This window comes from Muscardinus avellanarius (assembly GCF_963383645.1).
Source record: "Muscardinus avellanarius genome assembly, chromosome: 10".
In the NCBI taxonomy this organism is placed as follows: Eukaryota; Metazoa; Chordata; class Mammalia; order Rodentia; family Gliridae; genus Muscardinus; species Muscardinus avellanarius.
In genome coordinates, this window is record NC_137796.1 from 55,231,868 (window position 1) to 55,303,118 (window position 71,251).

The following is a 71,251-nucleotide window of genomic DNA, read 5'->3' on the forward strand; positions in this document are numbered from 1 at the left end:
AGTCTGAACAATTGCTGGAAGGAAATCTTTTCTAGCAGACAGCAGAGTGCCCAACTGCAGGATCCCTGATTCCTACCTCTAAAGAGATTATGGATCATTCACCCATTCCTTCACTATTCCTTGCCACCCTCCTTCATCAAAGGGCAACTGCGTGCCTGTGCCAAGCCGGGCTCTGAGCTGGTTGCAGGCTGGATCCTGCAGAGAGAGTAAACAAAGCCTGTTGTCTATTCTGTGGGGGTGACCCTGACCCCCAGGAACCCAAGTGTCCTCAGGGCCAGTGAGGAGGGTGAGGCTCGACCACATGGGGAACATGGACATTCCCTTTTTCATCAGTGGGGATAAACGAGATTGGTGTGTGGCCCAGGTGCAGCCATTGTGCAGGTGGTGGGGATACTCAAGAATGCTTTCTCCTTTGTCCCACTCAGCGCTTTTGCAGACAACATATCACAGAGGGTTCGGGAACCTTCTCTCTGTGTGACACCCACTTAGAGGGCACCTCCTGCATCAGCATATGTGGAAGGGCATCATTCTTGGGTCATCGGTCCCTGTCATCCCTCCAGCAGCTGCACTGCAACTTGTCCTCACGCCTGCAGTTGGGTGGGAGGCCTTTCCTCCGTTCCAGTGTCCAGCTGCTCTGCGGTGATGTCCTCGTGTCTTTGCCCAGGCGGGTGTTGTCACAGGGCTCGTGCCCTCCACACATATTCAGGCAGCTCCTGTGCCAGGCTGTGGACTGGGCTCGGGCATCAGCAGAGACAGGACAGGCACAACCTGCCTTTCCAGCTCCGGGCTCAGGAGCCTCTCAGAAGTGGGACAGTGGTCACAGCACGTGCACATTAAACAGGACGAGGACAGCGCTGTTGTACACTAAGCTGCGGCCCATCAAGACTACGAGAGAACCTCCATCTCTAACATCCTCACCTTCCTTGGAATAGTTCTGGAGTAGGAAGTGTGTCCTGTGCGCACCTGTCTGCACTCGCCGTCCTTGTTGACCTCCCACCATCACCCTCTGCTCCTGCTTCTGGGTCGACTAGATGCCAGAATCCCTGAGTAGCTCCTTTTGCTCTTCCTAGTGAGAGGGTGGGGTCTGGTCCCACAGCTTAGCTGACTTGAGCACAGGTGAGCCCTGCAGAGCCTGTGATGACCATCTAAGGTTGGCAGTGAGCAGTGAGTGGTTAGTAGGGCTGCCCTCTCTGTAGGATCACGGCAGATGGAGGGGAGTCGGTGGCTGAGGAATGCAAGGAAGCCATCTGCCTGCACTGGGCTGGGGAGACAAGTAGACTGGCATTGTGATTGAGGCTGATGGGGAGGAGAGTTGCGCTGTGTGTGTCCTGTCATACACATGAGTGGGGTAGGTTGAAGTGATCTTCTGAGAGTAGAATTTCCCAGCACCTCTTCCTGGAGAGGGTCTGGTCTGAGGCTGTGGTCTGAACAAGGCAATGGTGGTTGGAAGCTGACTGTAGTGCCTGCTGGCCTCAATGGAGGGAGGAGAGGGAGCAGGATGCTCCTGCACACTGATACCTGAGTGTGTGGGGCATCCTGAGTCTCATCTTGAGCCTCTGCTCTGAGAGCTGCCCTGAGCGAGGGTGTCTGGGCCAGGTGCTGTCATTGATCTGACATGATTTGAAAGCAGGTGTGTGGGGAGCCAGAGCACAAGACACCTGTTGCAGGGAGGGTCATGGAGCTGAGAAGGGTCATTGGTAAGAACTGAAGGACTCCTGGAGAGAATGCATCTCAGCTCCCCCTTGAAGACCTGAGGCTCTGTCCAGAGAGACAGTGGTGCCAGGACAGGCTACAGAGGACCTTGGTGACTGCTCAGACAAGGATGTGAGGAGGGACCCACCCCATCTGATAAAGGGGAGTCCCACTGAGCAGAACGTGAGCTTACAACCATAGACATGTTTTGTGGAAGTGTGGGACCTGCAGGGACACTGGATGGACTGGACTGAGTCCCCAAAGGGGCAGTGCTGTGTGTATTGGAGCAGAGTGGCCTCTGTGGACAGATGAGACAGTAATGAGGAAGATGAAGGTGAAGGTGTCTTTGCTTGGAGAAGCAGCTAAGAACACTAAAGGAGGAGGTCTTCTCACTGATCAGTGTGGCTCAGGGAACAGGACTCTGTGCTCAAGGGGTGTTCCAAGATGGGTGATTGGGGAGATTCCAAGGGCAGGTATCAGGGTCAATATTAATCATGAGAGATTCTCCTCTCCCCTCTTCCTACGTTGTAGGCAGAGAAAATGACCTGAGTCTCAGGGCAATATTTGGCAATGTGTGTGTGAGTGTGTGTGTGTGTGTGTGTGTGTGTGTGTGTGTGCGCGCGCGCGCGCGCGCGCGCATGTGTTGGGGATGGAGCCAGGGAATTCAAATATATTAGTATTCTCCAGCCCCTGCGTCTCAGGGGCAGAGACTCTCACCAGGAGCCTGCAGCAGGCTCTCAGCCCACCAGGGGCTCTACTCGGGTGCAGCATCCTGCCATCAAGGGAGTGGGACGGGACATGCCAACAGCCCCAATATCCTGATACATGCAGAGGCTCACAGTCTGCAAATTAAAGAAGGCTTAGATCATCTCTGTAGTAACTTTCTTGCTTCTGTCTTTTTTGTTGTTGTTGTTGTAGAATAGAATGTAATGCATAGAATAGAATGTATCTTGAGTAGAATAGAATACAAAAGGTGTCTTTTCCAGCAGCTCTTTCTCTCCTGCCTCCTCCCTGCTCCAGGGTCTCTGAGACGCTGTCCATGGTGCTGAACACCACAACTAGTGCAGCCTGGAGATTGTCATCTCCCAGTTTTCACTCTTAACAGCTGAGCATCATCACCAGGAGGGTGGGGAGGGGTTGGGGCGTGGTGTACCCCATCTCCCTCTCAGGAGCTGGAGGTGCTGTGGTTGTCAGTGAAGGGATTGAGCAAACAGTGTAGGTGACCCTGTCCAGGTGCACATGTGTAGTTTATTGGTTTTTCTTTTTTTTTTTTTTCCAGTACTGGGGATGAAACCCAGGGCATTCTACATCTGAGCTATACCCCAAGCCCTATTTTTTTATTCTTTATATGGAAACAGGGTCTCACTGAGTTGCAAAGGGCCTCACTAAGTAGCTGAGGTTCCACGAACCCGGACCCTCCTGTCTCAGCCTCCCAAATGCTGGGATTACAAATGTTCTCCACCTCGTCCAGCCCATGTGTAGTTTTCAGTGAAAGAAGATGACGAGATGGCCTTGAGGAGTGTGGTGGACAGAGTAAAGTCCCTTCAGAGATGCAGCCTCCTCGTCCACAGAGTGTGAATGTGTCACATGGAAAAAGACTCTTTACAGGTGACAATATAGATCATGAGTTTGGGAGATTCTTGTGGTTCACCCGGCGGGTCTGAGGTCATCACAAAGTCCTCTCCTCACGAGTGAGAGAGGACCTGGAGCAGGCGACAGGTGTGTGGAGGAGGCTGCAAATGGGAGTCACATAGGGAAGTCATAGAGAAGATGCTTTATGAGCCCAGAGAATTTTCCATGGGGAGCCGTTCACCTCTTCCCTGGATGCTGGAGAGTGGACAGGGGCTTGTTTCAGTGAGACCCAGTCAGAAGCCAAGTGGAAAGTGAGGGCAGTGTGGGGCTAGAGGCCCCAGACTGCCTGGGAGGACCTTGCTGGGGGCCTGAGTTTGGGTGTGTCGCCCCTCAGTAGCTCTGACAGCCCCTCTCTGTGTCTCCACAGGGGTGAAGATGTCCTGAAAACTGGCCTTGGGCAGAGAAAGTCAGTGGCCAGGGATAGTCACCCTGTGTCCTGGATTGAGGACCGCTGGCTGGGGCTCTTAGGAACCCTTCTCCCTGTGTATGGATTTGGGTTCAACCCTGACTTCCAAGTCCCAGCTGCTGCCACCCAGGGAAGAGATAACAAATATTAAATAATATTTCCTCTGGTGACACAGGAGAGAACTGATCTGGAATTGCAGGTGAATTTCTGCTAAGAGAAATTCATGGGAGAATCCAACTAGAGACAAGATCCTCTTTATTCAGCTCTAGACCAGGGGACCATAGTGGGCCTTCACTCTTCCTGGAAGCCCCTCCTCTTGGGATAGGCACCCTCCAGACCCGTTTGGGTCTCAGGACACCAGGAGGGACCCCTCTCTTCCCAGGTTCCAAGGTCACCTAGGGGCTCAGACTTCCGCTCCAGCCCATTGCTCAGTGTAAGAGAAGGAACCTTGTCTTGAGGAAACTATGAGGCCACTTCTGCTTTGGGGTTGATCTGGCAGTGAACGTTCAGGTCAGTATTCAGCAATTCCTGTGAAAAGAACCAAAAGGCCTCTGACCCTGTCCTTCTGAGAACAGGTCCAGCGTCTCCCAGGCCCTGGCCCACCCAAGGCTGCTCTGTGCAGGCCTGGCTGTGCTCAGGAGCTCCTGGCCCCAGGCCCCTGCCTCCTCTGCTCACCGGCCCCTGATCCCAGGAGGGCTGCAGATTGCTGGTTCTCAAAGTTAAGCCAGGACTGGAGTGGGCCAGGGCCTGGGTCCCCATGGACCTGTGGGCCCAGAATATTCCCCACCCACACTTACCTCATAGATGGGAACGGCTATCTTGTGGCCAGGGAGGGGGGCCTGGGTGGGAAGAGAGGGCAGAGGTCAGGGAAGGAGGCTCATCGAGGCTGTAGCCCCAGTGGGTAGGTGCTGGGCTGAGCCTGGAAGGTTCTGGGTGCTGACAGCCCAGAGCTTAGTTCCCATTGTCCTCTCTCTCCAATTTCCCCCAGGAGTGACATCTGCCCTTGCTGTGCCCACCCTCAACCTTCTTAACCCTAGACCCCAACTGATACTCCAAGCACCCACTTGAACTTGCTGGACTCCAGGGGTCCCCTGAGATGGGCAGGGGGACTCAGAGTAGGTGAGGGACAGGCAAGGGACATCCTGTCCTTGAGGAGACATGAGCTCCAGGTTAGCCAGGCTAACCCTGTCCCGACTGAGCACCGGAGGGTGGTGTGCATGTGTTTGGGCCTGATAGTAGCCTTTCCCTGAGCCTACAGCTTGGTCCCTGTGTGAAGGGGAGAGGAGGGAGTACTTACCAGGGCAGTGGAGCCAGGAGAGGGACCATGGCCTGAGGGCAGAGATGGGAGTTAGCAGGAGGGTGGAGGAGGGCCCAGCACCTCCTGCAGAAGATCCTGGGGTCCTCAGCTCTCAGAGCATCAGGGAAGAGTGAGCATCTTCTGGGAGACACCCTCGGCCATTGTAGGGACAACAAGGTGACCACACCCAGACCCCACAGGGCCTGACTGACCTGGCCCATGAGGTCCCCTGTGCTGAGTGTCCCATGAAAGGCCTCCATGGAGGCCCCAGGGAAAGGATCCCACACCAGGCTGGTGACTGTGGGAGTGAGCACTGAAGGCAAGGTCCTGAGACTTCCAGTCACCTCTGAGCTGAAGGTCACTCACCGGGTGTGGATGCCGGGGACTGGGGCTCTCTGAGGCCACACTGGACGCTGGCCCTAGGAAAGGTCAGGCTTATTCAGGAGGGTCTAGGGAAAGGTCATGGTTGGGGGTGGATAGAGTTTGAGGAGGGGGCCCTGTATCCAAGGAGAGGAGTGGCGACCTCCTTCCTCCCTCGGTTCAGTGGTGGCAGGAGGGGTCCATGGGAGGGGAGCCGAGGAAAGGCCTAAAGAAGCCAGCTGTGTCCTAGCCAGAGGAGAAGATCCCTCAGCTGATGCAGGCCCAGGACAACACCAACCCAGGGAGCCACGACAGGGATGGAGGTCCAGGACAGGGGCTGATGCACAGGGTGTGGCTGAGAGGAAGGATTGTGCCCCTGGAGGGACAGCAGGAGCAGCCACGCAGGCAGGACACCAGGGGAGCTGCGCCATCTTGACTCTCCCTGAGCTCCATGTCCCTGCTGGGGCCAGACCCTCCTCTCAGGCCAGTGCCTGTGGCCCTCTGCTCTCCACCCTCCTTGGTCAGAGACATTAAGGATACTCCAGGACGTGCCATCCTGGCCAGGCCTGGCACTCCCATCACTCCCCCAGGGCCTGGTGACACAGTAGCTGAGGGGGCCGATGTCCTCGCCTGGCCTGCCCACGCTCCTCTGCTCTCCCTGTGTGACCTGGACAGGGCCATTCTCAGGTCCTGCGCTGTAAGCCCTCCCTGGGTGGTGGGAGGAACTAAGCAGTAGCAGGTGCGGTCTACTGAGTGCTGACTACTTCCCAGGCCGCGCTGCAGGTCGGCTGTGGGAGGATCTAGGGCAGTGCTCTGGGGCGTCCTGCTGCGCCCCATGTATAGAGGAGGAGGCTGGTGAGGGAGAAACCAGTGAAGTGGAGGGAAATTTCCACGGGTTGTTAGGAGACCTGAGAGTCAGGCCCCAGATCCTAGAGTGGGGGGTTCTTCCTTCTTCCAGGGTCAGCCTGTGGATGGGATCAGGAGGGGAGAAGCCTTAGTACCTTCTAGTCCTGTTGTAGAGCAGGACATATCCCATGGTGGCAACTATAGCCATCCCAACAAGAACTCCAATCATGAAGCCAGCGATGGTCCACGCAGAGAGGCCTGGATCACTTTTATCTGCTCAAGGAGAGGAGAAAGGGGATGAAGGCCCATGTCTGTTCTGGAGGAACCAGGAGGGGCTTTGCAGGGTGCAGGGGGCCCAGTCAGTGTGGAGGACTTGGCACCAAGGTCCTAGTGTGGGTCCTGATGGTGCCAACACCACGTCCTCCTGACTCTGCCACTGCCAGCTATGACTTCAAGTTCTGTGTAGAACCCTGGACTTGCTCTGCGTCTGCATTCTCCCACATGTAGCCTGTGTCTGCTCCTGTTCATGTGCCTTTAAAGCCTCTTCCTCTGTCTCTCCTTTCCACCTAGGACAGGCGCAGAGGACAGGCCCTAGAGCCCGAGTGTCCAGCCCAAGTCCAACATCTGGTACAGATCAGAGCCAAGATGATAACATCACCTAATCTCTGGGCTCTTGACCACAGTCTCTGCAGGCTCTGAGCAGCTACCCACCCTCCATGCTGGGATCATTTACACTTCCCGACAGGGAAATACACGAGGGAAGGGGGGGCTGAGGTCACTCACGGGTCACAGCCAGCATGAGGACGTCACTCCTGCTGGAACTGATGGGGTTAGAGACCTCACACTGATACTCCCCGGCATCGTCCCTGCTGACGGGGTCTATGGTGAGGGTGCTGTTGTCCTGGGACAGCTTCATCCTGTCCGTGAACTGCAGACTCTGGTCCTTGAAGGTCCACACAATGGAGATTCCAGTGTCATTTGAGAGGCAGGTCAGGACCACAGAATCATGTTCAGTGACTGTGGTGTGGCTGGTGTGGATGGAAGGACGTGTCACCAGCTCTGTGGACAGAGAGAGGAGAGGACTGAATGGACCTGGGTCCTGGGCCATGACTTGCTGAGAGATCTCAGCAGCTCTCAGGGCTCATGCTGAGCTGTGCCATGTGACCCAGAGCACCCTCTGCAGAAGCCACGTGGCCCTGTCCAGGTGGCAAGTTAAATGGAGAGGTGTATAGCAGCTCTCTCCCACTCAGATCACGTATGGGGACCCCCAACTAGCCCCTGGACCTCCCTGTGGGCTCCATATCAAGAACCTCTCCTCAGCCTATGTGGACCTCACCCTCATTTGCAGGTGCAATTTCCCCCCATGAACTCTCACATCTTTTCTCCAGAACTTCTGTGATCCTAGTCCATCTTGTGCAGAACACCTAGGACTGGATAATTTAGGAAGGATGGTTTTATTGCTCATGGTTCTAGAACCTGGAAAGTCCAAATCCAGGCCACCTCTGGGGAGGGCCTTCCTGCTGCCCCATGACGTGGCAGAAACATCATGTGGAGACAGTGTAGAGAGAGAGGGAGGAAGGGGCTGAACTCAGTCTCCACAGGAACCCTGACGGCCCACGCCTGACCGCAGTGCTGCTCCCGTCAGGGGCAAAGCCCTCAGGACCTGCTCCCCTTCCACTGGGCCCCCCGGAGCCCATGCTGCGTTGGGATTCAGATTCCAGACAGGTTTTCTGGGTGTATTTACACCATAGCAATGACTTTGGGAAGATTAGGCCCCCTTTTCTGGTATATGCTTCCGTGCATGTTGGGAAGGAGGGTGTCAGTCCTGTTCATCCCTGGAGCCAGGGCATATTTACAGGAAGTCGTGAAAGTGTGCATTTTTTTCTTCAATAATTATTAGAGGATGAGGAGGCCCAACCCAGCCATCACGACCTTTAGACCTGGTGAGGTTGTAATCTATAGAATGCCTCAACTGAAGAGGACCTGGACCTCCTTGTCTATGGGGAGGATGTCACAGTGAAGGACACCTCCAGGGAGAGGGGTCACAGTGTTGACAGGAGGCTGGTCCTCCTACCTTCTCCACAACATACGCTCTGGCACCGCCCTCCCCTCCCACAGGGACTCCCCAGGTGGAGCTCCAGTCTCCCAGGTGCGCGTCACTCCTGTTCTCCGTGTGCATCACACCTGCTCATGTGCACAGCCCTTCACAGCTGGCGACTTCAGAGCCAGGACCCAGCTCAGAGGCCGCTGCCCCAAGGCTTCCTTTCCCATTTTCCTGCACCTGACCCTGGAGAGGCTCTGATGTCCGTTAGTGGCATGACTTAGCCAGATTCAGGACAGAACCTCAGACCCCTTTTCCACCCCCAGGCCACCCAAATGGAGTTGAAGCAGAGACCGTCACCAGGAGACCAAAAGCAGAGTTGAGCTGCTTGTCCCCATCCAACCTGCAGCTAGAGGGGCTTACAGCTCTCCTGTAGGGAAGGAGAGTGCGTGAGTCAAAGCCTAGCCTGGCTTCCCTGTAGCCACTGGAGGAGGTAAAAAGAAACAAAGGAATCAAAGTCAATCAGGAAGCCAAACATGAGAAGGAGAGAGGGAAAAGAAATGGGGCAGGAATCAAGAAAGAGCTAAATGAGTGATCTGTGCCTGTATGCCTCTACCATCTTGTACTCCATTAAGATGTATGACTACAATGCACAAATAAAAATTTTAAAAAAGAAGCAAAGGGTTGTCTGAAAGAGAATAGTCAATGAAAGACAGAATATTCTTGACTTTGGGACCCTGTGGGGGCTTTGTGGGGTTGGGATAACCCATCCCTCTATCCCATGCTGTTGACCACATCAGCCATGAGAATCAGCAGTGCAAGGGGAGGAGAGACTGTCAGGATGGAGTGGGCAGCTCAGGGGAGGACGGGGTCCACTTGTGTCTGTGGACACAGGCTGGGGAGTGACCTCTTCCACGCCATCCCCAGACAGCCAAAGACTCCACCCAGAGCTCAGCACCCAAGCTCTCGGGCCCACTTACCAGAGACTGTAATGTTCTTGACTGTGGTCCTACTGAGGTCAGTGACAGCGCTATGCACGCGGCAGGCATAGGATCCGCTGTGATTAGCAGTGAGGTTGGGGAGAAAGAGCTCTTGTGCGGCTTGCTGGGGCCTCCCATTGATCAGCCAAGAACATTGGGACCAGGTATGTGAGCAGCAGCCACACACCTGGACCAGGAGCGAGCCTGGCATTGGGCTCAGTGCCCACACCAGGCCCGGGGGGGCAGGGGAAGTTCAGCTCAGGTGTCTGAGGGTGACTGACATCAGCCAGTGACCCCAAAAGACAAACCCAAGTCCGAGGAAAGATACAGAAAAGAGTGCTAGGGACAGACAGGCTCTGGAGCAGAACCATGCTGCTGTCCTGTGTCCCACTGCAGAGGGTGGTGAGGACCATGTGGCCCTTTCCTGAAAGACAAGCGGATGATTTCAAACATAGAGCTGACTGATGGAAGGAGGGAAACAGGAACTTCTTGAAAAGTCAGACACGTGACAGGTGTGGTGGCCCATGTCTCAGTCCCTGGTACACTGAGACAGGAGGATTGCAGGTTCTAGGCCAGCCATGGCAATTTAGCGAAACTTTGTTCAAAAACAAAATAAAGTAAGCCAAGTGTCTTGGTGCATGACTGTAATCCAAGTACTTGGGAGACTGAGACCAAACAATTGTAAGTTCAAAGCCAGCCTTAGCAACTTAGTGAGATCCTGTTTTAAAAAAAACCAACATAAAATAGGGGTGGGGGGTATCTCAGAGGTATGCCCTGGGTTCAATTCCCAGCACAGAAAGAAAGGAAGAAAGAAAGACAGGAAGAAAGAAAGAAAGCAAACAAACTGGGGTGTTGTTCAGTGGTAGTCTACCCCTGGGTTCAATCTCTAGTGCCACCAAAAGTAAATACATACATACATACATACATACATACATACATATACAATTCTGGCTTTCATGGGTCATGTGTGTTTGAAATATCTGGGGAAAAGCTGGGCATGGTGGTGCACGCTTGAAATCCCAGTACCTGGGAGGCTGAGACGGGAGGATTGTGGGTTTGTGGCCAGCCTCGCCTACTTAACGAGGTCTCTGCAACTTAGTGAGATCCTGTTTCAAAAGAGAGAAGAAAAATTAGGGCTGGGGTTGTAGTTCGGAGGTGGAATGCCCCTGGGCTCAATCCCTAGTACCAAAAGAGAAAGAAAGGAAGAAAGAATAAAGAGAGAGAAGGAAGGAGGAAGAAGAGAAGAAAGAAAATAAAGATCTGGGCAAAATTTAAGACATTAATTTCTTATGGAAAATTGTTTTTGGGGGGGGCACTGGGGATTGAACCCAGGGGCATTCTACCTGCAAGCTATACCCCCATCCCTATTTTTTATTCTTTATTTTGAAACAGGGTCTCATTAAATTGCACTAAATTGCAGAGAGACTTACTAAGTAGCTGAGGCTGTCCAGGAACCTGCAATCCTCCTGTCTCAGCCTCCCAAATACTAGAATTACAAGCATGTAGCACTATACCCAACTAACCCAAGAGCATTTTACCCCTGAGCTACACCTCCAGCCCTATTTTATTTTTTATTGTTTATTTATTTATTTATTTATTTATTTATTTATTGGTGGTACTAGGGGTGGAACCAAGAGGCTTTCTACCTCCGGGCTATACTCCCAGACCTCTTTTTAATATTTTATTTGGAAACAGGGTCTCACTAAGTTGCTGAGAGCCTCACTAAATAGCTGAGGCTAGCTTCGAACCTGTGCTATCCTCCTGTCTCAGCCTCCCAAACGTGGGGATTACAAGCGTGAGCCACCACACCCGGCTGCCCTATTTTATTTTGAAAAAGGGTCTCACTAGATTGATGTGAGTCTCACTACTTGCGGAGGCTGTCCTCCAACCTGTGATCCTCCTTGCCTGAGCTTCCTATGTACTGGAATTACAAGCTTGTGCCACCACACCCAGCGGGAAAAATGTTCTTTTTTAGACCCATTTCTGGAAGGAATATTTCTCTAGAGAGCACGAGTCTTAGACCAAACTCTGAAGTACTGCTTTGTACATGGTCAACAGCAGATGCTAAGCCTGTTTGACATCAGTGGCTCCCTTAGTAGAGAGACCCGTGGGTCCTGTGGGGACAGAAGTGCTCAGGGGGGAAGTCTGGGCGTCTCTAGTATAGAAATTTAGGAACAATACTAAATTTGAAGACGTATTGTCTAGATTAGAAGAACTGTTGTTATGGTAGTAAAGTTAAAAGACGTCTGTGTCCCCAGTTGATACATGATTAGGCCAGGTGGGAAGAAGCCCAACCCAGGCATGTGAAATGCTTCTTTCTTCATTTTATTTTTTTCCTTTCTTTTTAACCCCAAGAATTGCAGCCAGACTTTTATGTAATTCTTCCAAACTGGGAAGACCCCGAGTGAAATGACAGCGCTGGAGTGTTGTGCTGTGTGGTGAGACCATCTTGTGACCATGGGCTCATCAAAGGAACACAGGCGTGTGTGGAACCGGTGGTGGGCCATCACGTAGCACTGGTCAGGCCAGCTTCCTCATGGGGAAAATGAGCCCCAAACTGGGACTAAGACAGAGCCATGAGTCAAATGGGCAGTGGGCTAATGGCCTGAGGCACCTGTCCACCTTTGCTCTCTACATGAAATCTCAGGAGAAGCCCAGATGCCCTTGCCCAGAGGTGGCCCTTGGGGGTGGTCAATGGCTGGTGACCAGTTCCAGGAGCTATGAGAAGTGATGGCCCATAAATCACTTCTCCCCATCAGCCCTAACCCAGAGGCAAAGTCCAACCCTATCACAAGTCCCCAGGGTCTTCTGGGGTCAACCTGGGGCAAAGATTTGGAGCCGGGCCTTTTTGGGACTGAGACGCTCTCTGAGGAGCCCAGGAAGCCCCTCAGGGCAGAGCCTGACCGGGTCCTGCAGGCTCTTTCTCAGGGCCACGCTCATGGGGAGGGACTTGGGGGCTGGCCTGAGACTGCTGTCCCTGGGCTGAGTTACCCTCAGACCGTCCTCCCCACTGCAGGTGGATTAAGCAGAAGGATTCTGATCTATTGACGTTGGTCTCCACTGTGTGTCCTGCACGGAATGCTCTAAGCCAACGTGGGGACAGAATGCAGAGGGGAGGCTGCACGGTGCAGGCCTGAGGGTCCTGTGTGAAGTGGATTAACCCACCCAGGAGCAGAGGCCTCAGAGAATCACTCACGGTATACGCGGAGCCTTCCAGATGCTTCTGTGCTCTCAAGATTCACATTTATGATTTCTAGGGTGTATAATCCCGTGTCATTCAGGGTGACATTCTGGAACAGCAGGGACCCATTGGGGTATATGGTCTCTCGGTGGCTGTACGCAGGCCCTGTCATAATGGCTTGAGCGGCTGCAATATATCTTCCAATTTGCTGGCTGTTGGCTATCCTGTCCCCTTTGAACCACCGAAGCCCTTGAAGACTATTGGGCAGATTGTGGACCAGTAGAAGGACATCCTTCCCTTCAGCAGCGTTGGAGGGCACCAGTTCAACAGTGAGCTGGGCAGTGGTGGGTAGGCTCCAGAGGGTTAAAAGTGAGGCTAGGAGGGAGGGGAGAGAGCCATCAGTATGGGACTTTGTGATAGATTGAAAGAGACGGGCCCAGGGTCCTCAGCAAGCATCTTTAGCCCTGGTGTGTGTGTGTATGTCTCCTCCTTGGTCAGGTTGGCAGTGTAGCCTACATTCCCTCAGCACCTCTGAGCCTGTCATTTTCTCTGTTTGGAGCCCTCTCTCCAGGGGTCTGCTCGGCTCAGCCCTCGCTGCCCTGAGTGTGAGGTCCCCACTTACACTCAGGAAATCCAGAGTGATGCCTTCTCTGACCCTGGGTCTTCACTTCCTCACCTTTTCTTGCTCTGTTCCCACTAGGACTCTTATCAACAATTTGGAGAGTTCACCTGACACTGTTGTTAACATCAACTTCAAAACATAGTGACCAGCTTTGCCCAAAGGGACACACACCTGAAATCCCAGTACTTGGGAGGCTAAGACAGAAGGATCGCAGGTTCAAGGTCAGTATGTGCAACTTAACAAGACCCTGTTTCAACATAAAAAGAGCTGTTTGGTTCAGTGGTAGAGTGCCTTGAGTTCAATCTCCAGTATTGCAAAGCATATATATAGTGTTCAGTAATGATTAATTTGAAAAGGAGGAAATTGAGCTCTTTCTCCTCCTTAATGAGTTCAGGTCACTGAGAGTTTCCTGTTGCCCTGCTCTCTGTCCCTCTCTGGTGTTCTGTCTCACAGACTCCAAACAGAAGCCCTGTGTCCCCTGTGAGGGTCGTGTCCTCCCGTGAGGGTCTCCCTCTCCAGCAGACCCCAGGAAGTGTCCCTCCCATCCTCACCTGCCAGCAGGAGCCCCAGCCAGGGAGTGTGTCCTCTGCGGGCAGGGGCCAAGGGGGCCTCCATGGTCCCTGCTGCTGCTCTGTGTCCCTGTGTGGGGAAGAGCTCAGCTCCACACGGCTCCCAAGCAGGGCAGCTCAGGCCAGTCAGCTCTGCTGTCCTCCTTGTCTCTGAGCTGAGCCTCCTCCAGGCAGGAGCACTTCCCAGGGTCACGTGGGCTCGGTGGGGTCTCTGTCCCCTCCCCTCTCGGTCCAGCCTCCTGTCCCTCTTCCCCTTTTTAAGTTCCACAGACCACACCTGTGATCTTCCTGTCTCATCCTTGCAAGTACTGGGGTTGCAGGCATGCACCACCACACCTGGCTCAGAAACTTTAACTTTTATGGCCAATTAATATTCCAATGTGTACCACCAAAAAAAGGGGGGGGGAATGTGTACCTTACAGGTAGAATGTTTCTTTTTTCTTTTTTTCTTTTTTTCTTTTTTTCTTTTTTTCTTTTTTTGGTGGTACTGGGGTTCCTGGAAGCCCTTCTACCTCCGGGCTACACTCCCAGACCTATTTTTTATACTTTTTTAAGTTTGGAAACAGGGTCTCTTAAGCCAGCACGGCTGGCTTCGAACCTGCGCGATCCTCTTGTCTCCGCCTCCCAAGCGCGGGGATGACACGCGTGCAAGAGTTTATTTTTTAATGTAGTGAAAATTTACAAAAATTTATTCATTTCCATGTATCTATACAGCGTCTTAGCATTGTCATTTGAAAGGATTATTTCTTCCCTGACTAAGTTATCTTAACATCTTGTCAAAGATCATCTGACCAAAATTGCAGTTTATTTCTGCACTCTCTGGTCCATTTCCCCAGTCTCCATGTGGATTTTCATGCAAGCCCCACACCATTGTGATTACTATAGCATTGTGGTGAGCTTTTGCTTTTATTTTTATTTGGACTCAAGGAATCCTCTCACCTGAGCCTCCCTCCCTCTCCCACTCCTGGCCTGCTCACCTGGCAGGAGGCGGCCACTAGAGGGCGCGCGGGCTCTTCCTTGAGCACCTGTGGCCCCGCTGTCCTCTGGGGCCAGTGCGCTCATTTACTGCCCACCCCCAGGCCTCGGACACTTCAGACTTGCCAGTGAAGCTCATGGACGGCACCAGGGACCGGGGACAGAGCTTATGTGGAGAATATGGTGACACGCACTGTGACCCAGGACCAGGTCAGGGCCCGGCCATTGAATATCATGGAACATTCCAGACTGAACCTGCTGGTCAGGAGTGTGCAGTCCTCCCCACTCCACCTCACACGGCTGGTTGTCTTGGGGACCTGGATTTCCTCACAGCCCCCTTGCAGGGCAGGGGAGGAGCTGGAACCTTCCTGCAGAGTGGGACCTGGAGGAATGCAGGTGGCCATGGCAGGTGGACTTGGGGAGCGGCCAGCTGTCCTGGAGGGGGCGCAGTGAGTTGATGGGCAGCAGGGGTGCACAGCCCGCCCAGTGCTGCAGCCGGAGTCCCTGCAGGGCGGCTCCTCTGAGGATCCAGCTTTATCCCTGCAAATGCACAGAACTGCCCACGTCCGAGCTTCCCGCTGAGGTCCTGGGTTCTGTCCCTGTACTCCCAGCTGTGGCCTCCCCTGGTGTCTGAGGCCCACAGTCCTCCATCAGCCCCTGTCCCACAGGGTGAGTGGCCGGCTGAGGCAGAGTCCCGCCTTCCTGGTCAGCTGTGGGACCCGCTCTCCATGTCCTGATTGTCCATCATCCCCAGGCAGTGGCAGCAGCTGAGCAAAGGGGGAGGCAGGGACCTCGTCAGCCACCCCTGTTTCTCAAGTCAGCGGGATGGAGGGAGGAGCACAGGGGAGGACGGACCTGGCTCATTCAGACGGTGGTGGCCTGTGCTGTGGGCCTGGGAACTTAATACAAAATGCTTGCTTGTTTAGTGGGCGCAGCCTTCTGAGTGTGAAACTGCAGGTCCCCTTAGATGTCACTGTAACCTCGACCCCATGCAGGTGAGGTCCCAATGTCAGAATCCACACCCTGGGGCAGGGTAGGCATCGGGGCACCATGAGCCTGGCCTGGGGACCCTCTGTGTGTGCAGCTGCTGCAGAGATGTGCCCTGTGTTGGGAAGAGTGCTCCTCCCTCCCTGAGGGTCAGGACCCAGCTCCCTGCTGACCCCGTCCCCCAGGCTTCACCATCACCATGAACCCCCATCTCACAGGGGTCTCTGAGCTGACTGCCCAGGGCATTATGCAGGACACTGGCTGTGTGCTACTGAGACTGGCCCAGTGCTGTCCATGGTCCTGCAGGCCCCTGAGAGTGTGTGTGTGTGTGTGTGTGTGTGTGTGTGTGTGTGTGTGTATTTGTGTGTGTGTGTGACAGAATTTATACTTTTTTTCTTAAATGTTTGTTGGAATCCACCAATTAGGCCTTATGGGCCTGAAGCTTTATTTGTAGGGATATTTTTATACTACAAGTCTCATTTGGGGGATAGATACAGAGCTGTGTAAGTTACCATTTCTTGAGTAAGTTTTGGTAGTTACTTAGTTGTTAGTATCTTAACTGGAATTTTCTCTAAATATATTATTATAAAAGTGTCATCAAGCCGGGCATGGTGGCGCACGCTTGTAATCCCCACGCTTGGGAGGCGGAGACAAGAGGATCACGCAGGTTCGAAGCCAGCCGCGCTGACTTAAGAGACCCTGTTTCCAAATAAAAAAAAGTATAAAAAACAGGTCTGAGAGTGTAGCCTGGAGATAGAAGGGCTTCCAGGAACCCCAGTGCCACCAAAAAAAAAAAAAATAAAAAATAAAAAAACAAAGAAAAAAAAAACAAAAAAAGTGTCATCAAATGACTCCCTCCTTTTAAGTCTCAGGGTTTTTTTATCTTTAAAATGGGTCCATGGAGCCATGATGTAGGCAGAAGAGAAGATGGAGAACGAACGTTTATTCCTAATCAGCATGAGATAACACAGCCTCTGGGCTCCGTCAGTTACTATAAGTACTCTGAAGGTGATTAAAATTTATGGAAGGATCTGGATAGTTCTATCCAAATATTACCCCATTTTATATTAGAAACATTGCATGATGGACCCAAGGAGAGCCCAGGAGGTGCAGCCATAAGCTGGATGCAGGAGACCTCCACCTCCGGCAGAGCCACCATAGGAAAAGTAGAAGTGAGGAGTGAGGGCGGACAAGGGAGGGAAAGGGAAGAAACAGAAGCGAAGCAATGGAGCCCGCTACTCGAAGATGTTCCACTGGGAGGGTTAGAGGCTGCAGAAGGGTTGGAGGCCCGAGGAAGGGATGGAAGAACACGTTTCTATTAACACGTATGAGCCACACACATTGATTGGAGTCACTGTGGTCTTTCCACATACATACATAGAGCTGCACTGATCATACCCATCCATCTTTTCTCCACCTCCTCCTCCTCTCCCCAATCCCCGCAGCCCTCCCAGTCCCCGCTAATCACTCTACTCTCAGGTAGACTTCCCCATAAATATGAACTTTCCATACTTGTCTTTCATTCCTCCATGTTCCACCCATTCTGTTGCAAATGACAGGATTCCATCTTTGTTCGTGGCTGAATAATACTGCATTGTGTACAGACGCTGTATTTTCTGTATCCATTCCTCCGCGGGTGGGCATGTAGACTGATTCGAGACCTCAGCTGTTGTCAACAGTGCCGCGATTATCACGGGCATGCAGGTATCTCTGACCTCAATGAGTATCTCGGGGTATGTGTAGACAGGGACAGAGCCGATGGAGGGAGGCTTGTTGAAGACTGGCGGGGTGCAGGCTGCCCTTCCCACTGCCACCCCGAGAAGCACCATCTCTCGTGTGATGGCCACGTGGGGAACGGCGATGTTAGGTTCCTTGAAGTTCGAGTCTGCAGTGCAGCGAGAGTCAGGGCTCGGCGCGGTCAGGATCAGCATTAGGTGATCACGCATGTTTCCATCTCTCTGACCTCATTATTTTACAAGCACAGCGTGCCAATAAAAGCACGCAAAGAGAGAAAGAAGCGTGCGATCAGAGCTAAGGGTCAGTCTGCTTTTGAGGTCCATTCAGAGTCGATGTCTGGAAAAGACAGGATGATCTCTAGATACCACAAACCTTGGCTGTTCTTTCTGTTTCTCTCTGCTTCCTTTATCTCTGTCCTCTAGTTAATTTTCTTTCGCTCCTATTTTTCATTTCTCTCTCCTCCCTGTCCTCTCTTCTCCATTTTCCTAATCCCTTTCTCCTTGATGCTTAACTTTGCAAGTCACACTGGTAGAGTTGAAAAAGCCTTAAAATTCATTCTTTGATATTTGAAATTGGCTTTAGGCCCAACATTTATATGAGAAATCAAATGAGGGCCTGGGTGTAGCTCAATGGCAGAGCCCATGTTTAGCTACTGGGTTCAATCCTAGCACCAGAGAGGAGGAGCAGGAGGAGGAGGAGGAGCAGGAAGAGGAGCAGGAGGAGGAGGAGCAGGAGGAGGAAGAGCAGGAAGAGGAGCAGGAGGAGGAGAGCACTGAGTTGGTTCATGTCTCTGCAAGTAAACAAATAAAATCTACATCTCAATACTTTCTTCTTCTAGAATAGCCCGCAGGTTATTTATTTTTGCAATCAATCAGTCACTTGCAATAGATTTTTTAAAATTATGTAACCCGATTACACAAAGAAAATGGAGCAAAACCTTACTTCCTGTAAAAGGAACTCAGACTTGACTAATCCCAGCACTGACTCTAAGAAGTAAAACCAAGTGCTAATAAATACAGGTACATTAAATACCAGAGTAGAGACCGTAACAATATTCCATAAAGAAAATATTTATAAATTATAAAAGGTCAAGTCATTTAAACCACAACAGAATGGCACTACAAAATAATCACAGCACTCTCCACCAAAATCCTCCTGTTGGAATTGTAAAATACTTTTCTAAACAACTCCTGTGTGAGAATGCTTAGAAATTAATAATAGAGCTGGGCACGGGGGTGCATGCCTGTAATCTCAATACTTGGGAGGCTAAGATAGAGAACTGCAGGTTCAAAGCCAGCCTCAGCAACTTAGTGAGACCCTGTTTCAAAATATATTAAAGCCGGACGTGGTGGCGCACGCTTGTAATCCCTGCGCTTGGGAGGCGGAGACAGGAGGATCGCGCAGGTTCGAAGCCAGCCCCGCGCTGGCTTAGGAGACCCTGTTCCCAAATTTAAAAAGTATAAAATGGGTCTGGGAGTGTAGCCCGGAGGTAGAAGGGTTTCCAGGAACCCCAGTACCACACACACACACACACACACACACATATATATATATATATATATATATATATATTTTTTTTTTTTTTTAATACCAGAGCGGGTGTGGTGGCTCACACTTGTAATTCCAGCATTCGGGAGGCTGAGACAGGAGGATTGCAGTTCGCAGACAGCCTCAGCTACTTATTGAGGCCCTTTGCAACTCAATGAGACCCTATTTCAAAGTAAATAAATAATAATAATAATAATAATAATAATAATAATAATAATAATAATAAAATAGGGCTGGAAGTGTAGCTCAGAGGTAGAATGTCCCTGGGTTCCATTCCCACCCCCAACACCTTGGGCTCAATTCCCAGTACCATAAACAAACATAAGGAAAAGGGGGGAAAATGGCAGCTTTTTGGTTCTTGTTGTTTTGTTTTGTTTTGTTTTTTTGCAGCTCCAACAAATCTGTATTACAAAATTAGTAGAAAATAGAGGAGAAGAAAAAAGCAGCTTGCCTGGGGCACGCTGGAGAGCCCCAAAATGGAACTCTAACCCCCTCTTCCTCCCGGGCCTATAAATAGAGTTTGTATTGGGATGTTTGTTTGTTTGTTTGTTTGTTTTTGGTGGTATTGGGGTTCCTGGAAACCCCTCTACCTCTGGGTTACATTCCCAGACACCTATTTTTTTATATATATTTTTTGGAAACAGAGTCTCTTAAGCCAGAGAGGCTGGCTTCAAACCTGCGTGATCCTCCTGTCTCCGCCTCCCAAGCACGGGGATTACAAGCGTGCGCCACCACGCCCGGCTGTATTGGGATGCTCTTATCAGCATTACCAAAGCAATGGGCTAGTGACTTATTTCTTAGCCAGATGGTGCCTCTTTGCCTCCAGACAGTGCACTCACTAAGGGTTTCTGCCTCTATTGTATTAGGCAGTACTGGTCGCTCATCAACTATGGGTGCTTTGATGGCAGCTACTTCAAAATTTAAGCATAGCCAGGTGTGGTGGCGCTCACTTGTAATTCCAGCACTTGGGAGACTGAGACAGGAGGATTGCGGGTTCACAACCTCCAACTTGTGAGGCCCTCTGCAATTTATTGAGACCCTGTTTCAAAATATATAATAAAATAGGACTTGGGGCTCAGAGGTAGAATGCCCCTGGGTTCAATCCCTAGTACTTCAATAAAATAAAATAAAATAAAATAAAATGTAAACATCTACTGCCTACTGTGCTGCTCACTTGTAATCCCAGTACTTGGGAGGCTGAGTCAGGAAGAATACAATAGGGCTGAGGACATAGCTCAGAGGTAGAATGCCCTTGGTACTGAAAAAAAAATTTTTAAGTATATACTTATCATAATGCTTAACAATTCTGTTTTATTCCTACATCAAATATTTTCATCAAATATTTTTTTGCAGTGTTAGGATTGAACCCAGGGGCATCTTACCTCTGAGCTACAGCCCCAGCCCTATTTTTATTTTTTTTATTTTGAAACAGAGTCTCACTAAGTTGTGAAGGGTCTCACTAAGTAGCTGAGGCTGGCCGTGAACCTGTGATCCTCCTGTCTTAGCCTCCCAAGTACTGAGATTATAAGCATGTGCCACCACACCCGACTTACATCAATCTTATTAAAAGAAAATTGAATGGAATTATCTTGAAAGATGTTTGACCGGCAAACAGACTATTGATGGAGAGTGACATCTGCCCATGACTCTCAGGAAAATGTCTCTCTCCACCGTGCTAAGTCCACTCTTTCTAACACTACGATGTCAGACCCAGCACTGCTGGCATTGGGTTTTACCTTCTTCTATTTCTTTTTCCTGTAAAGTGAAGATATTGACAACTGTGCCTTGTTCTACTTGGAAGGAGACTGGAGGCTAGAAAGAAGAAGTGGATCGCACAGATCAGAGGAAACTTGGACAGTCTGGAACCTCAGTCTCCACTGCACACAAGCCCAGACTTCACAGGTCTCCTCTTTACACTTCAGGGAATGTTCCCCCAAGTGGAGCTCCAGGCCACAGAGCTTTTGTGGTTTCATGCTGGACTGGCTTTCAAGGGGTTAATCTAGTCCACAGCACCACTGAGCTCAGGGACATTGGCACCTGACAATGACGGCCTTGTTTGTTTGCTTGCTTGCTTTTTTTGTTTGTTTAAATGGTACTGGGAATTTAACCAAGAGATATTCTACCTCTACCTCTGACCCCAGCCCTACTTTACTTTTTATTTTTAAAAAGGGTGTCACTAAGCTACTAATTGCCTAATTGGCCGAGGCTGGCCTCAAACCGGCAATCCTCCTGTCTCAGACTCCCAAGTACTGGGACTACAGGTGTGCACCATCATGCCCAGCTCTAATTATTATTATTAATTTTGTTTTCACTCTTGTGGTCAGTATCCTAAAGCCTATATAGATTAGTTAAACATAACTTTTTATTAAATGCCCTGGATTCCTCCTCTTTCTAACAAACACCAAATCCTGTAACCTGAAAGCAAATCAGTTTGCTAAATAAAGAATTTTCATTTGCTGGAGAACACTGGGTGCTTGGCAGATGAGGAGGCTGTACAGGAATCATTCAGGTGACTCAAGATTTCGCCACGACCTGTTGTGCAGCCAGGGAACTAGATTGCAGGTCCTGTTGAAGGCCTGGGTTCCTGCCTATGGCCCCATTTCCTGGCCTTGACCTGAGCTCTTCCTTCTCCTTTTTGGGCTGTTTCCCACTGCTGCAGAGGGTTAGCAGAACCAGTCCTGAAGATGAGCCACTGGGTGGGAGGGCTTTGCCCACTGGCTAGCACTGAGCAGGGGGAGGAGCTGCACCACTGTGTTGTGTGACTTGTCTGATAAAGAGGAGTCTCCTGGAAGTCATGGGGACACCACGCGTGAAAGGAAGCAGAAGGGGTTTGTGGCAGGAAAGACGATGGTCACGTGGCCTCAGCGGTTCACCCCACAAGGGTGCCTGTTCATAGCTAAGAATTCAACATACGGGCATTAAAGGCCTCTTGATGTGACACATGGCTGTCAGAGAATCCGGCCAAAAGCAATTCAAGTAAAGGGACTGGAGGTGTAGCTCAGGGGTAGAATGCCTCTGGGTTCAATCCCCGGTATAGAGAGCGCCAAAATAAATGTCATTGCAAATGACATATTCATTTCTCTTTTGCCTCTGCTCATTCCCACCCTCTTCAGCCTCTCCGCTTCCTTTTACACACATCTGTGTGTACCCTCTGCGGTCACCAAGACAGAGCACTTGTTCTTTCCTGTCTGTGTCCTACGCCGTGTGATGGTTTCCATGGGCTCACAAAAGCCAATTGCTAAATACAAAGGAACCTGGTAGACTAGTTGCCAAACTTTTGATAGCTTAATGTCAGGTGTGGCAGAAACACTTACACCACAAAAATGGTCAACACTTGTGGATGCTGATTTTCTGAAAATCTGACTTTCCAGCATACCACCTCTCCCATATATTTGTGGTAAAGAAACTTCGCAATGTCAGAGAATAGTTGTAAAGCCAGGCATGGCGGCGCATGCCTATAATCCCACTATTTGGGAGGCTGAGCCGGGAGGATTGCAGGTTCAAGGTCAGCCTCAGCAACTTAGTGAGACCTTGTTTCAAAAGAAAACACAAAAAGGGCTTGGGGTGTAGCTCAGAGGTAGAATGCCCCTGGGATCGATCTTCAGAACCAAAACAAAAAAACTAATTAAACAAAAAAGAATGCCCTAAGTCTTCATATACGTCCGGACTCCACTACCAACCCCTTTCCCAAGCCATACCTCTGCTCCTCAGGTTACAGAGGAGTGGGGACTCTCGGGCTCGGGCCCATGTTGGGCTGTGAGGTAACAGAAGAGAAAGCCTGAGAGTCACAAAAAAGGAAACAACAAGAAAGCAATATAGGAAGGAAGGGAAAAGAAAAGAGCAATCGGTAGCCAGCGGGTACAGAGGCCAGGCAGGGAACGGGAGGCTCACAGCGCACCTTGCGTGATGTTCCCACAGGTGGTTAGGCCACTTCCCTACCTGGGGCCAGAACGTGGCCAGGGTGTCATGAAATGAACAAATTACTTCCCTGAATACTCTGATCCAGGGTGGAAGTGGGGACCCACAGAGGTGGGCTCAGGAAGAAAGAGGATGAGGGGCTGCACCAGGGAGAGCCTGGGGCTTAGGACAATTCCATTTCCAATTGTGGAGGCAGATGTGGGGCTGGACATCAGGTCTGAGGGAGGAGGGCTAGGCCTGGAGCCCTGGGTCTGAGGGAGGAGAGATGGGGCTGGAGCCCTGGGTCTGAGGAAGGAGGGCTGGGACCTGGACATCAAGTCTAAGGGAGGAGGGCTAGGCCTGGGCCCCTGGGTCTAAGGGAGGAGGACTGGGCTAGACCCCTGGGTCTGAGGGAAGAGGGCTGGGCCTAGACCCCTGAGTCTGAGGGAGGAGGGCTAGGCCTGGACCCCTGGGTCTGAGGGAGGAGGGCTGGGCCTGGACCCCTGAGTCTGAGGGAGGAGGGCTGGGCCTGGACCCCTGGGTCTGAGAGAGGAGGGCTGGGCCTGAACCCCTGGCTCTGAGGGAGGAGGACTGGGCCTGGACCCTTGGGTCTAAGGGAGGAGGCCTGAGACCTGGACCACTGGGTTTGAGAGAGGAGGGCTAAGACCTGGACCCCTAAGTCTGAGGGAGGAGGCTGGGGTCCTGAACCCCTGGATCTGAGGGAGGAGGGCTGGGCCTGGACCCCTGGGTCTGAGGGAGGAAGACTGAGACCTAGACCCCTGGGTCTGAGGGAAGAGGGCTGGGCCTGGACCCCTGGGTCTGAGGGAAGAGGGCTGGGCCTGGACCCCTGGGTCTGAGGGAGAAGGGCTGGGGCTGGACCCCTAGGTCTGAGGGAAGAGGGCTGGGGCCTGGATCCCTGGGTCTGAGGGAGGAGGACTGGGCCTGGACCCCTGGGTCAGATGGAGGAGGACTAGGCCTGGACCCTTGGGTCTGAGGGAAGAGGGCTGGGGCTGGACCCCTGGGTCTGAGGGAGGAAGGCTGAGACCTAGACCCCTGGGTCTGAGGGAGGAGGGCTGGGCCTGGACCCCTGGGTCTGATGGAGGAGGACTGGGCCTGGACCCTTGGGTCTGAGGGAAGAAGGCTGGGGCTGGACCCCTGGGTCTGAGGGAGGAGGACTGGACCTGGACCCCTGGGTCTGATGGAGGAGGACTAGGCCTGGACCCTTGGATCTGAGGGAAGAGGGCTGGGGCTGGACCCCTGGGTCTGAGGGAGGAAGGCTGAGACCTAGACCCCTGGGTCTGAGGGAGGAGGGCTGGGCCTGGACCCCTGGGTTTGAGGGAGGAGGACTGGGCCTGGACCCCTGGGTCTGATGGAGGAGGACTGGGCCTGGACCCTTGGGTCTGAGGGAAGAGGGCTGGGGCTGGACCCCTGGGTCTGAGGGAGGAAGGCTGAGACCTAGACCCCTGGGTCTGAGGGAGGAGGGCTAGGCATGGACCCCTGGGTTTGAGGGAGGAGGACTGGGCCTGGACCCCTGGGTCTGATGGAGGAGGACTGGGCCTGGACCCTTGGGTCTGAGGGAAGAGGGCTGGGGCTGAACCCCTGGGTCTGATGGAGGAGGACTGGGCCTGGACCCTTGGGTCTGAGGGAAGAGGACTGGGGCTGGACCCCTGGGTCTGATGGAGAAGGACTGGGCCTGGACCCTTGGGTCTGAGGGAAGAGGGCTGGGGCTGAACCCCTGGGTCTGATGGAGGAGGACTGGGCCTGGACTCCTGGGTCTGAGGGAAGAGGGCTGGGGCTGGACCCCTGCATCTGAGGGAGAAGGGCTAGGGCTAGACCTGTGGGTGAAGGAGAAAAACTGGGGCATGAACCGCTGGGTCTGAGGGAGGAGGGGTCACCCAGATATCCAAGCCTTTAAAGGGATGGAACTCAGAGGGTGGGGCCCGGGGTTTATGTAGCAAGGCTTCCCCTTCCCACCCTTTCCTGGGCTGCCTTGGGTAAGATAAGGTATAAAAGGACAGCATATCTGTTAAAGAGCCCAGTAGAGATTTCTTTCTACTGAATGGTCATGAGTCCTGCACCACTGCTGGCCCTGCTGGGAGTCACCTTCTTGCTGCCGGGTTAGTGAGGACCACAGCCTGGAAGTGGATTTCCCTGGAGGCCAACGGGGCGTCTGCTGAGATGTAATGGCTCTTCTATCTCAGGCATGCAGACGCTGAACTGCCAGTGGGGGACCACACAGTCCGTGTGGAACGTGTCAAGTCTGCCTCTCCAGTGGACTTCTGACCAGAAAAGCTGTGAGATCGGGATGGGGTGCCAAGACACGTTAATGCTCATAGAGAATGGTGAGAGGGGACCTTAAGTCCCAAGACTGCCCCTTGCATTCAGGCCCACGCCCAGTGTGCTGGGCAAGGACTCCAGAGACCGCGACCCCAGTGCCTCAGCAGCTGCCACACCTCCAGTGCCCAGTTACCTGCTCTCCAGAATCTCACCCATGTCGCCCCCAGTTCCCTGCCCTACAGCATCTCAACCACGTTGCAGCACAGAGCTTCCCTGTAAGACTCTGGAGTCCCGGCCCTACCCATGCCTGCCCCCTCTCTTTCCAGGACCCCAAGTGAACTTGGTGCTCAGCAAAGGCTGCACCAGGGCCAAGGATCAAGAGGCCCAAGTCACTGAGCACAGGGCAGGCCCCGGGCTCTCCGTCCTGTCCTACACTCAAGTGTGCCGCCATAAGGACTTCTGCAACAATCTGTCCACCACCGCCCCTCTCTGGACCCCGCAGCTTTTTACAGGTGCCAGAGGGATGCAGGATCCGTGGAGGAGGCTAGGGAAGAGGCTGTGGGGGGAAGGAGGACAGGGCCCAGGGGTTGAAGTCAGCACACAGGGGCTGATTATCTGCAGACACTCCCTTGGGAGCTCACTGGCTCCATCCCTCCTAGATTCCCAGGTCTCCCTCCCTGGTCCCTCTCTTCTATCACTTCCACAACCCCTCCTCTCCCCCTCCCACACCACAACCAGCCAGGAGGGCCTCAGGGCTCCCCCAGCCCACTTCTTCCAACAGTCCCTGAGCAGCCAGCTGGGCACATTTTCTGATGTAACCACCAACCTGGCTCTGGCCATGACCCTCACCAGTCACCCTGACAGTCCCGCCGTCTCTGCTGCTGGGTCTGCTTCCCTAAGGCCTCCAGGGCTTTTGTATTCCCTCTTCATGAGGAAGGGTGCCCTAAAACTGTCCACTGCCCTTGCCTGGTGTAATAAATAGAGTCTGGGGCAATGTTTCATGTTTCCATACTCTGGAATATTTTGCTTCCTTCCAGGGTCCCCTCTCCCTTCCCTGAGCCTGCCTGTGTCTGTCCAGCCTCAGAAGGCCCCTCCCCCGCCACCCTGGGGCACAGCATCCTTCCCTGCACTGGGCATAGGGTCCCTCTCAGTCCCCACATTCTCTGGGGCCCTTGCTGTCACACTGCTCACACGTCCCCAGCATCAGGGCCTGCACGTGGGGGGTTGGGGAGGGCAAGTTGGGGTGACCGAGCAGGCTGATCCTTGGGGCCTCACATGGGGTGGAGGAACGGCATCTGACCCAGGCCCAGGGCCCGCTCAGTGCCCCTCACTCTGTCCGTCACATCCCCAGCCCCGGGGACCCAGAGGTGCCCAGTCTGCTTTTCTAAGTATAGCTGTCCAGAGAACGGGCCAGACCAGCTCTGCCCAGTGGGGCACACGCACTGCTACGATGGAGTCCTCAAGCTCAGGGGAGGTAAGCCTGGACGTCAGGGTCCCTGCAGACACACGAAGGGGGAGGCCTGGGAACTGGGATCCGAGTTCTGGGGAACAGGCTAAGCTGAGGCATGGCGGGCACCCCAGTAGGGTGGGGCTGGCCTCCGGGAGGACTGGGCTTCTCTCTGCAGGTTCTGTGCCTCTTGTGCCAGCACCTCTGTCTCTCCCTCTTTTCTCCTTTCCTCAGGTGGCATCAGCACCAACCTGAGGGTGCAGGGGTGCATGCCCCAACCGGGCTGCAACCTGCTCAATGGGACCCAGAAAATCGGGTCCATGAATGTGAGTGAGAACTGTGATTCTCAACCAGGTGAGTCCCACCTGGGCCCCACCGCAGCCGGGGGGCAAGGTGATCCTTGGGAGGTATGGGCGTGCAAGACATCACAGCCAAGCCAGCAGCCCAGAGTCACCCTGATGTTTATGACTCACACAGGCCTGTGCAAAGCGAGGTAGGCTCTAGGTAGTTTGTGAGGCAGAGGCATGGCAGTAGGTGCCCATCAGAGAGAGAGAGAGAGAGACGGAGACAGAGAGCAGAGAGAGGGACGGAGACAGAGAGCAGAGAGAGAGAGAGAGAGAGAGAGAGAGAGAGAGAGAGAGAGAGAGAGAGAGAGAGAGAGAGAGAGAGAGAGAGAGAGAGAGAGAGAGAGAGAGAGACGGAGACAGAGAGCAGAGAGAGAGAGAGAGAGAGAGAGAGAGAGAGAGAGAGAGAGAGAGACAGAGACAGAGACAGAGACAGACGGAGACAGAGAGCAGAGAGAGGCAGGCCAGGCAGTTGGTGCTGGGCCTAGTAAGTTAGGGTGGCCTGTCCAGGTGGAGGGGTGAGGGCAGGAAGGTCAGGGACAAGGTAGGTGGCTCTGCCTGTGACTTTATGCAGTAGTGAAGAGCCACGTGCTAGGTTTTGTTTTGTTTTGCTTTGCACTTGTGGTCAAACCCAGAGGCATTCTACCATTATCCATTCTTTTTATTTTAAAACAGGCTGTGTTCTAGGCTGGCCTTGAACTTGTGAACTCCTGTCTCAGCCTCCCAAGTACAAAGCTTAAAGGAATACCCCTACTCTGCCCAGCTCACCTGTTGGCTTAGGTGCTGAGTGGCTGGTTGTCTTCAGTTCCCCTGCCACACACACCCCTGACCTTAGATAATTCTGAGGTTTCCACTTCCCCATGACCACCCACATCGTCCATCTCACCTATATAACTGGACCACCCCGTGGCCTTGCTGCGTAGGAACGACAATCAGAGAAAAAGCTGAGAAAGTGAATGTTACGCAGGGTCACTGGGATGGTCCCCGCTTTCACATCATACACAAAACAAACACAGATACACGGAACACACGCCATGCCGAGTACACTTAGCAAACACAGACCACATGCATCACACCTCACACGCCACACCCACGCACACCTCACACGCACCCCACGTGCACCAGCACACACACGTGTGTGCACAAACAACCCATGCCATGACACAGATATTATGCTACAAACATTCTTTATTTGTAGAAATAGCCATCGATATATATCCAAAATCTATATTAACTATTAGATATCTTATATATCTATGTGTTCTCTTTGTTTTTTGGTATTAGGGATTGAACCCAGGGGCATTCTACCTCCAAGCTATACCCCAGCCCTGTTTATTTTATTTTATTTATTTATTTATTTATTTATTTATTTATTTATATGTGGTACTGGGGATGGAACCCAGGGGCCTTCTACCTCCGAGCAATAGCCCCAACCTATTTATATTTTATTCGAAAACAGGGTCTCACTAAGTTATTGAGAACCTCACTAAGTGGCTGAGGGTGGCTTCAAACCTGCGCAATCCTCCTGTCTCAGACTCCCAAGTACTGGGATTACAAGCGTGCACACCACGCTGGACTTATTCTTTGTTTTGAAATAGGGTCTCACTAAGTTGCGGAGGGCCTTACGAAGAAGCTGAGGCTGGCTGCAAACAGCCTCCCAAGGACTGGGATTACAAGCATGCGCCACCATGCTGGGATATGTGTGTTCTTAATATATGTCGTATCTGTAATATATCTATCTGTTAGCTTCCATCAGTGGAGGCACATCTTGGAGGAGGTTTTTGCCTTCCCTGGTTAAGTTCAGCTCAGGAGCTTAGCAAATACTTATTGACATGTCAGATGTTGGGAGAACACAAAGATGTCAGGGAATAAGTGAAAGAGAGAAGGGCATTCTGGGTGACAGCACATGCAAAGGCCGGGGGGTGGGAAGGACTTGGCCCGAGAGTGTGGATTGCCCCAGATGAGCCACAGAAGCAGCCCTTTTTGAAGAAGAACTGAAGAGCTGGAACATGAAAGTTCTTGTCTTCCTCCATAAAGAACTGGGCAGTAAACTGGGCGTGGAGGCACACACCTGTAATCCTAGTACTTGGGAGGCTAAAGACTGGAGAAACAGATTTGTAGCCAGCCTCAGAAACTTAGTGAGACCCTCTGCAACTCAGTGAGACCCTATCTCAAAATAAAAAATAAATCCCAGCGCTTGGGAGGCTGAGACAGGAGGATCACGCAGGTTCGAAGCCAGCCTCAGCTACTCAGTGAGGCTCTCAGCAACTTAGTGAGACCCTATTTCCAAATAAAGTATAAAATAGGTCAGGGAGTATAGCCCAGAGGTAGAAAAGCCCCTGGGTTCCACCCCCAGCACCACTAAATAAATAAATAAATAAATAAATAAATAAATAAATAAATAAATAAATAAAATAGGGCTAAGGGTGTAGCTTGGAGGTAGAATGCCTCTGGGTTCAACCTCCAGTACCCCCAAAAAAATACCCCAGGGCCATGAGAGGGTCTCTGTGGGTGTTCAGGCAGAAGCAGGGTGAACAATGCTGGGGGTAGGAAGCTGGGACTTCCAAGTCACTTCTAAATCTGCCATTGAAGGATTCCCAGGTCTATGTGATTCAGAGCTTGGAACCTGGAGGGACAGACGTGGGTTCTCTGGCTCACACACACCCTAGTGAATTCCTCTCCCCAGCCACTCTGACCTGTCACCGGGGGACCATGCTGAAGCAGCACAGTGGCTTGGCCAAGGAGCCCTCCGAATGGACCTCATCTGGGAGCCAGCTGTGTGAGGCCGAGGAGGTGTGTCAGGAGACGCTGCTGCTCATCGACGTAGGTGCGTGGGCTGAGCCAGACGAGCGGCGTCCCTGCGCTAGCTACACCAAGTAGCATCTGGATTCTGTCCCTGCATCTCCTGCCCAATTCCCCTCCAGTCTGAGATCTCAATCCCTCTATGCCTTGTTTCTGTGTGGTACTGAGGCTTGAACCCAGGGGCATTCTATCTCCAAGCTACACCCTCAGCCCTATTAAATTTTATTTATTTATTTATTTATTTAGTTAGTTAGTTTTTTGGTGGTACTGGGAGTGGAACCCAGGGGCTTTCTACCTCTGGGTTATACTCCCAGACCTATTTTTATATTTTATTTGGAAACAGGGTCTCACCAAGTTGCTGAGAGCCTCACTAAGCAGCTGAGGCTGGCTTCAAACCTGTGCGATCCTCCTGCCTCAGCCTCCCAAGCGTGGGGATTACAAGCGTGTGCCACCACGCCCGGCAATATTTTTTTTTTTTGAAACATGGTCTTGCTAGGTTGATGAGAGTCTCACAACCTCCTGAGGCTGTCCTTGAACCTGCAATCCTACTGTCTCAGCCTCCCATGTACTGGGATTATAGGTATGCGCCACCAGGCCTGGCTGAAAAATGCTTATTGAGCACAGTTTTAGGTGCGGTGGAGCCATCGTGCCTGTGTCACTTGCAGCATTACGTGCTAATGGGGACATGGAGAGAAACATAAACAAACAAACAAAAAAAGGAACAGATTGTGGGTGTGAAGGAAAGAGCCCTGGACAGAAATCCAGAGAGCAAGAGGAGACAAGGAAGGTGGTGCCCAAGGAGCTCGGCGGAGGCCCTTGCAGACAGTGACATTTGAACAAGATCTGGAAGGTGGCAGAACGGAAGAGGACCTGGCTCTGGCCTCAGTCTTTGCAGGCTGGACTGCATTCAGAGAGAAGCCAGGGAATCTGCTTCTGAGCCTCTCTGCCTGCAGAGCCTTCCCTACCCAGCCCAGCATTCACTCTCTTACCTCCCCAGGACAACAGTCCATCCTAGTGGGGAACAAAGGCTGCAGCAGGGCTGTGGCCCAGGATTCTCAAACTGTCTCCATCCACTCGGGGCCACCCGGAATTCTGGTCGCCTCCTACGCCCGCTTCTGCTCCTCTGACCTGTGCAACAGCGCCAATAACAGCAGCGTCCTGCTCTCTTCCCTCCCCAAGCCAGGTATGGGAGCCAGGGACGTGGAGTTATACAGAGGCTCGAGGAGCTAAAGTGGGGGGCCGCTGCCGAGAGCAGAGCCGGGCGCCCCAGCCTGTCTCTGCTCCCCAGTTGCCCCTGCCTCAGGAGACCTGCGCTGTCCTGTCTGTGCGGAGATCTTTGGCTCCTGCTCAACAAACCCCAACCCTGTTCCCTGCCCAGACGGCACCACGCATTGTTATAAGGGTACCATTGCTCTCGGGGGAGGTGAGTGCTGAAAACTGGATCCCGCGGTTGGAGGAGTTGGAGGCTTGGGCCTCTGGGTCTGAGGGCTGGGTCCCAGGGATTTATGTGTGCTGTGCTGTGAGCCCCTGACTGGTCTTTCCCCTCTAGGTGGACTTTCCTCCACATTGAGCATCCAGGGCTGCATGAACCCAGCTTCCAGATCCCTGCTGAACCATTCCCAGACTCTCGGGATCTTTTCTGTGATGGAGAATAACTTTGAGGATAACAACGAGAACATGCCTTTTGTTCCAAGTGGAGCCTCCTCCGCCCCCTTCCTGGTCTGGATGGTGGGGCTAGGGCTATGTCTAGCATTTTTGGGTGGTGGGCTTTCTCTCCCCCTCCACTAATCTATTTTCTGGTCATTTTTTACCTCTGCTGACCACCAAACACAAGCCTCCCTCTGATTCATGATGGTCTTGAATACCAAATCATTTCCCCATCCTCTCTGTAAATGTTCATCCCTGCATCACACACACACACACACACACACACACACACACACACACACACACACACACTTTCACCTGCTGATAACATGTAGGAGAAGAGCAGCTGAACTTGCCCCACAAAAGAGGGGACATTCAAGTATTGGCCACATATTTCTGATAATAAAGATCCTCCTGTCCTTTCTCCCAATGTAAGGGTGTAATCCTTTTATTTATTTATTTATTTATTTATTTATTTATTTATTTATTTTTGATGGTACTGGGGGTGGAACTCAGAGGCTTTCTACCTCCGGGCTATACTCCCAGACCCATTTTATATTTTATTTGGAAACAGTGTCTCACTAAGTTGCTGAGAGCCTCACTAAGTAACTGAGGCTGGCTTCGAACCTGTGCGATCCTCCTGTCTCAGCCTCCCAAGCGCGGGGATTACAAGCGTGCGCCGCCACGCCCGGCTTGTAATCCTTTTTTATTATTATTATTTTGGTACTAGGGATTGAACCCAGGAGTCTTCTGCCTCTGAGCTACACTCCAATTCTATTTGAGTTTTCAGTTTGAAAAAAGGTCGTAGTAAGTTGCTAAGGGTCTCATTAAGTTGCAGAGGCTAGCCTCAAACCTGCAATTCTTCTGTCTCAGCCTCTCAAGGACTGGGATTACAGGTATACACCACCGCACCTAGCTGGTCCACAGCTTCATTCCAGCTTGAGTGGTAGCAAAGTCTTTAGGACGTGGCAGCCAAATGCATTTAGGCATTAGCACAACCTTGTTTGAGTAACTGTAGGAAATGTTAGTAATTGGAAAATTGATATAAGAAGTTGAGAGAAGTCAAAATCAATACAGTTAGTACAGTGCTAAGTGTTATGGCATAAACCTGCAATCTCAGTACTTGAGAGACAGAGACAGGAGGATTGCAGGTTCAAGGCCAGCCTCAGCAATTTAGTGATACCTTCAGCAACTTAGTGAGACTCTGTTTCAAAATAAAAAGTAAAAGCCAGTCTACCAGAAGGACCAGAGGCCCTGGCTCAGGCGGGGGTCGCCTGGGGCATGCCAGACACCCAGAAGGTCCGGAGGCCCGGGCCACAAGGCCCTGAGCCCCGGGAGGGGGTCGCGCAGGGCACGCCGGACCCCCAGAAGAACCAGGGCCTGGGCTGCAAGGCCCTGGGCCCCGGGTGGGGGTCGCACGGGGCACGCCGGACCCCCGGAAGGACAAGAGGCCCTGGGCCCCGGGAGGGGGTCATGCAGGGCACACGAGCCCCCCAGAAGAACTGGGGTCCGGGCTGCAAGGCACTGGGCCCCAGGCAGGGGTTGTGCAGGGCACACCGGCCCCCCGGAAGGTCCCGAGGCCCAGGCTGGAAGGTCCGGTGCCCTGGGCGGGGGGCAGGCGGCCCAGTCTACCCCCGGGAAGCCATGGTGCCGGGCAAGAGGCCGAGCCCAAGTTCCAGGAGGCCCGGTACCAAACAAGAGGCCCAGCCGTGGGTACAGAGGAACCCCGCACTGCTGTGCTGCACCAGGCCATGGTACGCTAGAATGGCAGATTCTGCTCTGCGGGGTGAGGCTGTTGGACTCCACTCTTGGAAGGGAGGAAAGAAAGAAATTCATTGCTACTGAGTGCCTGATCCCACAACCTCCTCAAACCACACATACTGTCTTCTCTTATTAAAAAAAAAAAAAAAGGAGGAAGGACCCCGGGCCCCCGACCTTGGGCGGGTGGGTAGGCGCCGGCGGGGTGCCCCTAGGCAACCCCCCTCTCCACCCAGAAGGACCCTGTAAAAAAGGAAAAGAAAAGGAAAATATCAGAGAGGGGTCAAGGAGGTGGCAGATGCCAGGATACTGGAGATGCAGACAAAACTTATCCAAATGAACTGGAATTATTGGAAAAATTCCCCGCTAAGGAGGACTGCTTCTTCTCTACATTGTTAAGAATCTTGGACATCACCTGTAAGGAGAGAGACTTTAGCGGAGACCAAGGAGAAAGGCGGTGCTGAAAGCGGTCTCCGTGTTGGCGGTGGAGAACTGTATTCAGGGCAGAAATCGGAGCCTACCAACCTTATTTATTTATTTATTTATTTATTTATTTATTTTTGGAGAAATTACACCAAAGGTTGAATGCTACCGCCGCGCATGCTTAGGAAGACTGGAAAACATTCAGAGTGAAAAGAGAGTTTGGGAAAGATTTGAAATGGTGGAGGCAGTGGCAATGGCAGTGGCCATTACTCAGGGGAGGCAGAGATCTGATACATTACACCTGGAACTTTTGAAGTATTGATCCCAGAGGCAGAATGCTACCTACCACCACGCACCCTCGAGAACGTGGGACAAATAGTTGGGCGAAGAGGGTGCTCGGATTAGAGCCTGCCGAGAGGTGAGGCCAGCGACGGACACAGCAAAGCTGGGATCAGAGCCTGCCGTGAGGCAAGGCTGGTGCTGGGGCCTCCGAGACCGGGATCAGAGCCTGCCGAGGTGTTAGGCCAGGGCCGGGGCCAACGGCCAGCACCGGAGCCTTCCGTGAGGCAAGACCGTTATTGAGGCCAATGAGGCTGGGATCAGAGCCTGCTGAGGGGTTAGACCGGTGCTGGGGCCAGCGAGGCCGGGATCGAAGCCTGCTGCGAGGCAAGGCCAGTGCTGGGGCCTCTGAGGCCGGGATCAGAGCCTGCTGAGGGGTTAGGCCGGTGCCGGGGCCACTGGCCGGCACCGGAGCCTTCCGTGAGGCAAGGCCGCTATTGAGGCCTCCGAGGCCGGGATCAGAGCCTGCCGAGGGGTTAGGCCGGAGCCGGGGCCAGGGAGGCCGGGATCGGAGCCTGCCGTGAGGCAAGGCCGGTGCTGGGGCCTCCGAGGCCGGGATCAGAGCCTGACGAGGGGTTAGGCCGGTGCCGGGGCCAACAAGGCCGGGATCAGAGCCTGCCGTGAGGCAAGGCCATTATTGAGGCCTACGAGGCTGGGATCGGAGCCTGCCGAGGGATTAGGCCGATGCTGGGGCCTCCAAGGCCGGGATCGGAGCCTGCCGAGGGGTTAGGCCAGTGCCGGGGCCAACGAGGCCGGGATCGGAGCCTGCTGTGAGGCAAGGCCAGTGCTGGGGCCTCTGAGGCCGGGATCGGAGCCTGCCGAGAGGTGAGGCTGGTGCCGGGGCCAGCGTGGCCAGGATTGGAGCCTGCCGTGAGGCAAGGACGGTGCTGGGGCCTCTGAGTCGGGGATCGGAGCCTGCCGAGGGGTTAGGCCAGTGCCGGGGCCAATGGCCGGCATCAGAGCCTTCCGTGAGGCAAGGCCGTTATTGAGGCCTCCGAGGCCGGGATTGGAGCCTGCCGAGGGGTTAGGCCGGTGCTGGGGCCAGCGAGACCGGGATTGGAGCCTGCTGCGAGGCAAGGCCGGTGCTAGAGCCCCCAAAGCCAGGATCAGAGCCTGCTGAGGGGTTAGGCCGGTGCTGGGACCAACGGCTGGCATCAGAGCCTTCCGTGAGGCAAGGCCATTATTGAGGCCTCCGAGGCTGGGATCGGAGCCTGCTGAGGGGTTAGGCCAGTGCTGGGGCCAGCGAGGCCAGGATCGGAGCCTGCCGCGAGGAAGGCTGATGCTGGGGCCTCTGAGGCCTGGATCGGAGCCTGCCGAGGGGTTAGGCCAATGCCGGGGCCATTGGCTAACATCGGAGCCTGCTGTGAGGCAAGGCCGTTGCTGAGGCCTCCAAGGCTGGGATCGGAGCCTACCATGAGGCAAGGCCGGTGCTGGGGCCTCCGAGGCCGGGATCAGAGCCTGACGAGGGGTTAGGCCGGTGCCGGGGCCAACGAGGCCAGGATTGGAGCCTGCCATGAGGCAAGGCCACTACTGAGGCCTCCGAGGCCAGTATTGGAGACTGCCGAGGGATTAGGCCGGTGCTGGGGCCAGCAAGGCCAGGATTGAAGCATGCTGTGAGGCAAGACCTGGGCCAGGGCCAGCTAGGCTGGGATCAGAACCTGCTCTGAGGCAAGGCCGGTGCTGGGTCCTCCGAGGCCAGGATTGGAGCCTGCCGAGGGTTAAGGCCAGTGCCGGGCCCAGCAAGGCCAGGATCGGAGCCTGCAGTGAGGCAAGGCTGGTGATAGGCCGGGATCAGAGACTGCCGAGGAGTTAGGCTGGTGCCGGGGCCAGCGTGGCCAGGATCAGAGCCTTCCATGAGGAAAGGCCGCTACTGAGGCCTCCGAGGCCAATATCGGAGCCTGCAGAGGGGAAGGGCTGGTGCCAGCGAGGCCGGGATTGGAGCCTGCTGTGAGGCAAGGCCAGTGCTGGGGCCTCCGAGGCCAGGATCGAAGCCTGCCAAGTGGTTAGGCTGGTGCCAGGGCCAGCGAGGCCAGAATCAGAGCCTGCCATGAGGCAAGGCCAGTGCTGGGGCCTCCGAGGCCGGGATCAGAGCCTGCCGAGGGGTAAAGCTGGTGCCTGGGCCAGCAAGGCCAGGATCAGAGCCTGCCATGAGGCAAGTCCAGTTCTGGGGCCTCCGAGGCCAGTATCGGAGCCTGCCAATGGGTTAGGCTGGTGCCGGGGCCAGCGAGGCCGGGATTGAAGCCTGTCATGAGGCAAGGCCGCTTCTGGGGCCTCCGAGGCCAGGATCAGAGCCTGCCGAGGAGTAAGGCTGGGGCCGGGGCCAGATAGGCTGGGATCGGAGCCTGCTGTGAGGCAAGGCTGGTGCTGGGGCCTCCGAGGCCGGGATCGGAGCCTGCCGAGGAGTAAGGACAGTGTCGGGGTCACCGAGGCCGGGATCAGTGCCTGTCATGAGGCAAGGCTGGTGCTGGGGCCTCTGAAGCCAGGATAGGAGCCTGCTGTGGGGTAAGGCCGGTGCCAGGGTCAGCAAGGCTGGGATTGGAGCCTGCCGTGAGGCAAAGCCGGTGCTGGGGCCTCTGAGGCCGAGATCGGAGCCAGCCAAGGGGTTAGGCCTGTGTGGGGGCCAGCAAGGCCAGAATCAGGGCCTCCCATGAGGCAAGGCCGGTGCTGGAGCCAGTGAGGTTGGGATCAGAGCCCTCCGGGTAGCCAGGCCATTACTGGGGCCATCAAGAGTGAGATTGGAACTCGCAATGCAGCATGCACAGAGAAATATCACAGAAAATAAAAACCAGATGCTTCCCCTAATTGGCAAAAACTAGGAGGAAAGGGGTAAAAGGAGGAGGTCAAGTTGTAGAAAGGGCTCTATAGAGAAGCAATTAAGGCGACCAATCAGAGGGGATGGGATGGGGGAGGATGGAACCTCTTTAAAACTCGGGAGGTATATAAACAAATGTATCAAAGATAATCACCAATCAAGCATGGGATCGAGGGAGGAGGAGGAAGTGGGATGGGGATTGGATGAGGGCTAATTGGATGATGTTTGCTTGTATATCCTCTCAAGTCTTGTATTCCAATGTGATGTATGATTATAATGCACCAATAAAAATATATTTAAAAAAAAGTAAAAGCCAGGTGTGGTGGTTCACACTTGCAATCCCAGTACTTGGGAGGCTGAGACAGGAGGATCACAGGTTCGAGGACAACCTGAGCAATTTAGTGAGGCTCTCAGAAACCTAATGATACCCTGTTTCTAAAGAAGAAAGAGAATTGGTCTGGAAGGACAGCTCAGGGGTAGAATGCTTCTGGGTTCAATTCCCATTACCACAAAAAATAAAATAAAATAAAATAAAAAGTAAAAAAAAGTCTAGAAAGACTAGAGGTGTAGTTCTGAAGTAGACTGCAGTACCACAATAAAAAAAAAAAAAAGGTTAGTGCTATTTCCCAAGGCTGTGACCATTGAGTCTTTGTCACCATCGTAACCAGAAAGGGTGAAGGAAGGAGTCATTGAAAGACAGAGACAGAGACAGACAGACATTACTAGAGCTCTGATCTTAGGCAAAAAAATGTGTCCAGCCAGGCGACTATAGGGATGGAGCTCGGAATCCAGGCTCCAGCCTCGCCCACCGTCCTCTCTGGTTTCCTGTCGGGCTCCTGGAGCTCAGGCCCATGTAGTCTCCATAGAGAAGGGGAAGGAGGCAGGAGGGAGAGTGAATCTGGAGGAGGAAACAGTGTCCATTACAGTCCGCCCCCTTCTCCCTTGGCAGCCCCCCTTCTCCTTCCCAGACAAGTTGGAGTCATTGCTCAGTCGCTGTCACCTGTGGTGATGGCAGTGAAGTCACGCTCCCACTGCATGGGGCCACCAGCCCTTCATGAGCCACTGTGAGAGGAGGGTGGAGAGGTCACATGAACAGCTGCCACCTGCGTGGCCTTGCTCCGCTGCTCCTCCCACACCAGCTGCCCCCGCCCCCAGCGCCTGCCTTGGAGAGTTGTTGCAGACCCGAATCTTCATTCATATGGGGAGCGACTTGGGGACGGTCATCTTTAGTAGGTTTCTGCACTTTTCCACCAAATAGGGACCTGATCAAGGAAGTAGTTCCCTGGTGGCTTTCCTGCCTCCAGTCTCCTTGTCCTGTCCACCCTCCTTCTCCTAATCGGTTCCATCACCCTGCAAAACAGTGACCCTTTTGCCAATTGGTTCTGCAGATGAGGAGCAAAAGATGGCCCAGGGAGCCAAGTGTGGTGGCGCACGCCTATAATCCCAGTACTTGGGAGGCTGAGAGAGGAGGAACACAGGTTCATGGCCAGCCTCAGCTGCTTAGTGAGGCCCTCTGCAACTTAGTGAGACCCTCTTTCAAAATAAAAGAATAAAAAAAATAGGGGTTGGGATGTAGCTAAGAAGTAGAGTGCTCCTGGGTTCCATTCCCAGTACCACAAAAAAGAAAAAAGAAACAAAAATGGTCCAGGGATGCTTATGTCTTGCTTGCTTTCTTAGTATTTGTTTGTTTGTGTGTATATGTGTACAGGGATTGAAGCTGGGGACATTCTACCATCCAACTATACTCCTAGCCCTTTCAAATTCTTTTGGGGGGGTTACTGGGGATGGACCCCAGGGGCATTCTACCTCCAAGCTACATCCCCAGCCTGGTTTTCTTTCTTTCTTTCTTCTTTCTTTCTTTCTTTCTTTCTTTCTTTCTTTCTTTCTTTCTTTCTTTCTTTCTTCTTTCTTTCCTCCTTTTTTTTCTGATCTGGGGATGGATCCCAGGGGCATTCAACCTCTGAGCTATACCCCCTGCCTTATTTCTTTTATTCTTTATTTTGAAACCGGGTCTCACTGAGTTGAAGAGGGTCTCACTAAATAGCAGAGGCTGTCCACAAACCGCGATCCTCCGGTCTCAGCCTCCCGGATGCTGGGATTACAAGCGTGCGCCACCACACCCAGCTTTTATTCTTTATTTTGAAAAAGGGTGTCACTAGGGCCAGGCGTTGTGGTGCACACTTGTAATCCCTGTGCTTGGGAGGCAGAGACAGGAGGATCACGCTGGTTCAAAGCCAGTCACATGTGCTGGCTTAGGAGACCCTGTTTCCAAATAAAAATGTAAAAATAGGTCTGGGAGTGTAGCCCGGAGGTAGAAGGGCTTCCAGGAACCCCAGTACCACCAAAAAAAAGAGTGTCACTAAGTTTCAAAGGGCCTCACTAAATAGCTGAGGCTATCCGCGAACTATGATCCTACTGTCTCAGCCTCCCAAATGCTGGGATTACAAGTGTGTACCACTATGCCCAGCTCCTTTTAATTTTTTTAAAAACAGGGTCTCATTAAGTTGCTGAGAGTCTCAATAAGTGACTGAGCCTGGCCTTGAACCTGTGATTCTCCTGTCTCAGCCTCCTTAGTACTGGGATTACAGTCGTGTACCACCATACCTTGACTTCACTCAAGGTGAAGTCTGTGGCTTTCTGTGGACCTGAGGGGATCCTTCATTCGCACCAGCACAGCGTCCCAGGGACAAGAACCAAGCATTCTGTCAATAGGTTGCCTGACACAATGGTGGGAAGGACCCTCCCAGGACCCTTCCTTTATGTCCTGGACCCCATGCATTTGGCTGTGGAGGAAAAGGGACAATACAGGGGCCACTAGTTTAACATGTACAGCATTTCCTGCTGGGTGTCTGGTTATAATCTCTCACCTGGTATCCTAACAAGCCACTCACAGGTCATCCCAACATTCTGATGCAGTGTCTGTTGCTGTGTAGTAAGGTGGCTAGGAAAATGACCCAGTTCCATGGGTGTGACTTTACGTTAAGATGTACTCCGTAGAGCCAGGCATCGTGGCTAAACCTGTAATCCCAGTACATGGAAGACTGAAAGAGGAGGATCACAAGTTCCAGGCTAGCCTCAGCACTCAGCAAGACCCTGGACAACTTAGTGAAACTGGTTTCAAAATAAAAAATATAGTCAGGTGTGGTGGTGCACGCTTGTAATCCCAGTACGTGAAAGGCTGAGACAGGAGGATTGCAGGTTCACGCCGGCCTTAGCTACCTAGTGAGGCCTCCTGAATTTAGTGAGACCCTGTTTCAAAATAAAGACTAAAATATAGGGCTGAGGGTGGAGCTCAGAGGTAGAATACCCCTGGGTTCAATCCCCAGTACTGCAATAATAAATACATGGAAGAAAGAAGAAAGAAAGAAAGAAAGAAAGAAAGAAAGAAAGAAAGAAAGAAAGAAAGAAAGAAAGAAAGAGGGAGGGAGGGAGGGAGGGAGGGAGGGAGGGAGGAAGGAAGGAAGGAAGGAAGGAAGGAAGGAAGGAAGGAAGGAATATATAGGACTGGGGTGTATCTTGGAAGAAGTAGAATGTCCCTGTGTTCAATCCCCAATACCAAAGAAGAAGTAACAAAACAAAACAAGTTGTATCCCCTAGTTGGAAGCAATGCTGCTTGGAGCACTGTGAGAGTACTGAGATGCAGGCCCCTGCTTAAAGGTTAGTTAACTAAGCAACTCTGGCTCCTGAGAAGCAGCGTGGAAGCCAGGCTGGGAGGCAAGCATGCTCCCTCTAATCAGTGAGCTACAAGTTTTGCCAAGTTCCCTTGAAGGTCAGGAAGCGACTCCAGGCCTCTTTGCATGTCCTTCCTGGCACAGACATCTCTTATTGGTAGGATAAACTGCCGAGTTTACTTGCTTCTCCTTGGCATCTGTGTGATGGTCTCCCACGCAGTTAATTGGCTGAGCCTCAAAGTGAGCGAAAGCCCCGAGGGGAGGTGTTGTCTCTGGCCAAAGTACTCCCCCACTCTTAGATATTCTTTCATAACTATGATTCTTTTGGTAATGATTCTTTTAACTTTCCACATGAATTGCTCCGGTGATGTAAGATCAGGACTGTGAGAGAAACTGAGACCGTGGAAAATAAACTTTCTGGTAATTTGTCTAAGCCTCTAAACGTCCTCGGCTTTGCTCAAATGGTAATAAAATCTAGTCAGAATTCAGATGCTGTGGAAAACATTCCAGTAACAGCAATTACAAAACGCAGATTTCCCTTCTATTTCTGACCTTCATTCTAATCATTAACTTACAATAAAAGCCCTAAAAGGGAGGCAACCTGGTGCCTCTGTTTACCCCTCTCCTTGTGATCCTGCCTAGATACAGAGAAGATAAACTTTGTGCAGCCTAGTTGATGAGCAGCTAATACTGCCCAATACAATAGAGCAGAAGGCTATGGAAAATTCTTGACCTTTACACCCAGTATGAGCACTGCCCGAGACAGGTAGGTGCCACGTGGCTAAGAAATGGATATGTCAGAACAAAGGATAGATATAATAAATGTGTAAGTGTGAAAGAAAGGAAATATGGTGAGAGTAAGAAAAGATTTTTATATGAAGAAGAGCTTATCCTAAGATTGTCCCAAATGGGAAAGAGAGAATCAGGGTAATCAGAAAAGAAAAGGATATTGCAAAGGGTCTGTGATAGGAATATGGATTATTTATAAGATGAATAGGCTTCTAATAAGCCTATCGTTTGAGGACAAGTGCTCTGTAGCTAGGGAAGTACATTTGACAACTAAATCTAAAAACTTCATGTTATTTTTTGATGTTTATCTGCCAAACTGTGTTGTGAACTTGCTTAAGCTTTCAGACTTTAGAAGATAATGCAGATGAAACCTGGGAGACTTCCATCGCATCCCTCTGGATCGCCATATCTCCCCATGCCTGCCAAATGGACTAAGCCCTAGAGATGGAAAGCTCCAAAAAAGTTAAAGAAGATTCCATGAGAAGCCTATTCTCCAAGCCCTGGGCGTGCCTGTGACTTCTGGAATTTGCCCTTTGGAGCTGCCTGTCTGCAAGGGCAGCTGGATCTGCCGCAAGATACAGAGAAGATCCGGAGCTAATCTCTTGAATGCCAGACTAGTTTTTTTACATTGTTTACATGTCATTCACTATTGTTTTGCAGTGATTGCACTCCTCTCTTTTTTCTACTATTAATCTCACTGGTGAAGGATATAAATTTTCTGGGTTCTTGTAATAAAGTGTCAATCGCTCAAGAAGCTTTTGTCCATGTCAGATTCTTTCCCGAAGCACCGTGAATAGGAACTTAAAAGAATTTATTTCATAAAAGGGAAAAAATCGCTGCAGATAAGTGGCTGCAGAACTGCACCTGTATCCTTGCCCATCTTTCTGAGATAAATCGATCTCGAGCGGACTGAACGGCCATTCCGACTGAGCCAGTCTGCCGTAATAAACAGCTGGAGATGTTATGAGCGGTCACAGGTGTTCTTTGCTTCTATTTGTAAAACAAAGAGTTGTTTTAAGTTTGAGATTAGTCCTTTGGCTTTACTTACACACATTCATTATTGCTTTAAGATAACCTTGTAATGTCTGAAATAGCTAAATTCGTCAATGTAGTCGATAAAAGCTTTCTATGTAAAAGTCTGATTGCTCAGCTGGGCGTGCTAGTGCACGCTTGTAATCCCAGCATTTGGGAGGCTGAGACCGGAGGATCGCGGTTCGCGGACAGCCTCAGCTACTTAGTGAGGCCCTCTGCAACTCAGTGAGACCCTGCTTCAAAATAAAGAACAAAATAATTAGGGCAGGGGGTATAGCTCAGAGGTCAAATGCCCCTGGGTTCCATCCTCAGACCCGCAAAAAAAAAAAAAAAAAAAAAAAAAAAAAAAGTCTGATTGCTCTCTCAATAAAACATGCAGTTTTACATGAAAATCTTCATCCCCTGTGTCCTGATTAAGTGGCTTTACCCTTAGGTCTCCAGTGCACTAGACGCTGACAGAGCACCAAATCAAGACAGAGGGGATTCTCTAAGCCCCTGCATGGTGTTCACAGGAGCAGCGAGTGGAGTCCAGAGGGGCAAATTGGAACTCACCATATATGTCTATCCCTGTGCAATAAAGCACAGTCTTCTCTATGATAGCATGTCCTGTATGGCCAACCCACTTTCAGAGGCTGTAGACTAATGACAAAATAGGGTCTTGACCTTGGCCTCTGCCTCTGCTGGGCAGGTACTACATACAGTCCACAGCCAGGTCAGCCAGGCTTCAGGAGAGTTAGCCCATTTCCTGTAACCATGCTTGGCGCCATCTCCGCCACTGAGCAAGCACTGATGGGGAAGGAAGGTCCCTGACACTGTGCACTGAGCACTAAGAGCCTCCTCCTTGTACGTGTATTCTGGTGGGCAAATGTGTGGGGCGTAGGTAGCTCCCACTCCATGCACATCCCCAGAGCAATGTCCACATACTTCCCTGTTCCAAGTTTAGAGTGTGTGTGTGTGTGTCTGTGTGTGTTACTAGGATTGAACCCAGAGGCGTTCTACTTCTGAGTTACATCCCCAGCTCTTTTTTGCTTTGTTTTGTTTTGTTTTGGAAGAGGGTATCACGAGGTTGCTGAGAGTCTAGCTAAGTTTCTGTGGCTGGTCTCAAACCTGCAATCCTCCTATCTCAGCCTCCCGAGTACTGAGAATGAAGGCATGCACCAAGCTATACTTTTATTCGTTTCAAGTCCTTGACAACATATCCTACCCTAGATCTACACAGAAGTGGACCTAATGCTATGTCTCCCTCCACGCAAGGTGGACCCTACCTTCAGGTCCTCCTCTGAATGAGTACTAACACAGCAGCCATCTACAACTGCCTGATGTCGGCCCACCATGATGACCCATGCACAAACATGGCCTGCACTTTCCATCTTCTGTAAGGAGGGATTCCCATGAGCCTGGGGTTGTGGTGGGGGAAGATGAAGAAGGAGCAGGTGCCATGGGAGTTTGAATCACTTGATGGTCATTTACCTGTGTCCTCAGGCCTGTTGGATCCTGATCCCACAACCCCTTCTGGGGGACGACAGCACTTCTGCGCACACCCAAGGTCAGGGTTTGGGAGCCCAGACAGCACCTGGCATGTGATATTCAAATCCTGATGCCCTTGGTGTTTTGTGATTAAGCATTCAGAAAGCTACTGTCCAAAACCTACTGTCCAAAGCTACTGCCATCTGCAGGAGCAAATATATCTTTGATCCAAAACCCTGAGGTTCTGCATTCTGATGGTTTTATTTTCTCTTAATGTCACAGGAACTTTCAGTAACATTGGGTTTGTCAGTCACATGGCCTGAGATCCAGAGCATCTGGGTTTCCAGCCTGAAACTCCTGCAAAGCCGTTTCTTCTTATCAAAACTGGCCATCTGAGCCAGGTGTGGTGGCGCATGCCTGTAATCCCAGTACCTGGGAGGTTGAGACAGGAGGATCGCAGGTCTGAGGAGAGCCTTAGCACCTTAGCAAGACCCTCAACAACTGAGAAGACCCTATTTTGAAATAAAAAATAAAAAGGTAAGAAGGACTGAGGATGTAGCTCAGAGATAGACTGCTCTTGGGTTTAACTCCCAGTAAACACAGAGAGAGAGAGAGGGGGGGGGGGAGAAATTGAATGGGTTTCCTGACATCCTGACAAATGTATAGGAGGAGCACATCAAAATGTACCAGCATTTCCCCTCCAAATCCTAAGGGACCCAAGCCTTTTCATGCAACAGCAGCACAATGTGTAGCAAATTGTCTCACAGTTTAGAAGCAATACTGAGACATGTCCTAGTCATATGGGACCCTAGGATTTGCACGAATAGGAGGCTGGATGTTTGCACAGTTTCTCTCACCCTCTGGCACACGTGTCTTATTTCTAAGTCATCAAGCATGCTCACTATTTCTTGTTCACTACGTCCAGTGAAATTTACATAATGCCATGAATGAAGTGGACCAGCGTGAGGTTCTGTAGAAAGTCAGGTGATCGAGGTCCCTTTGGACTATGAGAGATAGCAGAAGATAAAATCATGAGGGCCAAAGAGCCAGGTTGAGTGCTTGTAATATGAATGCAAATCCTGATTATCTCTGCTAATAAACACAGGGAAAATGCCTTGTTTGACCCAGAGCTGCTGACAAAGGGTCCTTAAGAAACCACAGCCAGAACTGCCCCTGCCGTGGTCCTGGCTGCTGCCATCATTCTCCCAAACCTTTTGATGTGACCAAACAGGTACAGCAAATGGAAATGTGGTAGTGTTCTAGATTCCTGAGTCTCCCAAGGTTTGATGTTGTCACTAATCTCAGGAACTCGCCCAGAGATGTAGTTTTGCTTCTAATTTATTGTCTTGGTGGGGCTGGTGAGAGAAGCAGAAATATTAGTTGACTTTTTCTATCATAATGGCCTTTACTGCATGGATCAGGGAACCCTATAGGAACTTTCCCAATGACCTATGCAGTTGAAACATTCTGAGACAACATAAATTACACAGGATGAGTCTATCTATCTACCCCCTGACATCTGATATAGTTCATGGTGTAGCTCTATGATATAAATCATTCCTTGGGAGGTCTGAACACCTTCCTTTGTCCAGTGCCCAAATCCCAAGTCATATGGCCCCAGATCCCTTTGGTATATGGGGTGGGTTGAGGAAGATTCACTGTTGATGCCCTGGGCTGCTCTGCAGGGTCCTTCTCCAACAGACCCAGCCTCTTCCACATTTGTGGTTGTCCAGATCTTTCAACTAGCTTAGTATGGGAATTAAAAGTTATTGTCTTGACTCAAATTAGATTTCTTTCCATGAGATCTGGAAATTTTCCTACTTATCAAGTATCACCTCAGTTGACTCCTCATCGACTTCACTTTTAGGGGCCGTCCTCCCTTCCCCAGGTCAGTTAGCTCTGCCACAAGTCCCTGCCTGTGAGACCATCCTGAGAGCCTTTCTGCCCTGTGGCTCGTCTCAGTGATGGGCACCTTGTCTCTGAATGCTCATTGTCACTGCTTGGCCACTCCAAGAGCCCCTTTCTTTCCACTGAGATCAGAGAACCCAACTCCGTTACACCATTTCCCATGTGCCTCTTCTGCCTCAGAGGTACAGCCCCACTCTTCAGCATATTTATTTTATTTTACTTTTTGGTAATGGGAGCTGAACCTAGGGGTGTTCTACCTCCCAAGCCCATTTATTTATTTATTTATTTTTATTATTTTTATGTGTGGTAATGGGAATTGAACCCAGGAAGCTTCTACCTCTGAGCTATACCCACAGCCCTATTTTATTTTTTTATTTTGAAATGGGGCCTCACTAAGTTGCTGAGGGCCTCTCTGAGTTGCCGAGGCTGGCTGCGAACCTAGGATTCTCCCATCTAGCCTCCAGGCATGCGCCATCGTGTGTGGCTCTCTTTACCTTGATGTACATGTTGTGTTTATCCTCCTGAGCCAGGGACAGCAGAAACATCACTGCGGCCATTGCTGTGCCCACAGTGCTGGGCAGTGGCTTTTCCCCTCCCATCCCTAGTGACCTGCCTCTGGCCCATCCACTCCTCCACTTCTGTCGTGGCCAGTTTACATCCATGGGGTATGGACAGATGCGTGGGGCTTGGACCCAGCTGTCACCACCAGCGCCAGCTCTCAGAAGGCAGAGATGCGTCCTGGCCCTGTGCCTTGCCCAGTGGGCCTCTAGGAGATGCCTACTGCTCCATCCCACCTGGATACACACCTTGCATCCTTCCCAGAGAGTCTGCGAAGGGCACGGAGGATGGAGCGTGGTATGGGTCTTACCTGCACGGCCTGGAGGAGGGGACACTCTGTGGGTACTGTACTCCCACCCAGATCTTTTCTTTTCTGTAAATCATACTGTTCCCTACCAAACAATAACATTCCCCTGATTCATGGAACGGGGCAACCTTGTACTCACATGGTGGCTCCTACACATCCACAATAGCCCAGGAGTCTATCCCAACCCCACATGTCTCCCTGTTTCTTTTTCTTTTCTGGGGGAGGGTGGGTTACTGGGGGGTTGAACCTAATGATTTTCTACCCCTGAGCTACATCCCTAACCCTATTTCATTGTTTATTTTGAAACAAGGTCTTGCTAAACTGCAGAGGTGGCCTCAAACCCACAATCCTCTTGTCTCAGCCTCCCAATACTGCCACCATGCCCAGATATATCTCCCCTTTTCAATTACCATAGTCCTGATGCCTGTGGGAGTGTTTTTGGTCTCCTTTTTGACTCACCAGATGTAATATCCAAAGTCTAGTTATGCTAGGGCAGTGGAATAGATTGCCAAGAAATTTGAGGGCAACCGTAGTGAAGCCCACTGAGAAGTATTTAGGTCATGTGCTGCCCAAAGACTCCAGAGAGATCATCCCCATAAGTGTCTGTTTCCATTCTCATATTTGACAGACAGCCATCCGAAGAAGACACTCAGAGAGGGGACATGAGATATAAGATTTATACTTACAGGGAAGATCCAGTGCAGCAGTCTGGACAGGCGTGTCCACCTCACACGGTACCTCCCGTGTTCTCCACAAAGTCCAGTGGTGACAGATGGAAAGGTGCACCTCTGGTCCACACAGCAGGGAAAGGGGTTTATGGACCAGGCTACAGATGCAGTGACATCATCGCTTTGCTTAGTTTCCTCTGTTCCTGGTCTGGTCAGCAGTCCAAGGAGCAGCTGTCCTGTGTGGTGACCCAGATCCTCCTGTCTCCGCCTCCCAAATGTTGGGATTACAAGTGGCTGCTCAAGCCACAGACATTTTAATTAAACAATTGGCTTTCAATAAGGCTAATCAGGATGTTAAAAATGCCCTTTTTTCTATTGAGAGGTAAATCTTTGTCTGCCAGAAACTGCTAAAAGTGATTATGTCTCTGTAAGCATAATTATTATGCTTGTTCAAAATAATGTTTGTCTTTTAAAAAATGAGAAGCCTGATCAAATGGTGGATCTATTCCCAGTTTTCTAAGGAATCTCCATACTGATCTCCATAGTGGCTGAACTACTTACTCTGCACTCCCACCAACATTTGATCCAGCTACACCACTCCTGGGTATCTTTCCAAAGGGGTTGAAATCAGAGAACTACGTTAACATATGCATACCCATGTTCATAGCAGCACAGTTTGTAATAGCCAAAATATGGAACCAACCTAGATCTCCACCAACAGATGAATGGATTGCAAAATTATGGGAAATACACACAATGGAATTCTATTCAGCTATAAAGAAGAATAAAATAATAGTGTTTGCAAGAAGATGGAAGGAACTAGAGAACATTATGTTAAGTGAGGTTAGTCAAGCACAGAAAGAGAAGGGACATATGTTTTCTCTAATATGTTCAAGCTAGGGAGCAGTGGTAATACCAGAGGGATTCCAGATGATGGAGGGGAGATCTCAGCAAAGCTTGAATGGAAGGATAGGAGAGGAAGAAAGGTGAGGTTGTTCAATGGAGAAGCTACATACAAATATGTGTAATAGCATAAATACAACATGATTAACCTGGTCACTCTCTATGGGGGGGAGGGAAAGGAAGGGGGAAGGGCATGAAGCACAATGTAAATGTATACCACTCTCAATATGTTCCACTTATAAAAAATTAAAATTAAAAATTAAAATTAATTAATTAATTAATTAATTAAAAAATATGAGAAGCTGAGCGTGGTGGCGCACGTTTGTAATCCCAGCACTTGGAGGCTGAGACAGGAGGATTGCATAGGTTCAAAGCCAGCCTCAGCTACTTAGTGAGGCTCTCAGCAATTTAGTGAGACCCTGTTTCCAAATAAATTATAAAAATAGGGCTGGGAGTATAGCCTGGAGGTAGAAAGCCTCTGGGTTCTGCTCCCCAATACCAATAAAAGTTAATTAATTAATTAAAATATATCATGATAAATATCCCAGACTTTAAAAAAATTTAAGCATGCTATCCATAAAAACTTATCCCCAGGTTGCATATTAAATAAAAACAAAAAATTTTAAATGAGGAAAAATTAGTTTTTGTTATCCAGTATGGCCCTAATGTAAATTAAAAACTAAAGGTTTACTCTGGGCCTGGTGGTACACACTTGTAATCCCAGCATTCGGGAGGCTGAGATAGGAGGATCGCGGTTCTCGGACAGCCTCAGCTACTTAGCAAGGCCCTTCGCAACTTAGCGAGACCCTATTTCAAAATAAAGAATAAAAAATAGGGCAGGTGATGGAGCTCAGAGGTCGAATGCCCCTGAGTTCCATCCCCAGACCGACAAAAAATAAAAAATAAAGGCTTGATTTAAAAAAATAATAGATCTGAACATTTGGATTTCTCCACCTAAAAATAAGTGTCTTCCCCACGGCGACAAGTGGCCACCTACATCACTTGACTTAGTGTCAGCCTTGACTGGTGGACTGTCTCAGACCTCCCCTGCTACACAGGCATTCATTTTCATGTCTATTTTGTAGTCTGTTGCTTACTGGCACAAAACAGAGATCTGCAATATACTGTTTTAATTTTTTTTTTTTTTTTTTTTTTTTTTTTTTTTTTTTTTGCCGTACTGGGAATGGAACCCAGGGGCATTTGACCTCTGAGCTACACTCCCAGTCCTATTTTTTAGTCTTTATATTTTTTGAAAGAGGGCCTCACTGAGTTGCAAAGGGCCTCGCTAAGTAGCTGAGGCTGCCCGTGAACCGCGATCCTCTGGTCTCTGCCTCCCGAATGCTGGGATTACAAGTGTGCGCCACCACATCCTACTTAAGATTGCATTCGTTTAGCCAGTCATGGTGATGCACACTTGTAATCCCCGCACTTGGGAGGCTGAGACGGGAGGCTGAGACAGGAGGATCACACAGGTTCAAAGCCAGCCTCAGCTACTCAGTGAGGCTCTCAGCAACTTAGTGAGACCTTGTTTCCAAGTAAAAATATATATATAAATAGGTCTGGGAGTGTAGCCTGGAGGTAGAAAGCCCCTGGGTTCCATCCCCGGTACCACCAAAAAAAAATAATCAGACATAAATTTCTAAGTATAAATTATTAAGAGTTAAATTCTAATTCATAAGCCAGGCCTGGTGGTACACATTTGTAATCCCAGTACTTGGAAAGCTGAGATGGGAGGATAATAGTTTCATGGCCAGCCTCAGCTACTTAGTGAAGCCCTCTGCAACTTAGTGAGATCCTGTTTCAAAAATAAAAAATAAGCCGGGCTTGGTGACACACACTTTAATCCCAGCATTCGGGAGTCTGAGACTGTAGGATCGCAGTTCGTGGACAGCCGCATCTACTTAGTGAGAACCTCTGCAACTCAGTGAGACCTTGTTTCAAAACAAAGAATAAAAAAATAGGACAGGGGGTGTAGCTCGGAGGTCGAATGCCCCTGGGTTTCATCCCCAGACCCACAAAAATAAAATAAAACAAAGTAAAATAAAATAAAATAAAATATAGGGCTAGGGTGTAGCTCAGAGATAGAATGTCCTGTATTCCATCCCCAGTACCACACAGACACAGACAAAAAAAAAAAGAAAAAAAAACTGGAATCACTAAGAGCCTTCTGGGAAGATTAAATGAGATAGTATTTATTTGGAGATAAACAGTAGTGAAATTTTTTTTCCTTCTTATTCTTGGCTTAAATCCCAAGGCCCCGGGGTACTGAGACACGGGAGACTGTGAGGCTCATTGTCCAAAAGGCCTTGAAGACCCCATTTCTGGCCTTAGCAGCAGAGGCCAGCTGGCCAGGGTGGGCTGGATCATGGGAAATGGTAGACAATTGAGTGTGGGCTCAGATGGCTCAGAAAGGATCCAGGCTTGACCGAGAACCTGCTCTGTGAGTGGGTTTCCTTTTCTGACCTCAGTTTACCCATAGGTCAAATGGGCCTAATTACCTCACAGGGATGTGACAAGGAGCCGAGAAAACCAAGCCCTTTGTCAACATTAAAGTGTCCCTTGAATAGTAAAGTGTGAATGGGGACAGTAACCATCACGTTCACCGATGCCCTCCAACACGCAGCACACAGTAGGGGCTTAATCAGCGTGTCTTGGGTGACTATGGGGGATTAGTCTCTCAGTGTTTTCTGTGTGGCAGTGTGGTAACAATTATGTAAATTAGTGAGGAAGTGATCGTGGGACTGCTCTGGAAGAATCTGCTTTCCCTGTATATAATAATAGGGATCTTGGAAGTGGACTTCTAGAGCCTTAAGCAGGCTCTCTTGTTCTGGGGAATATTTCATCGAGATAAGAGGTGATGTTGGAGCCAGGCATGGTGGCTCACGCTTGTAATCCCAGCATTCAGGAGGCTGAGACTGGAGGATCACGGTTCGCAGACAGTCTCAGCTACTTAGCAAGACCCTTTGCAAATCAGTGAGCCTCTGTTTAAAAAATAAAAAGATTATCCGTGCGTGGTGGCACATACTTGTAATCCCAGCACTTGGGAGTCTAAGACAGGAGGATCTCAGAGGTTCAAAGCCAGCCTCGGCTACTTAGTGAGACCCTGTTTCCAAATAAAGTATAAAAAATAGGACTGGGAGTATAGCCCAGAGGTAGAAAAGCCCCTTGGTTCCACCCCCAGTACAACAAAAAATAAAAATAAAAAAATAAAAAGATTAAAAAGTAGGGCTTAGGGTGTAACTCAGAGGTAGAATGCCCCTGGGTTCCATCCCCAGTACCAAAAAAAAAAAAAAAAAAAGGTGATGTTGGCATCAGTGGAAATAGATAGTGAGGAATATATTCATCCTTATCAGCTAATCTTGCTAACTTGTTCACCTCTCAATTACTTGAAAACATATAGCCTTTATCTTTTTGGTGTCCCATACAATGAATAATTGCCTCTGCCTTTGGTAGAAGAGCTGGTTGGAGAAGGTGATCAATTAATTTGTGAATTTTTAATAGGACTTCCTTTAGCAATTGAAAGACCTCACTTCCTCCAGATTTGGGCATTGGAATGAAGGATATTATAGGCATATTTTGAAGGTGTGTGTGTGTGTGTGTGTGTGTGTGTGTGTGTGTATTAATTATAGACTTTTATTACTTAGGTGAATGCTCAAGTTAGGCCTTTGAGCTTGGCTTGTTGGGGAGGGGAAGTGATGTGAGAGGGTAGGAGGGGGAACCTCAGTTACCCTCCTGGGTAGATGACATTGATCATGGTCGTGATATCCTTCAATTATTGCATATCCAGCAGTTGGGGGTCCCTTAATGAGCTCCCATCAATTAACCAATCATTCAAGTGCCCCCAGAATGTGGGTGGTGGTTATATGGTGGAAGGTGGTCAGGGAAAAGTCACTAATCTCTGAACAGCTCTGTTGGTCATTTTCTTCTGGGAATTTTGGGAGCAAAAGGCTAGCAGGGTTTAAAGAGTAGCATCTTGCAAAAGAAATGTCAGGCTGAAGGAGAGTAGTAAGAGGACAGCACTGGAAGGGGCTGTTAGAAGGTTAGTTTGAGGTCTTCCGTGATTAATAGGGTGGTAGAAGCCAAGACTTTTAGAAAGAGTGAAGAGTGGCCATCCCTGATATATGAAGTCTTTTTTTTTTTTTTTTTTTTTTTTTTTTGCTGGTCTGGGGATGGAACCCAGGGGCATTTGACCTCCAAGCAACAACCCCTGCCCTATTTTATATTCTTTATTTTGAAACAGGGTCTCACTAAGTTGCAGAGAACCTCACTAAGTAGCTGAGGCTGTCTGCAAACCTTGATTTTCTGGTCTCAGCCTCCTGAATGCTGGGATTACAAACATGAGCCACCACGCCCGGCTCATAAATGAAGTCTAATTGTTTTGATGGGTGACAGGTCTTATCTGGTCCCCAGCTGATTGGACAAGGAGACCTAAAACATGGATTTTTATGCTTTGCAGATACAGGGAAAAAAGGGTTTCTTTGGGTTTGGGAGCCCCAAAGTGGGTGCCTGGCTCAGAGCCTGCTTTAAGTGGTTAAAAGCTCTGGATATGCCAGGGTCATGGGAAATGATGTCAGTAAGGTTTTCTTTTGCAGCTTTGTAGAGAGCATTGTTTTTAAGGACAAAGTTAGGCATCCAGGATCTAAAGTACCCAGTAAGGCCCAGGAAAGAGAGAAGACCCTGTTTTGTGTCGGAAAAAAGAACAGAGACAATGGTCTCTTTCTGAGATAAGGGAATCTTCTTTATTGCAGGAGTGATTGTTAAGCCAAGATATGTGGCCCTGTGAGTAATCAATTGAGTTTTTTGTGTGAAACTTGTTATCCACAGGGGGCCAGAAAACTTAGCAACTGGACAGTATGAGCTATGTGGTCTTGCTGGGTTGAACTACAGAATGAATCGTCAACATACTGGAGAACCATGCTGGGAATTAGGTTAAGTCTTTTCAGGTCTGATTAAAGGGCCTGGCTAAAGAAATGGGGACTATTACAGAAGCCTTGAGGGGGACTGTCCAGATAAGTTGATGGACATGTCCAGTGTTGGGATCTGTCCAGGTAAAGGCTAATAGTTGTGGTGAAGACGAGTTAGAGGAATAGTAAAGAAGACATCCTTTAAGTCTAATACTGAGAAAAAGGTAGTGAATAGAGGGATGGGAATAAGAGATTGTATGAGTTAGGGACTACGGGGTGGGTGGGGATTATGGCTTCACTTATACATCAGAGGTCCTGCACTAAGTGAAATGAGTCATCAGATTTTTTTTTTACAGGAAGGATAGGGGTATTGTGTGGGAAATCAGTAGGAATTAAGAGTTGGACAGATAGAAGGCAGGAAATAATAGGCCGGAGCCCTGGAAGACTGCCTGGGCTTAATGAGAATTGAGGAACAGTAATGGAGAAAGATGCCTCTCTCAATAAGATTTTATAGGTGTGTATGGATAGCTATTTGGGGGGGACTTGGTATCCCTTATTTCAGGATTTATTTGGGCATGGATGTTTTGGGGAATATTATCGCCCACTTGTTATTGTGGGGTAGATAAATGTAAAATAAGATAAGGATGGTTTTCTCTAAAGCTATTTAGTCATATGGATGTACCCAATTTGTGAAGTAAGTTCCTGTCTATAAGCAGCATAGGTCATTGTGGAATCACCAGGAAGCAATGGAGTAAGGAGGTTTTACCAAAATGGAAAAATAGGGGTAGAATCTTTTGGGGGTTTTCTGGGATTACTTTTACTCTAACAATAGAGATGGAGGAAGAGATCAAAGGCCCAGAGAGAATTCTCTTAAAACAGATAAACTTGCCCCAGTATCCAAAAGAAAAGAAGGAATCTTACCAGACATTGATTCTTTTACCCGGGTTCCATGGGCTCACCAGCAGCAGGGTGGCAGACTACAGCCCATCAATCAACAGCTGATAAGGATATTAGAGAAGAGAGTTCCTGAGGTGGCCTGGGGGCCTGAGCATGGATGTACTCGAACCAGGAAGATGTCCTTGTTGAGGGCACTCCACTTCCAGTGGCCCTCTTGTCCACACATTGGACAAAGCCCTTTGGGTGACCATGGACTGGGGCATTCTTTAGCCCACTGTCCACCTTTGCTACAATGGAAACAGTTGCCCAGGTAGGAGTCTGTGTGAGGAAGGCCTCAGTCACCTGAGGGGGACCCATCTGAGGAAGGTGTCTCCGAGTCTTTGGAATGTGGAGGCAACATCTGATATTTTAGGCACAATTGCCTTTCTTTTTGGTTTTGCTGTTTCTCCTCTCTGTTGTTAAAGACCTTAAAGACTGCCTTTAGGAAAACCTTTTGGGCAGTCTGAGGACTCTCCTACATCTGCTGTAATTATTTTCAAACATTGGGAGCAGATTGTGAAATAAAAGTTAGATATGAAAAAGTCTTACCTCCTGTGGAGTGGGGGTCCATATTGGGGTTTTTTCTGAGCTACACCCCCAGCCCTATTTTTTTTATCTTTATTTTGAAACAGGGTCTCACTGAGTTGCAGCAGGCCCCGCTAGGTAGCTGAGCCTGTCTGTGAATGGCGATCCTCCATTCTCAGCTCCCAAATGCTGGAATTACAAGCATGTGCCACCACGCCTGGCTCCATATTGGTATATTTTAGCCAATCGATATATTGGTATATTACTTCATATAGATGGGACAAAAAGACAGATTTTTTTTTTTTTTTTTTTTTTTTTTTTTTTTTGGTGGTACTGGGGTTCCTGGAAGCTCTTCTACCTCCGGGCTACAATCCCAGACCTATTTTTAGGTTTTTATTTGGAAACAGGGTCTCCTAAGCCAGAGGGCGCGGCTGGCTTCGAACCTGCACTATCCTCCTGTCTATGCCTCCCAAGCGCGGGGATTACGAGCGTGCACCACCACGCCCGGCGTCAGAGAGATTTTTGGTAGCTCCTGCGTGACTTCTCTAATCTTATCATAATCCACCTCTTTATGGACATTCTTATTCATTCCTGTCAAAAGGCAGATCATGTTTAGAGAGTAATCACCCCTTTGGTACATCCAATTAGGACATGTTGTAGAGACAGCATCAGCACCTTCCGGGTAAGTTTCAGAAACGTGTTGATGGAGATCATCTGTGTGGGCGACTGCAGCCTGCCAGATGAGCTCTCTTACGGTGGGGGTAAGGGTAGATACAAGAATAATATGAGAATCATCCCAGGTTAAACTGTATCGTCGAGAAGGAAGCCCCTGCGAAATTTAGCGAGGTCTTCAGAGAACAAACCTAGTCCTTCCTCCACTCTAGAAAGGTCATTATGTTTTTATTATTTATTTATGTATTTATTTATTTATTTATTTATTTATTTAATTTATTTTTGTGGGTCTGGGGATGGAACCCAGGGAGAACGGCAGGTGAACACGGATGAAAGACAAGATGGCACCTGAGCAAGTGAGAGGCAGAGTAAAAAAGGGAGGGTCCTCCCCGCATGCCCCAGAGGCATGGAGGCCTGGCCACGGGAGGACCGTGGGGGGTGGGGGGGAGTGGGGAGGGGAGGTGGGGGTTCAGAACAGGGACGAGGGGTGAGGGACAGGACTGTAGGTGCGAGGGGCGGAACCAGAGGGAGAGGGTGGAGTAACGAGGGGCGGGGCCACATGGAGAGGGCGGAGTGAAGAGGGGCGGAGCCAGGGGAGGGTGGAGTGGAGAGGGGGCGGGGCCACAGTGGGAGGGTGGAGTGGAGAGGGGCGGGGCCACATGGAGAGGGCGGAGGGAAAGAGGCGGGGCGTAGGGTAAGGAGCGGAGCCGAGAGGGGCGGGGTCGCAGTAGGGGGGGCGGGGCCGTAGGGAGAGGGCTGAGCGGAGGGGGCGGGCCGCGGGGGCGGGGCCACGGGGCGGGGCCGGGTCTTGGCGATTAAAGGCCGTAGTGCCGCAGGCCGGCTCCACTGGTAGCCGGGTGGCCCCGCAGGGTGGTGGGCGCAGCACCGCTGTGAACAGCCGCGGGGCAGGCCGCCATGCGGGGTGAAGCGCCAGAGGGGACTGCCGATCAGAGGAGGCGGGGACAAGACAGGAAGGGAGGAGCTGGAGGAAAACTGGGGTGTGGAGGCCCTGGGGTGGCTTGCGGGAATGAGGGGCAGTACGGTGAGGTGGGGGCTCCTTGGCTGGGTCGTAGAATCGAGAGATTTTCTTTCCTGAAGCCTCGTAATGAGGAGGAGAGAACCTGGGCGGCGAGCAGTCTTTGAGAGAGAGGGCCCGGAGCAGAGTAGAAACTGTGAAGATAGGACTCCTGCCTCTTGCCAAAGTACCGGGGAAAAAAATCTCTTCTAAAACTTAGGGAATATAGAGTCACGCTTTTCTTAAGGATTCTCTTAGGACCCTTAAAATGTTCTGTCAGATCGGTGATGATTCCCTTACAGTGTCTCAGAGACATGCAATGGAAACTCACTGACTCAACTTATTCCTCAGGTCTTCTAAGAAAATGACCCCTTGGACGGCAAATGGAAAGGTCCCTCTCCATTAGCGACTCTTGGCAGAGGATGTGCTTGTGCAAAAAAAATAATGATGTTTGTGTTTGAATTCCAGGCAAAAATTTCAGACTATCAAACAGAAAACTCAGGCGATGACTGGAATCCAATGGCTAAAGCCCTCGGGGAGTGGCAGCCTTGCTGACTTCCACTCCCACAGTCACTTGGGGACAGATCAAGGCCACCACACAGAGGCCTAAATCAGAATTGGATAGATAGGGGCTAGCTCGAATGCCAGTAAACACGTTTCTTTCTCTTTCTTTTTTCTTTCTTTCTTTCTTTCTTTCTTTCTTTCTTTCTTTCGTTTTCCTGCGGTATTGGGGATTGAACCCAGGGGCATTCTACCTCCGAGCTACATCCCCAGCCCTATTTTTAATTCTTTATTTAGAAACAGAGATTCACTAAATTGCAGAGGGACTCACTAAGTTGCTGAGGTGCCGGAGCCAGCCGGCAAGAGTAGGGGTTCTGAAGTGAGGCGTGAGGATGGAGAATTTTAAATTCCAATGTGGGGGAGCCGCCAGCCTACTATCTCTACTGGTCCACCCCTGTTCGTGGGTCAATATTTCCTACGGGTCGATGACTATGCGTGGGTCAGTATTCTCTATTGCGCCGACACTCCTGGCCAACGCAACTTCTGGGTCAATCTCATCTTTATTGTGCCGACACCGGGTTTTTCTAGAAGTATTTATACACAGATACAGGTCAATCAATATTCTCATGCTACCACCACCAGAATACAATAAAGACCAATACAAAACACATATTACAGATAGGCTTATCAGTACCCTCGTGTCATCACCACCTGATCCTCTCTCAGACCTCTTTGAACTTTCCATAACCCCAAACCTTGTTGACTGGGCGAAGGACAGTCAGCTGAGTCAGAGACACCAATCTAGGGGAAGGCCTTAATGGCTCCCAACACTGAGGGACTCACTAGGTTTCTGAGGCTGGCCGCAAACCTGTGATCCTCCTGTCTCAACCTCCCAAGTACTGGGATTACAAGAGTGTGCCACCATGCCTTGCTCAAATTATGTTTATTTTGAAAAAATATTTTGTTAAATTTCTGAGGCTCAGGAAACATGTTTCTAATGATGTCAGCTACTGTCAGGTTTACCATGTCACCTACCATTTACTTAATACTGCATAGTTACCAAAACTGCTTCTTAACACAGGAGATCGCTCTCAATATGAGTATAACTTTATAGGAAAATCCAGATGAATTATTTTGTATGTTTCATGGAACATTACAAATGTTTTAGACCTGGAAGACAGACTTGGCTTGCCTATGTACCTAAAAAGGGAAATTAAAAGGCACAATTTCTCTTACCAGTTTCAGTTCTGATGCCTGAAAATAGGTTAATGCCATGAAATAAACTAGCCAGCCTTTGTGTGCCCAGAGGAGACCGCTGGATCTATCAGAAAAGTTATGAAAATGGTCCAAGTATATGTAACAGCCCATCCTCAAAAGATGACTATAGCAGGGAAAAAGGTTATTGATTGGGGATCCCATGGGGTGGGAGGCTGTTAGATGGTTTTAATTGACCTGTAGGTTTAGTTTTAGAATATAAAGATAGCTGGGACTCAAAAGCTTAGTAATAAACTTTATTACTAAATTAAAATAGTATTAATCATTTGGTATATTATTGGTGTTCTGACTTTAAAAAAAAAAAAACTGTTGCAATGTGGACACCAGTTATGCTTGAAGAACCCTGGCAGGAGATTCCCTCAGTAGCCCTCATGAAGGAACTGTTATCACTTGAAGAAAAGAACAAAGAGGCTAGGCATGGTGGTGCACGCTTGTAATCCCAGCATTCCAGAGGCTGAGACCGGAGGATACTTAATGAGGCTCAGCTACTTAATGAGGCTGCCCGCAACTTAGTGAGACCCTGTTTCAAAATAAAGAATAAAAAATAGGGCAGGGGGTGTAGCTCGGAGGTCAAATGCCCCTGGATTCCGTCCCCAGACCCGCAAAAAAAAAAAAAAAAAAAAAAAGTGAGCCAGGCTTGGTGGTACACGCTTGTAATCCTAGTACTTGGGAGGCTGAGACAGGGATCGCAGGTTCGTGGCCAGCCTCAGCTACTTAACGAGGCCCCCCACACACAACTTAGTGAGACCCTGTTTCGAAAATAAAAAATAAAATAGGGCTGGAGGTGAGCTCAGAGGTAGAATGCCCCTGGGTTCAATCCCTTCTACCACACACACACACAACTCTGTGATTTGTGTTATGGTTTGGGGTGTCTCCATGGGTCTTGTTCTTGGCTAAATTAGAAAGAAAAAAAGCCAGAACTACTGCAAGCTTAAGATTTACAGGCAGAAGGGGTGGGAGAGAACAGAGCAATGAAAGCACCACATCGGAGAGAGCCACAATGGAGAGCCTCAAAAGTGAAGTGAGATAGACGGGCGTGGTGGCACATGCTTGTAATCCCAGCATTTGGGAGGCTGAGACAGGAGGATCGTAGTTCGCGGGACAGTCTCAGCTACTTAGTGAGGCCCTCTGCAACTCAGTGAAACCTGGTTTCAAAATAAAGAATAAAAAATAGGGCAGGGGGTGTAGCTTGGAGGTCAAATACCCCTGGGTTCCATCCCCAGACCTGAAAAAAAAAAAAAAAAGTGAAGTGAGACACTGACCCCCTCGAGAATGCAGGCTTTTTACAGGAATGCATTACCTTGTTCCTCCTTATCCTGCTAGTGAATAGTCTTTTCCCAACAAAAAGCAGGTTCTGGCCCGTTAGTTATCTCTGCTGTGTACATTTTTTTGGGGGGGTGGCGGGTCTGGGGATCGAACCCAGTGGCATTCTGCCTGTGAACTATACCCCCAACTCCCCCCCCTTTTTTTTTTTTTATTTGGAACAGGCTAAGTAACTTAGAGCCTTGCTAAGTTGTTGAGGGTGGTTGTGAACCTACGATCATCCTGTCTCAGTCTCCCAAGTACTGAGATCACAGACACGGGCCACCACACCCGTTTACAATTTAGGGATGTGGCTGTCCAAAGTAGTGCTGAAGAGGGCATTCCTCTATTCACCCCTCCAGGCGACTGTGGAGGCAGCTGGTGCAGTGATGTGATCAGAGGATGAAGCCTGGGCTGAGTAGGGAAATAAAATAAAAATTCACTTTTACATTAACTCTCAGAACAGTACCAATTCTGAAAGCACACAAAGTATCCTTCATTTACATGTGGAGAACTTACGTATATGTGAAATAGAATTCTCATCTCTGAACAACAAATATGTGTCTTCATCACCCTGTATGTAACGATGACTGAAGAGGCCAAGATGACTTCCAGTGGCAAAGGCCACCGGGTGCTTTCCGGCTGAAGAAGGACTAGCAACAGGTAAAGCCATTTGACTATGCCATTTGTTTTGGTGGGTAAGGACTAAGGCTTTAAGCGCCTAGAGTGGCTGGAGAAGAGATAATGAAGCCCAAACAGAGGAAAAGGTGGCACAAAGCCACTTGCAGATGGGCTATGCACTCTGCGTCTCACACCCGAGGCTGCAAAGAATAGCAAACCTTTCTTTCCGCTTACCCACCACTCATCATCTGCGCATGCGCGCCCCCAGAGCGCGCCAGGAATTGATTTCTCCAATGAGGTGCCGCGATTCACCGACTCATCCAATGGAATCCGTCCATGTTTTTCTGTGGACCAATGGGACCTCGAGTTTCTGCCGGCGAGGCCGGCCCTGTCTTCAGAAAAGAAAGCAGTTGGGCTAGAAGGTTTCCAGTCCACGTGTGCGGCGTGGTGAGAGTCGGTCAGAATTTTGCCGTTTTAAAGGAAAATATCAGCAGGTGAAGGGCTGAGATCCCCGGGTCCTGAGGGAAGAGAAGGCCGCGGGCCAGACTCCGGTCAGAGCAGGGCAGGGGTGGGGCTGAGGCCCCGGGAGGGAGGCTGGGCCTGGATCCCGGGCCTGAGGAGGAGGAAGGAGGGAGCTGGGGCCTGAGGAGGAGGGCCAGGCCCAGGCCACGGCCTGAGGAGGAGGGCCTGCCGGGAGCCCGGGGCCTGAGGGAGGAGGGTGAGGAGGAGGGCCTGGCGGGAGCCCGGGGTCTGAGGGAGGAGGGTGAGGAGGAGGGCCTGGCGGGAGCCCGGGGCCTGAGGGAGGAGGGTGAGGAGGAGGGCCTGGCGGGAGCCCGGGGTCTGAGGGAGGAGGGTGAGGAGGAGGGCCTGCCGGGAGCCCGGGGTCTGAGGGAGGAGGGTGAGGAGGAGGGCCTGCCGGGAGCCCGGGGCCTGAGGGAGGAGGGTGAGGAGGAGGGCCTGCCGGGAGCCCGGGGCCTGAGGGAGGAGGGGGAAGAGGAGGGCCTGCCGGGAGCCCGGGGTCTGAGGGAGGAGGGCAGGATCCCGTCTGAGGTGGCAGCCTGCCTGTGGGTTCAGCCTCCTGGTCGGAGGGAGGAGGGTGGGGCCCTCGAATCCAGGGTCCTGAGGGAAGAACGGGCTGGAACCGACTCCCGTGTTCCTAAGTAGAATGGGGCCGAGCGCGCAGAATCCCAGCTCTGGAGCCGGCGAGGTGGGCGCGCTGGTAATCCCAGGACTTGGGAGCTGAGCCTGTGATCTCAGCCAGGCCTGGTGGTACATGCCTGCGATTCCAATACTTGGGAAGCGGAGACAGGAGGAGTGTAGGTTCAGAGCCAACTTCAGAAACTTAGTCAACAGTTTAGTGAGACCTTGTTTCCAAATTAAAAAATAAAAATAAAATAGGGAGGGAATAGGGAGAGCGGGAAGGGAAGTGGGGAAGGGCTAAATGAGTGATGTGTGTATGTATACCTCTACCATCTTGTACCCCATTGAGATGTATGACTACAAGCCGGGCGTGGTGGCGCACACTTGTAATCCCAGCATTTGGGAGGCTGAGATAGGAGGATCGCGGTTCCCGGACAGCCTCATCCACTTAGTGAGGCACTTTGCAACTCAGTGAGACCTTGTTTCAAAATAAAGAATAAAATAACAGGGCTGAGGGTGTAGCTCGGAGGTAGAATGCCCCTGGGTTCCATCCTCAGTAGCACACACACAAAAAAAAGATGTATGACTACAATGTACCAGTAAAAAATTATAATACAAAAATTAAAAATGAAAGTAAACTTAAAATAGGTCTGGGATTATATCCAAGAGGTAGAAGGCTCCTGGGTTTCATCCCAAGTACCACCAAAAAAAAAAAAAAAAAAAAAAGCCTGGCGTGGTGGCACACGCTTGTAATTCCAGCGTTTGGGAGGCTGAGAGGGAGGCTGAGACAGGAGGATCGCACAGGTTTCGTAGCCAGCCTCCGTGAGATCCTGTTTCCAAATAAAGCATTAAAAAAAAAAAATAGCCAGGCGTGGTGGCACACGCTTGTAATCCCCGCGCTTGGGAGGCGGAGACAGGAGGATCGCGCAGGTTCGAAGCCAGCCACGCTGGCGTAAGAGACCCTGTTTCAATAATATAAAATAGGTCTGGGAGTGTAGCCCAGAGGTAGAAGGGCTTCCAGGAACCCCAGTACCACAAAAAAAAAAAAAAAATAGGTCTGGTAGTATAGCCCACGGAGGTAGAAAGTCCTTGGGTTCCCCCCACCCCCAATTCCACACACACACAAAAGTGCTAACTTGCTCAAATTCATTCAGAAGTCAGTCTCTCTCTCTCTCGCTCTCGCTCACGCTCTCGCTCACGCTCTCTCTCTCTCCATACACACACACACACACACACACACACACACACACACACACACACTGAGGATTGAACCCAGGGGCATTCCTTTGAGCTACACCTCCAGCCCTTTTTTTTTTTTTTTTCGGTACTGGAGATGGAACCTAGAGGCATTCTACCTCTGAGTTACACCCCCAGCCCTATATTTTAGTCTTCATTTTGAACAGGGTCTCACTGAGTTGCAAAGGGCCTCACTAAGCAGCTAAGGCTGTGCGCAAACTGCAATCCTCCTGTCTCAGCCTCCCAAATGCAAGGATTATAAGCATGTGCCACCACACCCAGCTCCTTATTTTCTTTTTAAATTTATTTATTTATTTATTTATTTATTTATTTATTTATTTATTTTGTGGTGCTGGGAATGGAACCCAGAGAGAGACCTTCTACGTTCTGGCTACACTCCCAGACCTATTTTGCATTTTATTTGGAAACAGGGTCTCGCTAAGTTTCTGGGAGCCTCACTAAGTCGCTGAGGCTGGTTTCAGACCTGCGCAATCCTCCCGTCTCAGCCTCCCAAGTACTGGAATTACAATCATGCGCCACCACACCTGGCCTTTTCTTTTTAATTTTGAAACAGAGTCTCACTAAGTTCCCCACACTGGCTTTAAACCTACAGTCTTCTTGTCCCAGCCTCCCAAGTACTGGAATTGCAAGCATGTACCACCATGCCTAGCTGAGATCAGTCTTTTATATATCATAAGCTTACCTTAACGTCAGTACTTGCCAAATACCCAGACTTAAACCTACCACATCTGGTTGAAAAGTTACCTTTTCTTCATCAAATCACAGATACTGGTCAGTTCTTACCAACCTCTCTAAAAGAAGCCATGAGAGCCTACCATTTCCAGGATTTGCTGTTCCTCTTTCTCCTAGGATTCCCCTCCTTGACCTGTATGTATGTGGGATGTGGGGGCAGCTGGGTCACAGAGGATGAATTTATGATAAAATAAATTAATAAGTGATTCTGTTCCCAGAGAGAAGGACAGATGCTTTTCTTTATCTTATTTTCTTCCCAGTGGCCCTAGAGACATACTGTCATAAGAGTGTATTTTTGAGTACAGAAGAGGACCCAAGTTCATTTAACTGGACCACAGAGAAAGTTGAGACTTGTAGCAGCGGGGACTATTGCCAGGAAACTATACTAATAATTAAAGCAGGTAAAAAGAAAGTGGAGTGATTGGGTTGGACGGAAGAGGTGATTACGCCCACATCAATATTGTTTCTCCTTCCCCAACTCAAACATTAATCTCACCATCTACTTTCCCTCCCTCCTGTCTCATAACAGGGCCCATTACTGGCATTTTTGCCACTAAGGGTTGCATATCAGAGGTGCTAGAGGAATCGACATTTGTCCAGCACGCTGCCCCTCCTGGCCTGAGTGCAATCTCCTATAGTAGCTTCTGTCGGGAGTCCCTTTGCAACGACAGAAGGGAAGCACCTCAATTTGTGGAATCAGATGTGGCATCAGGTACCCTGGAAATGGGAACATGGGAAGATAGGTGCTAGGAGAAACTACATGAACACCTAAAGAGATGCATTTTTCCTTTTTGTGTTCTTACTCGGCTTAGGCCCAAATGGGGCATACATTAAAGAACCTCCCAGGCCAATTGTCCTTTTCTGAATTGTTACCTTTGGTGTCTTAAGTACTACTCAAAGTGGAGGGGACATCAGTGAAAGCGGAATTGTAAACTAAGTTTGTGTTTCTTGAGCAATAAGATGTCTTTGTAGGTGTCTGAGTAAGGTGATGGTTTATCAGTCTAACAATTATTGGCTCCCATTGCTACGTAACATCAGCCCAATTCCCCAATTTGGCCGCAAGACTCATAGTAATATAGCCCTGCCTGTCTTTTAAGATTCGATTCCCTTTCTTCCCTCCTTCATTGTGTTCTAGCTAGGGCTAACATTCAAAATCCTTAACAACAGAGATGGTGCTGGCCATTGAAAAAAATTGTCCAACTCTGCCTGTGCCTAACAGCTGTATATTCTCCCAGCAACTTCTCATAGTTTTCAAGATCCGCCAAATTGGCTCACATCTTCTGGCCTTTGTACTTGCTATTTCCTTTGTGGCCTCTATCCAAATTCCAAATGCCATTTATTGAGTATGTGTGTGAGGTACTGGAGATTGAACCCAGGGGCATTATACCTCCCAGCTACACTCTCAGTCCTGCTTTTTTGTTTTTGTTTTTGTTTACTTTGAAACAGGGTCTCATTACATTGTAGAAGACCTCACTAAGTATCTGAGGCTGGCCTCGAACCTGCGATCCTCCTGTCTCGGCCTCCCAAATACTGAGATTACAAACGTGAACCACCATGCCCTGCTCCCAAATGCCATTTTCATACAACTAACCTTTTTTCAACCTCCCTCTCAAATAAGGTTTCAGATCTTTGAAAATAGTTACCAAATTCTCTTAGGTAGTTAGATATCCCTTCATTCCTTTGCCATGATACTGTGAACATAGTACCTACTGAGTTGTATTGTAATTGATTACTTGTCTTTCTTCTTGTAAACAATGTTGCTAGACCTTTGCCCTTTTCGAAACTCTTATCTCCACACCTAAGCACAGACTTGGAACTCATGTGGATGGTGTTCTAAAAATCAGCTGAAGAAACAGTGGCATTAGCAGGGAAGACTTGGGAAGAGAAAGCAGCAAGGAGAGACTTCTTCAAAATAAGGACATGTCCTTAAACGTTCCTCTCTTCCACCTCTAGATTTGAATACATCAGCATCCCTACACTGCCCAACCTGTGTGGGTCTGGGAAGATGTTTGAGCCCTCCATCTCTGCCCTGTCCCAGTGGTACAACTCGATGCTATCAAGGAACACTGGAGCTCATTGATGGTAAACTGAAATGAACATCTGATGGTGTCAGAGCTGGAAAACTAGACTTCTGAGTAGACCCTGAGAGGTTCTAGCACTCAAGACTTCAGGGGTGAGGGAGGACTGGATTCCCTTGGGATTTCCTAAAATATTTCTATCTCTTCCTATCTTTCCTTTTCCATAGGAGGCATCAATTCATCTGTGGATGTCAGAGGTTGTACATCTATAACTGGTTGTAGGCTGATGGCTGGAATCACAACACTAGGACCCTTACTGGTGAAAGAAGCGTGTCCACTTCAGTCCCTCACTCAACCCCGAAAGGCTGAAAGTGGGGCCACCTGGCTTGCCATTTCAGTTTGGAGTTCAGGGAGACTGCTGTCATTGCTGCTGCAATCACTAGTCCATTTTTCTTGAGAAGGCACTCCTGTGTCTCAGAACACCTGTCTTTGACTGACCACTAGTCACCAACAAGTTGAAGAGCAGGTAGAAGTTTGAAGGAAAAGAGAGATATACTATGTATATATTGACAGATATAATAAAATTTCTGCTATGGTTTCTATATACTTTCAGACTAGAAATGGAATTTCAGTGCTGAAATAAAACTTGTCTTTTCTTGGTTTTTTGTTTTTGTTTTGTTGGTGGTGGTGGTGTGTGTGGGGGGGGTGTATGTGGTACTGAGGCTTGAACCCAGGGGTATTCTATGTCTGAGGTGCACCCCCAGTCCTATTTTATTTTTACTTTGAAACGGGGTCTTGTTGTTTCAAACACTTGCTGAGGCTGTCCTCAAACATTCAATCATCCTGTCTCAGCCTCTCAAGCACTGGGATTACAAGTGTGCGCCACCATGCCTGGCTAAAAACTTATCTTTTCTCACAAACACTCTTTTTGCAGATAGAGAATCTGAGATTGGGAAAACTTTACTAAGTTTTTAGAGTTATAAGCAGAGCAAGACCTGAACTTAAATATTTTGACCTAATGTCTGATTTTTCTTTCATCCTAATATGCTAACTTCTCTTCCTACACAAGTGACTAGCAGTAGCTTCCTTCAGAGCACACTCAGCCTAATCTTAAGGCCAAGTCAGCTGCTTTGTGGTTTGTATTATGCTTTCTAATATTTCCTTAGAAGGTATGGCAAAAAAAATGAGAAAATTCATCTCTAAATTATCTGATTATAGTCAGGCATGGTGGCGCATGCTTATGATCCCAGTGGAGACTTGGAAGACTGAGGCAGGAGGATCACAAGTTCTTGTCCAGCCTCAGCAACTTAGGCCCTGTTTAGAAATAAAGAATAAAATAGGACTGGGGATATTGCTCAGAGGTAGAATGCCCCTGGGTCTAACTCCCATGCCATAGAAACAAATTCCCTGATTATAATGGGTTCGTCTCCTTATGTCCTTTTTGACCCTTGCTCACTCTGCATCATTTCCTCCCTTTTTTGTGACTTATTTAATGGTTCTTCCTGGACAGAGGGAACTTGGGAAGGAAGGGACTTAAGCTCGGCAGCACTATTTTTTTTTTTTTTTTTTTGGTGGTACTGGGGTTCCTGGAAGCCCTTCTTCCTCCGGGCTACACTGCCAGACCTATTTTATATTTTTGAAACAGGGTCTCTTACGCCAGCACGGCTGGCTTCGAACCTACGCGATCCTCCTGTCTCCGCCTCCCAAGCATGCGCCACCACGCCCGGCAAGGCAGCACTATTAAGAGGGAGATTTTTATAAAGTCTTCATTTTCTTATTACCCAATAATATGTAAAATCTTACTGTAAAAGACTCAAATGGTATAGGAGACACAGAAAAGCGAAAGGTGAGGAGGGTAGAAGACTTTCTTTTAACCTTTTTTTTTTTTTTTTTTTGGTGGTGGTACTGGGGTTCCTGGAAGCCCTTCTACCTCCGGGCTACACTCCCAGACCTATTTTATACTTTTTATTTTTGGAAACAGGGTCTCTTAAGCCAGCACGGCTGGCTTTGAACCTGCGCGATCCTCCTGTCTCCACCTCCCAACCACCACCACACCCGGCCTTTTCAACCTTTTTATAAATAGCTTTATCAATACTTAACTGACACACAGTAAACTTCATTGGGAGTGGGAAGAGAAATTTTACCACTACAAACTCTTGCCTTCTCCCCAAAGACTGGGGAGTTTGGCCATAGTCTGTTCCAACCAAATTCTGTCATCAATCATTTGAGAGTTCTTTTACTCAGTTGGGGTAAAAATCCTAAGTAGCCAAAGCTCAGCTCCTTCAAACCCCTTGTGTTAGCAGCTCAGCTTTGAGAGCCAGCAGCAAACTGCTCTTGGTGTTAGCAGCGCTCTCCAGTGCTCTTCTGGCAGCAGCTCTAACAGTTCCTCCTGCAGCTGGAGCTAACCTCTCTCCCAGCAGCTTTTCCTGCAGCTCCCAGCAGCTCTCTGGCTGCTAGCTATCAGCACATACACTAAAAATTGGAACGATACTGACACAAGTTCAGTTAACTCAACCTCTCCCTTTCCACTGTCCTCACCCAGGGCTATTGCTATAGTTCCGGGGGGAAGGAGGCGATTAGGTTAGCTTTTTATCACTGTAACCAAAATATCTGACAAGAACAACTTAGAGGAGAAAAGATTTACTTTGGCTCGTGGTTCCAGAGGCTTCCGTCCACGATTAGCCAGCTCCACTGCTGTCAGCCTGACGTGAGGCAGAGTGTCTTGGCAGGGGGGGCGGCAGAGGAGAGCTGCTCAGCTCCTAACAGCCAGGAAGCAGAGCAGGGAGGAGGGCCGGGAACAAGACATTATCTCCAAGGAATGCCCCCAGTGACCCACTCCCTCCAACCATGCCCCACCTGCCTACGGTTTCCACCACCTTCCAGCCATCCATTCACATATCAAAGGATAAATCCATTGATGGGGTCAGAGCTCTCAGGATCCAATCATCTCCCAAAGTCTCACCGCAGCCAAGCATGGGATGTGTGGGACAGGAGTATCACAAGTTCAAGGCCAGCCTCAGCAACTTAGGCCCTCTACAACTTAATAAGACCCTCTTTCAAAATAAAAAGTAAATTAGGGCTCAGGGGCCAAATGTCCCAGGGTTCCATCCATCCCCACTACCACACAAAAAAAGAAAAAGTCTGACTTTTGAACACTGCTTCATTAGAGACTAAAATTTCGCACATGAGTCTGGGGAACCCTTTATATCCCAACCCTAACAGTGACTGTGTCTGTCTCTCGTGCTGCTCTCTGCTCATGTCCAAGGTCTCACTGAAGCCTAGTGCTCAGCTTGCATCCCTGCTGGCATCCCAGGGAAGCACCCACCTGGACCGGACACTGGTGGGCATCCACGTGGGCCTTCTAAGCCCTGTCATTCATCTCAGGTACTTTTGAAAGGCAGCCGCTTCCAACTGCTCTCCAGTTCCTTTGGGGCCCTTCAAGAATTGGAAGCTGCCAAGACATCCCCTGTAGCAAATGAAAATTCTCTCAAGAGCTGAAGAAAGGAGAACTTCATAGGAATTTTCTTCTTTCCAAGAAACTAGAAAAGAGCCTAGATCCCTGAATTTATCATGGTGAAGATATTGTCGTAGTATATGCACTCCACATACCACTGTTATATAAAATAGGTCTGGGAGTGTAGCCCAGAGGTAGAAGGGTTTCCAGGAACCCCAGTACCACAAAATAAAAAATAAAAAATAAATAAAATAAAGAATAGAAAAAATCTATGCATGCCCCTCCCTCTCAGTGCAGTTCTGTGGTATCTTAGGGGTCCTGGTCTGGCCTCCTGGAGGCTTCCTCTCTGGCCTCTTTCCATCTCCAGTGAATCCTCTCAGTGGTACCTCATGTGACTCACACCAACAGAGGACTCACGGGTCCTAGACTGTCACTTTCTAAACCTGGGATTTAAAGTTTTGATTCTTTTAAAAGCGTCAGTGAATGTACCGGGATTCACTTGAAGAGCTGTGTCTGTGGAAAAGTAGCGCAGGTAAAGTCTGGTCTTCCCCTAGGCTCTTCCCTCTTTTCTGAAGGATACCCACACCTATCCTGCCAGAGTCTGAAATGTGTTCACTGACAATTTGATATCATATTTTAAGTTGTACTTTGTCAAGCTCACCACTTCTTTTAAACACTTAGCTGTCCTGACGAGGGAGTGAATTTCACCAAATTTCTAGCCTTTATAAACTTGAGATTTTGCGGTTAGTGGAGGTGTTTTCTGTTAAGTTGAATTAAAAGGCTGGCTTGATTGGGGCTTCCTCTACTTCTCCTTTTTGTTTGTTTCGATTTGTTTTCTTTTAAGGCTGCAAGTATCACATGTTCAGGGAAAGAGACCTTAGTGCAAACAGCCTAAAAATGCAAATTCTAATAATCTTGCCAGTATATTAAGTTCTACTCTCAACTTTGTGTTCATCCAGTTTCAGAAAATGTGAAAAATGTGCACCTTGTCTATTTTATTGTATATTTAAGGATCTTTTGGATAGTGTTACTTCATCATTCCCACAGCTAACGGCTACCATTTAAATTATTTACCAGAGAAAATCCTTGGTCATTTCCATTTATTGCCTTTTTCTTTACTATGATTTGCTTTAATCTTGAGAAAAATAGTGTATTGGGGCCCCGAGATGAGGTGTGAAACCAGCCAATGCAATCATGGCCCTTCGTTACTAGCGATTTATGATTCTGTAGTGTTTATTCGCCAGCCCACCTGGGATGACGGTCAGCAGCTCTTACAGATTATTTTCAGCACCGAGGACAGAGAATCTGGTTAGCCTTTTCTCTTTATTAATTACCTCCATTTTCGGGGTTGTTGTTGGTATGGTTCACTTTTTTTTTTAGTGGAGATTGAACCCAGAGACATTCTACCTCCAAGTCATACCCCAACCCAACTTTCTCTTTCTTTCTTCCTTCCTTTCTTTCTTACTTTCTCTCTTTCTTCCCTTTTTTCTTTCTTTCTTCCCTTTTTTTTTCCTGTGGTACTGGGAATTGAACCCAGGGGCAGTCTACCTCCAAGCTACACCCCCAGCCCTATTTTTTATTCTTTATTTTGACACAGTATCTCACTAAATTGCTAAGGCTGGCTTTAAACTTGCAATCTTCCTGTCTCAGCCTCCCAAGTACTGGGATTACGGCCTGAGTTCTGTTTGTTTGTTTGTTTGTTTGTTTGTTTGTTGTTTGTTTTTAGGCTTTTGCAGCACTGGAGATGGAACCCAGGGGTTTCTACCTCTGAGCTACACCCCCAGCCCCATTTTTTATTCTTTATTTTGAAACTGGGTCTCACTGATTTACAAAGGGCCTCACTAAGTAGCTGAGGCTGTCCCTGAACCCTGATTCTCCAGTCTCAGCCTCCCGAATGCTAGGATTACAAGTATGTGCCACCACGCCCGGCTCTGTTATTTTTAATAGTAAAATAAACATGACTCTCTCTTCATACACACACACACACACACACACACACACACACACACACACACCTGGCTTAAAAGTTAAATTTCAAATGTTTGAAATAAAACAGAATAGAATATACGTCTAGCATATTAGTACTCATGATAAATTGAGCCAGGCATGGTGGCACATGCTTGTAATCCCAGAATTCGGGAGGCGGAGACTAGAGAATCACTGTTTGAAGACAGACTCAGCTACTTAGCGAAGCCCTCCACAACTCAATGAGACCTTGTTTCAAACATAAAAAGACTAAAAAAATGGGGCTGGGAGTGTAGCTCAGGGGTACAATGTCCCTAGGTTCCATCCCCAGTACCGCAAAAAGAAAAGAAAAGATACATTGAATAGGGCCTGTTGTGGTGGTGCACACCTGTAATCCGAATACTTGGGAGGCTGAGATAAGATTGCCGGTTCAAAGCCAGCCATAGCAACTTAGTGAGGCCCTCAACAACTTAGCATTTTTAAAAATAAGAAGATCTAGGGGTGTAATTCAGAGGTAGAATGGCCTTGGGTTCAATCTCCATTATCAGAAAAGAGAAAAGATGCTGGAATGTGGATCTTGGCAGCACATGCAGGACAGACCTGGGCCAGAGCTCCCATTCCCTCTCTCGCCGCAAGGTGGCGCGATCCTCTCCCTCAGGTCTCTAAACCACATCCTCTGAGAAGCCGGCTGCGCTTAGGGCACTGTCCCAGGAGGAGGAGGGCTGTGTGCTTGGGAGGTGGGAGTCAGAGGCCTGAGGAGAAGGCTGTGAGGACGCATGATTCCCTTGAGGACAGCGTAGCCCTTCAGGGAAAGGGCTCAAATCCCAGCGAGGCCATTTCCTAACTTGCAAATGTTCAATTTGTTCTTTTTCTCCCCCCCCCTTTTTATTTTTAGTACTGGCTATTGAACCCCAGGGACATTTTACCTCTAAGCTACACCCCCAGACCTTTTTATTTATTTATTTTTATTTTTATTTTGAAACGGTGCCTCTAAATTGCTGAGGCTGGCTGC

General features: G+C 49.8%; 1 protein-coding gene across 1 annotated transcript; it reads left to right on the plus strand.

Annotated features, from left to right (window-relative positions):
- Nucleotides 1–24,835: 24,835 nt before the first annotated feature.
- Nucleotides 24,836–31,032, plus strand: LOC308268485 (CD177 antigen-like; the record flags this gene model as incomplete). The annotated part of the gene is made up of 8 exons (XM_080703609.1): nucleotides 24,836–24,887; nucleotides 24,972–25,112; nucleotides 25,374–25,559; nucleotides 26,399–26,521; nucleotides 26,729–26,848; nucleotides 29,525–29,665; nucleotides 30,638–30,823; nucleotides 30,929–31,032. Coding segments are annotated over 8 exons (1,053 nt in total), but the record flags the coding sequence as incomplete, so codon positions are not given.
- Nucleotides 31,033–71,251: the final 40,219 nt, after the last annotated feature.